General features: G+C 43.2%; 3 protein-coding genes and 2 pseudogenes across 3 annotated transcripts; all 5 read right to left on the bottom strand.

Annotated features, from left to right (window-relative positions):
• Window positions 1-21,293: 21,293 nt before the first annotated feature.
• LOC147441960 (uncharacterized) lies at window positions 21,294-21,732 on the bottom strand. Its single transcript, XM_086529548.1, has 2 exons — window positions 21,617-21,732; window positions 21,294-21,405 (listed from the first exon to the last, which is right to left on the bottom strand). The coding sequence occupies exons 1-2, from the start codon at window positions 21,730-21,732 to the stop codon at window positions 21,294-21,296; spliced, it is 228 nt and encodes a 75-aa protein (XP_086385674.1).
• Window positions 21,733-28,440: 6,708 nt separating this feature from the next.
• LOC147441959 (pentatricopeptide repeat-containing protein At2g37320-like) lies at window positions 28,441-29,036 on the bottom strand (annotated as a pseudogene).
• Window positions 29,037-37,167: 8,131 nt separating this feature from the next.
• Window positions 37,168-44,302, bottom strand: LOC147441958 (uncharacterized). The gene is made up of 6 exons (XM_086529547.1): window positions 43,966-44,302; window positions 43,833-43,890; window positions 37,992-38,600; window positions 37,700-37,927; window positions 37,449-37,631; window positions 37,168-37,269 (listed from the first exon to the last, which is right to left on the bottom strand). The coding sequence occupies exons 3-6, from the start codon at window positions 38,496-38,498 to the stop codon at window positions 37,168-37,170; spliced, it is 1,020 nt and encodes a 339-aa protein (XP_086385673.1). The 5' UTR covers window positions 38,499-38,600; window positions 43,833-43,890; window positions 43,966-44,302.
• LOC147441957 (uncharacterized) lies at window positions 43,886-46,370 on the bottom strand (annotated as a pseudogene).
• Window positions 46,371-57,159: 10,789 nt separating this feature from the next.
• LOC147441956 (FT-interacting protein 7-like) lies at window positions 57,160-63,153 on the bottom strand. Its single transcript, XM_086528348.1, has 6 exons — window positions 61,636-63,153; window positions 59,566-59,962; window positions 59,181-59,430; window positions 58,722-59,080; window positions 58,017-58,289; window positions 57,160-57,939 (listed from the first exon to the last, which is right to left on the bottom strand). Exons 1-6 carry the CDS (start codon window positions 62,714-62,716, stop codon window positions 57,300-57,302), a joined length of 3,000 nt encoding a protein of 999 aa, XP_086384474.1. The 5' UTR covers window positions 62,717-63,153; the 3' UTR covers window positions 57,160-57,299.
• Between the last annotated feature and the right edge of the window lie 8,936 nt (window positions 63,154-72,089).

Raw genomic sequence — 72,089 nt, 5'->3', positions numbered from 1 at the left:
GATGGAAGCCTAGAACAGTTGCTCTACGTGAGATCCGCAAATATCAAAAGAGCACGGAGCCAATAATACCAAAGGCAGCTTTTTCTCGAGTGGTAAGAGAAATGATGGACGAATATTCAGATTCAGTTACACGTATTCAGCGTGCGGCTCTTTTGGCTTTACAGGATGCCACCGAGGACATTTTGGTGCAGTTGTTCCAAGATGGTGTATCATGGTGCATGCAAATCTAGTTACATTAAAAAATACAGATCTAGCTCTAGCGCTCAATCTGAGGAATGAAGGGTGTCTCAATAAGAATTAGTTTTCCCATGTAACCTCTGTTAATCAGATTTTTAATCTTTCACTATAATATAAACGACTCGATCTTCTCTCATTTAGTGTAACTCTAATAGTTAATTGTGTACTTTCTATTATTGAAGTATTTGAATTAATCAAGTAGTTAGATTTCACCTCTTCGACCATCCAAGCACGCGTCTGACGTGGGATACCTACCGATGAATATTTTGTGAAACAGAGCCATTTCGGGTGCATACGGAGGCCGTGGGACGACCAAAAGCCACGACAATGACCAACGACACGGAACGGGCCACAAAAATTCCCTGTGCACCATACGCACATGGGGCAGTTCCACGTCGTTCGTCATCGCCATGGATTTTTGTCATCCCACGACCTCCGTACGCACCCAAAACGGCTCTATTTCTCAAAATATTCACCGGTAGGTTTCCCACGTTAGACGGGTGCTTGGATGGTCGAGGAGGTGTGAACGCTTGAAGAAAAAGATTTATTGGCCAATATGTGCAATAGAAAAAAAAAGTACATGAAGTGACAAACAAAATACAGAAGACAAAAATATTGTATATTGCTCTAGATATTACATCATGGCTGGTTGGTTTTCTTGTAAATTACATCTTTTGGTATAGGGCGAACGGCCAACTTGACACCAAAATTTTTGACAATCTCCTCTGGGTTTGTCACCCCTTGACCTAGGCTTAAGGCACAGTGGGAGAGGATTGACCCAGGGTGATTTCCTGTAAAAGCATACAATGCGGCCTCTCGATCCACCAAGATACACTTGTGAGCATTAAGGGTAAGGGTATCTTCAGCAAGGATGGCGCTTAATGCCTTTCACTTGAGCAGCTCCGTAGAACCATGCTTGGAGAACTCTATGTGTGCAACTCGAGGAACGGATGGCCCCAGATGGCCAAGGTAGTGCCACAGGGAGCTATCTATACCCATAGGATTGTTGCGTGAGCCTCCAGTACGTGTTGCAAACTTATCAACATGGTATGCGGTCAACAAAACATTTTAAACAACTTCAACACTTGCTATAGGAAACAATTTACTATCAATAAAGTTAAAAGTGGATACCTCAGTTTCCTCATCCATCTCTTCAAGGGTTTTCCTTGTAAGGTCGATGCTAGAGTGATCTTCTCCACCCATAATGGTCAGTGGTTTGTGTGGAAGAAAAGCGCTTTCCGAGATGCTTTCATAAAAAGAGGCACATGATTTGATTTCGGGGATGGTTATGGAGCGAGCTCAAAGGAGCGAGCTTTGGAGAGAGTTTTTTTTTTTTTTTTTTGAGGGCCGCCACCACTACCTCCCATTGCCGCCCCTTAGCACCCATTGCCACCATCACCTAAGTCCACCACTGGTGGTTAGTGGTGCTAGCATACTGCCACCATGAGCCACCCCTAATCCTACCACCATCGCCCATTGCCGCCCCTCCCACCACTATAGCAGCCAAGTACCTCCTCCTCTCTCTCTCTCTCTCTCAATTGCCAAGGCACTATATATTTTTCTAGTGCCTTGGGTCTCTTTGTATCAAACCCCCTCTCCCTCTCTCCCTCTCGTGATCCCTCCAGCCCATCTCTCTCTTACAGGAGGTTTCTAGTCGGCCTTTTCCTTTGATTAAGCACTCCACGAGAATAGGCTCCACCTCTTCAAGTTACACTGGACACTTGGCATCTGCTAACTCCTCTACACACAGGCTCTCTTCAATAAAAGGCTCATCTTCGCTGACAAGCTCCTCCACAAACGGCATAGATGCTTCATCAATAGGTAATTCCCAAGGAACAAAGTCAATCATAGGCCTTACCGTAACAGGCTCCACACTTCGCATCCCTGGCACCATCCTCGACGGGCCCATATAACAAACTGTTGCTTCAACAGACACACAATCTGTAGGCTTTAACAAGCCTAACTCTAGCTTTCTTTTCATTTTCTTTCTTTTCACTCGGGAAACTCCGACTGCCTCAGCATAAGTCTTTGGCTCTTCATCATCCACTTTATCTCAAACTCAAGGACACAGGCAAGCTAGGAATTTCTCCAGCTTAAAACCATCCGCATTGACCACTTGGGTGGCAACAACCAGATCACTCCAACAAGATTCAAACTTGTTGACAAAAGCATCAAAATCATCACCTACATCTTGTCGTAGGCTCTTGATCTTCGTATCTGCTTCAATAGACGACACCACCTTGCGAAACTTGCAGAGAAACTGCTCTTGAAAACCAACCCAATCCTGCGTATTTGCAGCTCCCAGATTGTCGAACCATGCCTTTGCTTTACCTCGCAGCACCAACGGCACTGTCTCCAGCTTTTCTTCATCACTCCACATTTGCAATGAGAGCATAAATAACTCAAAATCTGCCAGCCACTCATCCGCATCTTCATTACCATTGAAAATCGGACCAACACTCTGCCACATTCTTGCTTACAAACACATCACCAAGGAGCAATCAGTGTGCTCCTCCGTGGGGGCACCAGAAGATGGAGAGCGGGAATGGGGAACACACCCGACACACACGCAACTGCCCCAATATAGCTCAGGGTATTCACAGCACCCCTGTCCTCTCGAAAAACACCTTCAAAAAAGACGACTCACAGTAGCAGGGCCTCGCCTGCACTTCGCCCAACGCATAAACACTCTGCACAATCCTTGGACAGCGATCACACCGATCTTGCCCGCTTCCAACTCTTCCACAACTGAACACCTCTCTCTCTTTCTCTCTCACACACACAGGAGGCCGGGGGGCGCACACGCTCACACACACCGACACCGCACAACCTGGAGACGAGCAAAGAAGAAAGAGGGGAAGGGGGGAAAGACGACACCAAAAACTGACAATGATAGCTTCTTCTTCAAAGGAAAACACCATGTACAAAATCCATATGGCTTGCTCTATGTTGCACCATGGCCATCACCAATCCATACAAAGGGGCACACACTTCCCTCACCACTCGACTCCGTCGTCACATACCTTGACGGGAACATCCACCGCTGGCTTCACTTCAACATCTCCTCCTCTTGGCAGCCTTCGCTAACTGCCTCTCTTGCAAGGCCTTCGCCCTTTCGAGCCATGTCACAACTACACTTTGCCATGACATGGCGACTTCGCCCGTCGAGCACATGAAACTCTTCTCTTTCCTCTTCTCAATTCTCTTTTCTTTCCCTCCAGCCCAAGGAAAAGAAAAACCCTTCTTGCCCCCCTTCGAAAACCCGCTGCCCTCCTCTTTGATCACTTTCACCTCCTAGCCTACATAAGGGAAAAAAAACAATCTTTTTTAAGCCCTGGCGCCGGGAGCCACTGCCTCCTCACTCGAAGCCTTTTTCTTTCCTTTTTTCCTTTTGAAGCCTTCATTTGTCTTATGGCAAAAAACTCCAGGCTACTCTTTTTTTCCTTTAGAATTGATAACCAAAGAGGTTCTTAGCTTTTGTTTCCCATGTAATTATGCAATCGATGCTCCATTTGCTCGAATTCGTTGAAGCCCCTTTTCGCCAAGCCACACCCCGGCTAGCTCCTTATCTCAAAAACTTTGCCGCTTTTGATCAATTAGCACCCTCGAACATCGTCGCCAAAATGGAGAAAAAAATTTGATTTGCCTCCGTTCTGATTGTCCATCAACCTACATTGGGCGTACCATGATGCGTTCGACTCCGACGAGCCATAAATCTTGGCTGACTCTCCATGTCATATGCTACTTTTCCAAAACCTTGGCGAGCTCAAAACGATCCTTGTCAGCACGCTTATCAGCGCGTCCTGGTGAGCACATATCCGACCCCCGACAAATATTTCATAGGCCATAACTTGTCCGTCTAAGCTCAGAATGGCAATCCCAAAAGACCGGCATGATCCACAGCTCGAGCTTTACACGCGTATCCACTGATCCCAGTTTTGGCCACCTGTCTGTACCTGCCCTGCCCTTCGGGGATCTGCAAAGCATTCCATCTTCGGACAATCATAACTTACACACCCGGACTCCGTTTGAGGAGCCGTCTGGACCAACTTGCAAAGCATCTCGAAGACCATATTCTAGGGCATCAAATCAGCATCTCGGGCACCTTTACCTATCACCGCAATTGGACCAGTCTGGGGCGTTTTGGCCTAAAAACCTGCTTTAGACATACATTTCCGCCATTACCTGCTCGCCTAGGGCCTTTATTCTTGCTTTAGCCCTTTGCCATGCGCCTAGTAGCACCCTTTACACTGCATAGCACACTTCCCAACGTAGACCAAGTTTGGTTGCACCATCATTGCCCACCCCCTTGTTGAACATTCATGTTCAACCACAAACAGACTTATTGAACTAAAAAATACCACACAAAAACAAATTCTCTGCACATCACAAAACCACCTAACATATGTACAAAACGTGGCATCTGCTACCCGCTGTTGCCCAACCCCCTGCTTTATCTGCCATCATCCACCTGGATCAAACACCTGGCATTGATCCCCTCCATCCACTTGCCACAACCTCCCATAGTGTTGCATCCCAGCACATAGCCAATCATCCACATAATTTTCCCTCAACATGCTTCCAATGCTCCCATCATTCATAGGCATATTGTCCACTTCCAAAAAAACAACATCAAAAGCATCACCGCTTCCATCAGACATATCATCATTGACATGAAACATACCATTCCCTCCCTCCTAACCATATAACACAAGATCCTCCTCAAGCAAATTTTGTACCTGCTCGACAGCCCACTGCACAGCTTCGTTTATCAGCATCCCCTTCAACCACCATACCCAAACTTCCTTTGACAACTCGAACAAGTCCACGCCCTTGGACTTTTCTTCATGCTCAAAAGGACCACTCCACTTAGCGGGAAACTCTTTCAACATAGGCACTGCGGTCACCATTGCTTCCATACTCACCTCCGTACATGCCTCTGTCGATACCACCATAGCAACACACTTTTGCTCTCCCAAAGAAACTGCCAATTGTAGAGGGGCAGACCCTCGTATCACTTGCATTCTGGTCAAAGCTTTCCCAACAAGCACCTTTGTCTCTTCATCAATCTCACCCACTGGGTCATCAAACCCCCAATCAACTTCATCTTCAATGCATTCCTGGCCAAAACAACTTATATCCAAGGTACCACCCGTGAAATCCATAGGCGATTGCAGCTGCTCTTCCCTTTGACAAGTATCCGATGCCTCCCCCTTGCCATCTTCTTCAACGTGTTCTTCTTCCTCAGCCACAACAACTCTCTCCTTCTTGGTAAACCCTTGTATCTGCTGTACAATCAAAGCACCTTCCATAGCTACCTTGATGAGCATCATCATTAGCATGGTGCCGCATAGCACCCTCACCTGCATGTCTTTATTCCCAAGCTCTGATGCTATCAACGGCTCATCCTTTATAGTGGCAACCACCACATTCTTATGCGCACAATAGGGTAACTTCACCTTTACCAACAAAGACCCTTCGGATTCTGTCTCCCAGCTCATATCTCTATCCTCCTCGCTCGTTTCCTAGAAGCTTGAGCTTGTAGCCTCATCATCTTCACCATAGGCCAATTCGGTATCATCATCATCATCCTCTAGCTGCTCCACAAAAGCTGGACCATCATCGTGCCCACTTTCATCATCCAACCCCAAGCTCTCGGCACCTACCATTTGGCCACGATCTGTTACCCTTTCATACAAGCACTCCACGAGAATAGGCTCCACCTCTTCAAGTTGCACTGGACACTTGGCATCTGATAACTCCTCTACACACAGACTCTCTTCAATAAAAGGCTCATCTTCGCTGACAAGCTCCTCCACAAACGGCATAGATGCTTCATCAATAGGTAATTCCCAAGGAACAAAGTCAATCATAGGCCTTACCGTAACAGGCTCCACACTTCGCATCCATGGCACCATCCTCGACGGGCCCATATAACAAACTGCTGCTTCAACAGACACACAATCTGTAGGCTTTAACAAGCCTAACTCTAGCTTTCTTTTCATTTTCTTTCTTTTCACTCGGGCAACTCTGACTGCCTCGACATAAGTCTTTGGCTCTTCATCATCCACTTTATCTCGAACTCAAGGACACAGGCAAGCTAGGAATTTCTCCAGCTTAAAACCATCCGCATTGACCACTTGGGTGGCAACAACCACATCACTCCAACAAGCTTCAAACTTGTTGACAAAAGCATCAAAATCATCACCTACATCTTGTCGTAGGCTCTTGATCTTCGTATCTGCTTCAATAGACGACACCACCTTGCGAAACTTGCAGAGAAACTGCTCTTGAAAACCAACCCAATCCTGCTTATTTGCAGCTCCTAGACTGTTGAACCATGCCTTTGCTTTACCTCGCAGCGCCAACGGCATTGTCTCCAGCTTTTCTTCATCACTCCACATTTGCAATGAGAGCATAAATAACTCAAAATCTGCCAGCCACTCATCCGCATCTTCATTACCATTGAAAATCGGACCAACACTCTGCCACATTCTTGCTTACAAACACATCACCAAGGAGCAATCAGTGTGCTCCTCCATGGGGGCACTAGAAGATGGAGAGCGGGAATGGGGAACACACCCGACACACAGGAAACTGCCCCAATATAGCTCAGGATATTCACAGCACCCCTGTCCTCTCGAAAACACCTTCAAAAAAGACGATTCACAGTAGCAAGGCCTCGCCTGCACTTCGCCCAACACATAAACACTCTGCACAATCCTTGGACAGCGATCACACCGATCTTGCCCGCTTCCAACTCTTCCACAACTGAACACCTCTCTCTCTTTCTCTTTCACACACACAGGGGACCGGGGGCGCACACGCTCACACACACCGACACCACACAACCTGGAGACGAGCAAAGAAGAAAGGGGGGAAGGGGGGAAAGACGACACCAAAAACCGGCAATGATAGCTTCTTCTTCAAAGGAAAACACCATGTACAAAATCCATATGGCTTGCTCTATGTCGCACCATGGCCATCACCAATCCAAGATTGAGAGGAAGAAGGAGTATCTTACGAGAAAGATGAGAGAGAGTTTAGAGAACATGACAACAGTTGAGGACCAGATTTATGTGGAGCCGGTCCCCCCTCCATTAGGCATTTGTATTATAATTTCTCCCATCAACAAGAGAGACTTGTTACAATACAATCTTTGTGTTCCTTGTGACCTAGGTGATGCAATCAAGATGGAAAGCTTCATGCATCATGAACATAACATAAACTTTGTGGACAACATTAACTATCCGAAGACTCAGTCCCAAGAGCTCAAACACCTTCGAAGGTGGAGAGAGCTAGCAGGGAATGAGGGTAGGGAAGAGGAAGAAGAAACATTTCATAGGAGAAAGAACTAGTTCCTCACTTATCATCACTCTTCTTGCTAGCATACATAATAACATAGTAATGAAGATGGAGAAGATGGAAAGCTTAAGCATTGAATCATGGATCTTGGTTGGATTTTCATTCATAGCCAAGAGTATTGGTGTAGGCTCTCAACCTCTCTACATGCTTGGAGAAGGAGAGGGAGCTCTTGCACTTTGCACAATACACAATGAGAGTGTGTGTGAGTGTGAGGGAGAGTATACCCCTCAAGCAACCCCTTAGCATGCTTTGGTTGACCCCCCCTTGTAGCTCATGCTTCAAGCTCATTGGACCCCTCTAAGCCTAGCCAATCACAAGCAATAGGCATATCAAGAAAGCATGTTAGTCTTTGACAAGTGTCCCCCTTTATCCTTTGAGAGAGAGGACTTGATAAATTCAAAAATAATCAACTAAACTGTCTAATTTATCATTGGACCCCTTGGGAGGCCAACCAATAGGCTTTAGGCACACCATGAGGGCACCATGAAGAGGAACTTGACAAGTGTCCCTTTTGCTTTATTTGTACCATGCTTGCCTTGTGTGAGGGTGTGTGTGTTCTCTTTCATCCCCCCTCTTGTAGGGTTCGCCCCCTCCTTGTAGGGATAGTTGTTGACCTTTGTACACCTTACCCCCAAGCACCTTAGTCAGCAAGCATGACAAAGCACCTCAAGCCTGGGTAGTGTTCCCACAAGCACCTCCGGCTCCCTAGTCGGCAAGCACGACAAGCATCTCAAGCATCTTGGTCATCAAGCACGACAAGCACCTCAAGAACCTTAGTCATCAAGTACGACAAGCACCTCAAGCTTGGGCTGGGTTCCCACCTCAAGCTCAGCCCTAGCTTAGTTAAGGTCAAAGGACTTTTTAACACTAACCTTTGGAGGTCTTTAATGAAGCTAACCCTAAGGTCTTTAAGCTACATTAGCTAGTCTTTCTCTTTGATAGACCATCTCTCATTTGGACCCCTTTACCATTGGCCCCGTGTTGAGATAGATCTAAAAGCACATATCTATATTCTAACCCTTGTTCCTGTCTATTCTCACACATTCAATGATTAGTTCAAAATGAGAAAAGCATTTGGGTTGGTTAGATATTAGATTTTATGACATTTCTGCAAGAACAACCCATGTTTTATGTGCACTTGTACATTCATCAATGAAGTGGGCATAGTTATCACTACAATATTGTTGGAGAGAGAGAAATGTTCCTTTGAGTACTCCTTTTTGAAGTACCTTTTCACATTTTGGATGAAGTCACCCTTCACTACAGAGATCTTTTCTTTGCTTTGAAAAATTTGAAGCCTTGAAGTTGCCTTTGAGTGTCCTTGAAGCTTTTTGATTCTTTGGTTTTTGTTGCAGCTCGGTGGGAGTAGGTCCTTAATGTGTTTCACAAGATAGCTCTCTTCACAAGAGGTTTGTGATCCTTGGCTTGAGGACTTGAGGAGCTCGTGGGGATCGGTCAAAACGGAAGCAACTTGGAGGTGGCCCTTGATGTCTCGCTAAGGCCTTTAATACCATGGGAGCCACTATCTACGGACCCGACATGAGAATTCAAAGGTAGGGCTTATACTCGGCTTGCATCTAGCTCTAAGTGAACTCCATGCGAGTGCCAGCTTGTGGGCCACTACTCTTCAAAAAACCAGTTTGGATAATGAGTTTGGTTTCGCCTAGCTTGCCCACATTGAACCCATGACCATGCCTCACACAAACAATAGTATACCCAAATCGGGCTATCCAACAAGGCCATGAGCTTGGTTGTTGATGAACCCAAAACTGAAGGATTTTATGCTCGGTTATACAGGAAGCGTACACACATAACTCACACACACACACACACACACACACACACACACACACACACACACACACACACACACACACACACATAACTCACACACACAACTAATTTTAGTAAAACGATGGTGATGGGGTTGAGGGGGCTCCCTTCTCAGAATGGAGAGCTTGAGGAGTCTATGGAAAGCTCTCATCAAAATCACTTCCCACACACAAGCAACGATTTGCAATAATGATCAAAGGGATGGATTAATTGAAGATGCAAACTACTAGAAAATCGACACCAATGTGTGTTCTAAATGAAATGGGAGTACCTGTAACTAACCAATCGCTTACCCAACAGTGGTATGATTCACACGCTAATGAGGAGATGTTTCAACCAAAGATTAAAAAGTATTATTGGGATCACCCATCCGATATACTCAAAGAATGGGATAGCTATGCTCCATTGGTGGAAGGATGTCACAATGGCTACTATTGGGTGCATTATGTCAGAGCTATTAGGATTTATTATAAACGTTCAAAACACCTTGTAGATTTTTGAACCCCCAAAAGTTTTTGTGATATAGAAATTGGTTTAATTTATTCGTTATTCTTTCTTCTACTCTCTCTCTCTCATCCTATTCTCAACCTTCTATTTTTATCTGACTTAAAGGACTTTGAGCGGTCTAGAATATTGTACTAAGAGTGAACCTGGTTAATATGGTGCAATAAGTTACCATGCCTCCTAGAGGGAATGTAGTTGCTGCTAATGCGTGCCTATTTCTCCTCAACATACATCATTGATAGAGATATCAATGCTCTGCTTTGCAAGTCTCAACAACTGGGAAAATTTAGCGGGGAAGGCAAAGATATAGGTAAAGTACTTGGAGATTGGATTGCGCGCATGGATGACTACTGTGATCTGGATCATTCGTCAGCAAAAAAAAAAAGCTATTGTTGCTAAGTTCAAACTAGAGAAAACAGCCAAGCATTGGTGGAGAGACCATTGCACAGAAACCAATGTTGATCGTAATGCAGCAACTTGGGATTATCTTAAGACCCAACTCAATTGAAGAACTATCAAAACAAATTTTATCATTCAGACTGTATGAATAAGTTTCTTGATTGTACCCAAGGAACCAGAGATCTGAAATCATACTATCAACATTTCTTGACCCTTGTCAAGTATGCTCTAGCAGGGATGACTCAAGAGGTCAAGGTAGCTTGATTCGTATCAGGGTTACATAATCCTATGAATACTAGACTCCAGAGTCTTTCCCTTACCAACTTTGCAGATGTCCTTGATGTAGGAAAACCCATTGAACTAGAGTTATCCAATAGCGGAAAGAGGAAACCAAAACCTGCTCCTGTTTGTGAAATCAAAAGGCCTCATCCCAAAGAGGAACAAAGGTCTAGAAACTCACAGCAAAGAAGAGAGAACTTATTATGTATGAAGGCCAGACGGGATCATTTTGTTACACTTGTCTTGATCGTGACCATCAGTCCAGAGATTGTCCATTTAACAATTCAAGATTCAAAGGATTGGTGGACAATAATGAACCTAGGAACTTCAACCCAAATCGAAATTTCAAAAATTTTAGACTAGACTGTCTACAATTCAGAGGAACTTCAATCAGCAAAACTTTAACCAAAGTTAGAGACAACCTCAAAAGCAAGGAAACTTTAGACCAGGCAATCCACCTTTTGTCTGGAACGGACCACCTACCAACAATAACAACAACAACAATGGAAATGTTAACCATCAACCTCATCCAGAAGGAGGAGGAAATCAAAGACCTCAAGTTAATAGAGCTCAAGGTGCTAGAGGCGAAGGGAATCAGGCATATGTTCATGTTGCAATTGAACATCAAGGAGTGAATGAATCATTTTTAGTGATTCAAACCCCAATGGAGTATCAAGGTAATCATTTTACCTTATTGATTGATTCTAGGTGTACACATTCTTTCATATCTCCTAGATGCATCAGAACCTCATTTTGCCTGAACACCATGATACATACCTTACATTGGAATTAGCTACGGGTAGGAAGGTTAAATCTTGTACTTCAGTGGGTAACTTGAATTTTGTTTTGGATGGTCACAACACTTCTACAAACTTTAGAGTCTTACCCATAGGAATCTATGATGGAATCCTAGGAATGAATTGGCTTAAGCCCAATGATGCTCACATACATTGTAAAGACGCTTCATTGACTTTTGAAAATAACCAAAACTCTAGAGTTACAGTTATTGGGAAATGAGGAAAACCTAACTTTAGACTAGTGAACTTTACCAAACTTATAAAGAGTCGTAGGAAGAATGAAATTATTTATGCAGTAAAGCTTAACCCTAAGGAGAAGGAGTTAGATTCACTTGAATCCGAATGGCTGAAAAAATTTGATGATGTATTTTCCAAAGAACTTTCACAATAACCACCTAAGCGTGATGTTGATCATGCAATAGAGCTTATTCCATGAGCTCAATCAGTTGCACGTAGGCCATACAAGATGTTGGTACCTGAATTTGCAAAACTCAAGGAGCAAGTAACTCAACTTCTTGAACAAGGCTTCATTTGACCTAATGTTTCTCCATGGAGTACTCTTGTTCTCTTTAATCGGAAGAAGGATGGTACTCTACGTCTTTGTATTGATTATCGTGGATTGAATTAGGTAACAATCAAGAATAAGTATGCAATTTCGAGAATTGATGAGTTGCTTGATTGATTACATGGAGCTTATATCTTCACAAAAATTGATCTTAAGTCAGGGTACTACCAAATCCAAATCAAGGAGGAGGACATACCAAAGACAGGATTCAACACTCATTTTGGACATTATGAATTTACAATTATGTCTTTTGGACTTAAAAATGCTCCTGCAACTTTTAATCGTCTCATGACCGATGTGTTTTGAGAGCATCTTGATGATTTTGTTCTTGTCTTCTCTGATGATATCCTAGTTTACTCAAGAAACAGAGGCAACATCATGTAGCTAGACACAACCAAAGCATAACAATTTGATGCATAAGATGCAACATTTAATGGCCTAGTAACTTGTGTGTAGTGGAAAATAGCATGAACATAGTGAGCATTTCATTAGGATAGATTCCTAATGAGAATAACAAGAGTGCTTGGCTGGAGAGAGAAACAAAAAGGCATAACACTTAGTTAGATAGCATGAAAAATACTTCAAAAGAGAGAGAAATTAAGCAATTGACAACAGTTGAGGACTGGTTTTGCATGGAGCCGGTCCCCCCTCCAAAAGGCTTTGTATGATGGTTTCTCCCATCAAGAGAGACATTTTACAATATAATTCTTTGTGTTCCTTCAATACTAGCTAGTACAATGAAGATGGAAACTTCAAGCACTAAGCAAAACACTTATCAAAAACAACATCAATTCCCTCACGATCTCAGACCCAAGACCTCACACACCTTCGAAGGTGGTGAGAGCTAGTGGGGTATTAGAGTAGATTGAGAGGAAGAAGGAGTAGTCTTACAAGAAAGATGTACATCTCCTCACATAATCAATCATATTAGCATATCTTAGCTTAGTAATTATCATGGTAGAGGAGATGAGCATGCATTGAAGCTTGGCTCTTGGTTGGATTTGCATCACAAATCCAAGAGTTGTTGGTGTAGGCCTCCCTTCTCACAAGCTTGGAGTAGGTGATAAGCTTTCCATTAAAGCTTGAGAAGAGGAGAGAGAGAGAGAGAGAGAGAGAGAGAGAGAGAGAGAGAGAGTCTTCTTGCTTCACACATGGACTTGTGTGAGTGTGTATGAAATAATGCTTTTGAAGAATCTGCCCCCTCTCTCTCTTGGTCGACCCCTCTTGCTATTTGCTTGTGCTCACACCCTATTGGCCCATGCCAGGCTTAGCCAATGAAATTTAAGCAGCATAAGTGATAGCCTTCTGACATGTATCCCCCTTTCCCCTTTTGTGAGAGCTTTAGGTAATTAATTAATGCAACTAAAATCTCATTGGACCCCTCTGTCTCCTGGCCAATAGGAATCAGGCAAGCCATTAGGCTGTTGAATGCTCATTGGACCCCTTGGGAGACTGTCCAATAGTCTTCTAGAGAGCTTAATTCTTATTGGTTCTTTATTAAGATTCTTTAAACTAATTAAACTAGAATTACGCTAGCCTAATTCTCATTGATCCACCTCCATGGCCATCCAACAGGATTTGAGTACACCTTGTGGGCATCTGGGCTAGAGAGCTTACATGTGTCCCTCTTTCCCTTTGTGTAAAGGAGCTTGTGTGTGTGTGTGTGTGTGTGTGTGTGTGTGTGTGTGTGTGTGTGTGTGTGTGTGTGTGTGTGTGTGTTTCTCTCTCATGTCCTACTTCTAGGACTCGTCCCCTCCTATGTAGGGATGCATGAAGACTTTTTTGGTACACACCCAAAGCATCCAATTTCCCTAGTGATGACCTTTGGACGCAACCTTTGAATTTTGGAACCTTAGCATTTTGGAAGTCTTAATGGGCTTAACCATAGGGTCTTTTAAGCCCATTATTGCACCTTGCTCTTTTGTAGATGGCCCCCCCTTTGGATCCCTACTGTGGCTGGTTTGCAAGCTTAACCAATATTCTAGGTTTTTCTCCCCTCGCACTTCCCCATATTAATGATCAGTTTAACATGAGAAAATCATTTAGGAGAATTAGATATTAGTTATTATGACATTACCTCTCTCTTGAAATCATAGTCGTCCTCAACTATGGGGTAGAGAAGATAAAGCATATTCATTAGTCCTTTTTCTAGCGGGTAGAGGATCCCTATGTTACCCTACGACAGATGACTAGTCCATTTGGCGCTTGAGAGCCTAAGCTGCCGCAAGCATGTCTGCACATTAGTCCTATCAATCTTCCATAGTAGAGTGACAAGCTCTACTTGGTGTTTGGGAGACGTCGTCTCCGCAAACTTGATCTAAGCATGCGTACTACTTCACATTTGTGCACAATAAAGGAAAAGAGAGTCATATAAGACAAAAACTTTTTTTCATTTTAAACATTTCTACATTTTCTTACTCTAGGGAAGCATTGTAAGCATTGACAAGGTTTAGGTTATCCTTTAATTGTATGCCTTGCATCCATCTAGCATCTTCAAAAGGATAATTCTTAAACTTAATAAGATGTCTTCGGATAGTCTTACCACCTCTTAGTACCATGTCTTCATGTCGGAGGATGGACTCGGGTTCCAACATCTCTTCTTGGTCCTCAATCTCCGGTGGGTCTTCAATAGTAGGTTCTTGAGGTGCCTCTCCTTTGTAAGGCTTTAATAGGCTCACGAAAAGCAATGTGTATGAGCCAATCGCTGGGCAACTTGAGTTGATAGGCCATCTCATTGACTGGCCTAAGAATCTGGAAGGGACCATAGTACCTTTTTGCTAACTTAGCATAGTAATTTTGGTGTCCCGTAGGATTCTTGCCCGTCGTGTGCCTTAATTGAGCCTTGGGAAATTTGAGTAAGACCCAATCATTTTCTTTAAAGGCTTGGGCTCTTCTATGCTTGTTAGCAGCAGACTTTTTCCTTTGTTGTGAGATAGAGATAGCATCGTTAATCTTTTGGAAAGATTCTTGTAGGTCTCGGCTATACTAATCTACAGCGAAGATCTTCCCGAGTACCTTAAGTACCAGGGGACTTTTTGATCTTCCCTCAATTACCTCAAAAGGTGCTTTTTCCATGGAAGTATGTACAGTGTTATTGTAGGTATACTCCACTAAGGGTAAGTACTTCTCCCATTGGGATCTTTGATCTACTTCCGTTACATAGGCTTTTAGTAGATCGAGAATGTTAGGTTAGCTATTTCACTTTGGCCATCCATTTGCAGGTGATAGGCCGAAGAGAAGTTTAGCCTTGTTCCTAAATTCTCAAAGAGACCTTCCAAAAATTTATGGTCATTCTAGGATCTCTATCCGACACTATGGACATTGCCAAGCCATGGTACTTGAAGATTTGTGATACGAAAAGGGTTTCCATTTGATGGGCTTTGGTAGTCTTTTTGACAGGTATAAAATGAGCTTGTTTACTAAACATGTCCACTATCGTCCATATTCCCGTATTTCCATGGATAGACTTAGGCAATCCAAAGATAAAATTTATGGATATGCTCTCCCATGGTGAATTAGGGATTGGCAAAGGTTGAAGCAATCCAGGTTGCTTCCCTCTATCAAACTTTGTCTTTTGGCATACCACACATTTAGAAACATACTCTTGTATGCTTTCTTTCATGGTAGGCCAATAGAAATATGTTTCAATCCCTTTTAGGGTAGACTGAATCCCTCTATGCCCTGCATAAGGAGGAGCATGAGATTCATACGTTACTTTCTCACGTAGTGAGCTAGTAACGCATTTTCTATTGCCATAGAGAAGATAACCATCTTGTAAAGTAATGGTTCCTCTTTCTTCACTAATGCAAGGGCTGAAATCACATCTCTAAAATCGGGATCAATATCATACTCATCTATCATAGAAGATAGATCATTGTGAGTTGCTATGGAAACCACATTCACTCTCGCCCGTCTTGAGAGTGCATCGGCTACTTGATTATGCTTGCCAGCAATGTGAGCAATATGAAAATGAAATTGCAAAAGGAAATTTTCCCACCTCATTTGTTTGTCGGAGAGCTTGGTCTGTGTCATGAAGTACTTAAGACTTTGGTGATCCGTTTGCAGAATGAAAGGAGTCCCCAATAAATAGTTCTTCCATGAGTCTAAGGCATGTAGAACTGCGAGGAGTTCCTTTTCATATATGCCTAGAGCTTGCTCAACATGTTGAGCCTTCAACTTTCATAGCCTATGACGTGCCCTTCTTGGAGCAAAACAGCTCCAAGGCAATCACCACAAGCATCACATTGGACCTCAAATGGCTTTGAGAGATCCGGTAGTGTAAGCACAAGTTGAGAGATAAGCTTTTCTTTAAGCTTTTCGAAAGCATTGTTCTCCTTGGCAGACCATATATACCTAACGTTTTTCTTTGTTAGGTCATGTAATGGTCCTGCTATTAGTGAGAACTTTTCTATGAAGCATCTATAGTATGCACACATACCTATAAAGCTTCTTAGTTCATTAAGATTCCTTGGTTTAGGCCATCCTTTTATTAGCTCTAATTTTGATGGATCCATATGGATGCCATCTTGAGAGATAATGTGACCTAAATACTGAATCTCTTGTAAGAAAAAATCACTTTTCTTTCGATTGACATAAAGTTTATTCCCTCTTAGAACTTGAATTATTACCTGGAGGTGTTGCTTGTGTTCGTCTAATGAATTAGACTAGATGATGATATCATCAAAGAACACTCCAATAAAGGTTCAATGAGGCTTGAATAGTTTCTCCATCAAGCGGTTGAATGTGGCTGGTGCATTGGTCAAGCCAAAAGGCATGAGAATATATTTGTAAATATGAAACGTAGTGCAAAATGCGGTCTTTACAATGTCTTGATCAACTATCCTTATTTGATGGTAGCCATTTTTTAGGTCAATCCTACTGAAGTAGGTGGACCCTTGTAGCTTATCAAATAGGTCTTCTACCCGTGGAACGGGAAACCTATTCTAGATAGTGATCCTATTTAGTGCTCTATAGTCAACACACATACGATATGTGCCGTCCTTCTTTTGCACTAATAGCACATGTGAGAAAAATGGAGATGAGCTAGGTCTAACCATGCCCTTCTCAACTAACTCATGCACTTGCCGCATAATCTCCTCTTGTTGAGCTTGAGAAACTATTTAAGGAGGTTTGTTAGGCGGTGAACTTCCTAGAAGAAGTTCAATTGCATCGTCATCATTACCTCGTTTAGGAGGTAGCTCACAAGGGATGTCGTCATCAATAAAGACATCTTGAAACCCCTTGAGAAAATTGGATAACTCTAATTCCTTGTGGGTGTGTATTTTTTCTTTTGCCTAAAACATTAGGTTGATTTTGAGAATCTTTAACAAAAATCATGGACACGGAAATAGAGCTCTTTATTGACTTATTGAAAGCTTGAGTATGTACAATGGGTATGGTATTACCATTTGCTTAGCATCTATGTACATATCTTTTTCCCTGAACCTAAAGTAGATTCTCCTTTCAAGGAATTTAACATTGGCAGCCATGCGATCAAACCATGGTGCCCCTAGGATTACATCCTCGTGCTTGAGAGGAGAGATAAAGAAGTCCTCTTTGTCCAGATAGCTTTGGACATGGAGCCCTTATTTCTCGATTAAGGGAGTGATTGAAGCTTCTTGCCCCTTGAAAGCACCATCTTCGGGTAGGTCTCCCATCTCATAAGCTTGGATGCCTAGCTTGGTGGCCAACTCTGTGGATATGAAATTGTGAGTAGAACCAGGGTCAAAGAGAATAAAAGCATCATGTTCTCTTACCTTTCCCCAAGCATGGCATAGAGGAGATCCTTTGTGGTGAGTTTCCTCCTCTTGGATTTTGACCAAGGTAGATCTAGGAGGCTCATGGCGGGTGTTCTTTTGGGGACAAGCGAGGTACGCATACCCTTGGTCGCCGCACTTGAAACAGTGATCATCCTAGCGATAACTTTCAAGCTCTTTAGGAGAGAGTTTATTTCTGTCTTTGCAAACTCCCTTCTCCCTAGCTTTGTTGGAATTCCCTTAGGAGACTTTTGGACATTGTCCTTCCCTTAAGCTCATTGGAACCCTTGTTTTCCTTGGGCTTAGAATTTCTTTTAGCCCCTGTTTGGAAATTGATTCGAGAAGCCACCATAGTATGGTGTATAACCGTTGATATTGTGCATGGCCTTTGGGAGTTGAGCACAAAATTGTTGCTTTTGCTCTCCAAAATCCAACTTTTTGAAGACAATGGCTTTGAGTTGTAGGTCCCAAAACTTGTCTACATATTTGTGAATGGATTTGTAGGAAGAGATCTTTAGGCCTCGCCATTCGGTGAGTACTTTGTCTTTGGAATTGGTTGTCAAAAATTGCTTCATAATGGAAGCTCTTAAAGCTTTCCATGTTTGTGGAGCTTCACCATTGGCCCGTAGGCTAGACCACCATTGCCTTGCGGACTTTTGAAAGTGCATCACTACATGGTGTAGCTTAGAGGACTCCATGAAGCCCTCATCTCCAAACGCTGCATCGAATTGTTGGATAAAGGCCAAGACTTTGTCCATAGCACCAAGGTGCCATCGTAGGTAAGGAAAGAGATGCTCTTAGCTCCCTCTTTGAACTTCTTGAGCTTGGGTGACCTCTTCCACGCGGCATAGGATTTCCTATGGTCTCTTCTTTTTGATGGTTCAAAAGTTGCACCATCACTTTCTTCAGAAGATGAAGAATTTGAGGAAGATGGAGAAGAGGGTGACCTCTTTCTCGCCTTTTTCTTGCCTTGATCTTCTTTGTCTGCACCAGCACTTTCATAAGAGGAAGAGGATGAAGAAGATGGAGAAGAGGATGTCCTCTTTCTCGCCTTTTTCTTCTCTTGATTTTTGTCATTTCTCTTTGAATTATGGTGTGGAGAAGTGTGGAGAAGTGTGCAATGGTCTTCTCCGTTTTGGAGGTGATGGAGACCATTTAGCCCGCCGTCTTCGTGGAGCCATCTCCACCGAGGTGGGAAGAGACTCACTTCTTTCTTGTTCCTTCGGTGGAGGTTCTTGAGTTCTCCTTTGAGAAGGAGATGCGTCATCAAGAAGCAAATTTTTGAGCCCTTAGTATGGATCCACTTCTTCTTCCCAAACCGGAGAGAGGCCTATTTTGCAAGTCTCGCAAGGAGGCTTCCTAGGTACTCTTCGTCATGGTGGGGAGCTTGGAGAATCCCATGAGCACGAAGTTGCCGTTGCACTTCACTTTGGAGGGATGGATTGCCCATGGCTTGTTGAAGCTTAGAAACAAGGTAGTTAACAAGCATAGGGGCATCATTAGTAGCCTACTCATTAGCAAAATCAAAGTTATCAACATTAATTTCACTCTCTTTACTATTGTTAGCCATTCTAACAACTTTTAGGTGTAAACTTTTTAAGTGTACTTTGGCACTTCAAGCCCTAGGTGTAACTCCTCTTTACCCCTTTAGAAAAAGCACTCAAGCTATTGTACCCGTGGCTCGAATACCATTAATTGCAAGGAATAGAAGAGAGGGTCGTTCAACACCAGAACAGCACCGGCTCTTGTCAAGCTTCTAATAGCTCAATAGTGGCTAAGCCGTACAAGGCCAATAGGACTCCACTATTAAGACCATAGCTCTCAATGATGATGCCCTGTTATCTGCACAAAGGCAGGCACACTACAAGGCTGAAAAATCCCTATTCTACTTACTCAAATGCGGTTAATAGTACCAACCATTTATAGGTAGCTTGAGGACCTCCCTTCTTGAGCAAAAAAAGAGAAACCTTGTGCTCTGATACCAATGTAACATTTAATGGCCTAGTAACTTGTGTGTAGCGAAAAATAGCATGAACATAGTGAGCATTTCATTAGGATAGATTCCTAATGAGAATAACAAGAGTGCTTGGCCGGAGAGAGCAACAAAAAGCATAACACCTAGTTAGATAGCATGAACAATACTTCAAAAGAGAGAGAAATTAAGCAATTGACAACGGTTGAGGACCGGATTTGCATGGAGCTGGTTCCCCCTCCAAAAGGCTTTGTATTATGGTTTTTCCCATCAAGAGAGACATTTTGAACTACAATTCTTTGTGTTCCTTCAACACTAGCTAGTGCAATGAAGATGGAAACTTCAAGCACTAAGCAAAACACTTATCAAACACAACATCAATTCCCTCACGGTCTCAGGCCCAAAGACCTCACACACCTTCGAAGATGGTGAGAGCTAGCGGGGTATGAGAGCAGATTGAGAGGAAGCAGGAGTAGTGTTACGAGAAAGATGTACATCTCCTCACATAATCACTCATACTAGCATAGCTTAGCTTAGTAATTGGCATGGTAGAGGAGATGAGCATGCATTGAAGCTTGGCTCTTGGTTGAATTTGCAAAGCCAAGAGTTGTTGGTGTAGGCCGCCCTTCGCACAAGCTTGGAGTAGCTGATGAGCTTTCCATTAATGCTTGAGAAGGAGAGAGAGAGAGAGAGAGAGAGAGAGAGAGAGAGAGAGTCTTCTTGCTTCACACATGGACTTGTGTGAGTGTGTATGCAATAATGCATTTGAAAAATCAGCCCCCTCTCTCTCTTGGTCGACCCCTCTTGCTATTTGCTTATGCTCACACCCTATTGGCCCATGCCAGGCTTAGGCAATGAAATTTAAGCAACATAAGTGATAGCCTTCTGACATGTGTACCCCTTTCCCCTTTTGTGAGAGCTTTAGGTAATTAATTAATGCAATTAAACTCTTATTGGACCCCTTTGTCTCTTGGCTAATAGGAATTAGGCAAGCCATTAGGGTGTTGAATGCTTGATGCTTCAAAGTAATGCATAGGTTTTCTTGGAAATGGTTATCCCTGGAGATTTTTGGTGTTGGTGTTGGTGTTGTGTACTTAAAGTTTGCTAATGTTACAGCTTCCATGATGGTCAAAAAGGTGAGATATGTTCCCAAAAGTTACGAAGATTTAGTGGTGGACAATTTGATGATGTTAATTATCATATTGCATCTAATAATAACTTTTAAAAGATCTCAAAAGGATGTCTTATCGTAGCTAGTGGATCTACTTTTGAAAAGGTGAATGGTATATGTGTCTAGTGTCAAAAATCACTAAATTCGGCCATGATCACTAATAACTCGGAATGGATATCTTGTCTTGTTTTGGCTATGTCCTACGCTTTAACTTTTTTTCCTTTTCAATTTGTGAGCGCTAGTTATGTGTAAACAAGCAACGATGTTGAACTAGTGACAAGCATCTCCCCTACTGCGGACTTGGACTCGAGGCAAGATAGAACTTCTACCCAAATTTACCTAGGCAAACAGCGATCATGTCCGTCTTTGCATTTCAATTTTTTTAATAAAAAAATTTGTGTCCGAGACCTTGAGCTCAGCACGCGTACACATGGCCTGGCACAAGCTCCGAGAGGAGCCGACTCCTACAGGCTACACCCACCCACGTCGGGAAAGCTGCCACATGTTCTCCAGTTCTCACCTGCCATCTGCCATTCACAGAGTTTTGTTATTCAACCCAAAAGGGTATCTCCTCAGATGCCCTTTAATGAAGCACCTGAAAAGAACGTTTTGGCCACCTACTGGGTGTACACCCAATTTATTAATAAGAATCTTTGCAAATTCGTCCCTCCTCCCCCCCTTTGCCAAACCTCAACACCTTTCCCTGGAGGGCATTCTGACGGTGCTCATCGTGCTGACCTCAGGGCTGCACCTTCCCTCGATATGTCCGCACGCGATGCAAAGAAGCCCTCGCGACATCGCTTCAGCTGCTGCTGCAGGGTGCTCCCAGCTCCTTGCTTATGCGCTGCGTTCATGCCTTTTCTTGGCTTGTTCTTCCCACATGAAATCCACACCAGCCCGCAACGTGTTCACCTCCGCTTGCTCTTCCACCTTCAGACAATCGCTACCTGCTTGACTCGTGAGAGAGAGAGAGAGAGAGAGAGAGAGAGAGAGAGAGAGAGAGAGAGAGAGAGAGAGAGAGAGAGAGAGAGAGTGCCTCTGTCGCCGACTTTGTAGCTTCTCCATACTGACGAAGGCGCATGTTGCCACTCACCTCTGTGTGTGTCTGTGGACCCTGTCCTGCAGCAATGAGAGCCTCTCCTGCCAAGCCCGCCGCTGCCCTATCTCCGCACTGTTGCCATCCCCTGTCTTATTCGTTTCCCTCCCTTGTCTGCGCACTGCCTAGCCCCGCGTGGCTTTGCCCACCAACTCGCAACACGCGCGTCGACGGCTCCCTCCTGCCCCTACTCCATTCCTGCCACGTTGCTCGATTTTGTCGTTTTTGTTTTTATCTGAAACGGATCTGAATTGTCAAAAAGGAATAAAGATTTGAACAGTCCAACAAAAATAAATAAAAGCGCATTTTGGAAAATTTTGAAATTCAAAGATATTTTGGGAATTACCACAAATTACAGGGATATTTTGCAATGTTCAGAAAAAAATCATTTTACCCAACATACAACATTCCTTTTGTTGAATTTGCCAAGAGGAAATTTCAAGAAATTAGGATTATTTTTTGGATTTTTACACTATTTTCCTCTATTTTGGGATAGAATTTCTCCTTTTCCCACTTGTCGTCAACCGGCATTTTTGAAATTGAAAGTGGAACGATATTAAGCTGCGACATTGGCCCTCGCTTATTCACAAACATGCACGTGAATGGCTCCTTGCTTTTCTACTAAAACTAAAACACTTAACTTTACTTTTACATCCCTTTAAACAAAGGTATTTGTCAAGATTCTACCTAAACAATTGCTTTCCAAATTTGGGGACGCCTATTTGACTACCTACTTGGTCCGGCTTTATTAAGTGGAATCTCAGCAGATGCCCTTTCCCCCAGGGCGGTGCTCTCTGTGTACCTATGGCCTCAAGGAAGTCGCCGACCTCTGCTGGCCTCAAGCCTCACAGGAGGACATGAAGAGGAGAGAGAGAGAGAGAGAGAGAGAGAGAGAGAGAGAGAGAGAGAGAGAGAGAGAGAGAGAGAGAGAGAGACTATCCCATCGCCCACCCGTCTTGGTCTCAGGACTAGCAACTCAACGCACTCATGTGCCTGCAGATTAATCCCCTTGCCGCATCCGTTGCCCTGCTTGTCTGCACAGTGTGCAATTGCAGTTGGTTCTTGCGCTGGTGGGCTAATTCTTCGCCTCTGCACCGAGAAGTCACGTTTCCTCCTCTCCCCTTCCACATAGTGATTCCGTACCCCTCCTCTCCACCCAAATGCGCACCATTCTTCTTTCCTGGTTTCGCTAGAGAGAGAGAGAGAGAGAGAGAGAGAGAGAGAGAGAGAGAGAGAGAGAGATTCATTCCCTGCGTATATAGAACAGCGAGAAAGAGACTGTGTGTGTGTGTGTGTGTGTGTGTGTGTGTGTGTGTGTGTGTGTGTGTGTGTGTGTGTGTGTGTGAGAGAGAGAGAGAGAGAGAGAGAGAGACTGGCTCGATCTCCTGCACCCGACCTCGCCATTACCAGGCAAAGATCTCGAGAGAAAGAGACCTGCACGCGGAAGAGAGGGATGCGTCTAGACTCCACGCTGAAAAGAAAGAGAGAGAGAGAGAGAGAGAGAGAGAGAGAGAGAGAGAGAGAGAGAGAGAGAGAGAGAGAGAGAGACTCGATGAGTAAAATATCTCCAAAGATTGTAGCTTTTCATACGAAGAATGATTGTCTATCAATACAAGACTTTGGTTATGCAGGCTCTGGAAATGGATTGCTTCATCATTTTTTAGACATAATCGTTTTTCTGGGAAGTAAGTTTTGACAAATAACCTCCTAAGAGCTGGATTTCATCCGTGCCAGTGGGGGGAGTGGGATGCTCCGACTCCCGAGTCGCACCCAGCATCACAGCAGCGCAGAAAAGACTAGGGTACAAAAAATCTAGTAAAGATGCTTCGTTGTCATTGGCTCTAGCTACCTTAAGATCAAAGAGAAAGAAATTATATTGTAACCCCCGTGCGACCTGGCTCTAAACACTCGGAAACAGATCACAATTGTCAAAAAGGAATAAAGATTAGAAAATCTGAAACAATCCAATCAAAATAGATATATGGGTATTTTAAGAATTTTTGAAATTTTAGGGACCTCCAAAAAAAAAAACTGGGGCTCTAGTTACCCACCCCTGCACTCGTCGATGTGCAAGCTTTGTCTTGCACCCACCCCGCGAGATTGCCCCCCTCTTGTTCAAGGAAAAGTTTCCCTTTTCTTTACTCTATCTCTCAACCTAAGGGATCTTTTTAGATTCCTATTAAAGAGACATGGGTACAGACCTACTGACAAAAATAGATTTGAATCCTTAGATCTAAGGATAGGTGTGCCAAACGGTAGCATTAAGAGGAATAAAAACAGATGCTAAGTTGAGGGTTGAAAAAGTAAAGGGAAAAGTTGATTTGAAAGTGAAAAAGGGAAGGTCAAATAATGAATCTCATTTCTTTTCCATCGGAGCTGGAATGTGACGCTCGCATTGGTAAAGAAAATGGCGAGCCAAAAATACAGGGCCAGGTGGCGGACAGGTGCGAGACTAGGTGGACTGCGTGCAACGGTTGCAGCTCATACATCGCGCGCGAGCTGAGGGGGGGAACCTGTAGACAGCAGTGTCGTTCAAGCAGAGGGAGCATGCAAGGCTTTCCACCTGTTGCGATGATCGACAAAACAATTCAGAGGTTTTTTTTTGGGAAAATTACCAAAATACCCCTCTAATTTGTGGAAATTCCTAATATACCCCTCAAATTTCAAAAATTCCCAAAATACCCTTGTATCTATTTTCGTTGGATTCTTCAACATTTTCTAATCTTTACTCTTGTTTGACAATTGAGATCGGTTTTTGCGTGCTTAGCATGTAATTTGTCGCAAATTACCTCGCAAAAAAGTGAATTATATCTAAAAATAATGAATTAATTCATCTCCAAAGCCTACATAACCAACTCAAATTTTAGTTTTAGCATCCTGCATGGTAGACAATCACTCTTCTTATGAAAAGCTACAAATTATTATTTTTTTGAAGAAATTTACTCTCACAACTAGGGATATTTTGGGAATTTTGGAAAATTTGAAGGGCATTTTGGGAATTTATGACAAATTATGGGGATGCTTTGGGAATTTTTGAAATTTGAGGGGTATTTTGGGAATTTCCACAAATTAAAGGGGTATTTTGGTAATTTTCCCTTTTTTTTATATAAGCGTCCTCCCGTCTGCAACAACAGAGAGCTACTTGCGTTGCACTGGCATTAGCTCGAAAGTTTCTTGCTAAGATCAAGATCGCGAGGTCGATTCTGAGGACAAATTTCAATCACAAATTAGTTTGAAGGGTATCCTCAGAGATTCTATGTGCCTATGATTTTGAAAAAAAAAGAGTAGGAGAATCTAGAGCGATTCTATGCATGCTCAATTTTGAAAAAGGCTCTCTCTCATAGTGACGAAGTCTGTGTCCTACCAGAATTATTAGAAGAAAATGGCACTTTTGATAGAATCTCTCTCAGAGCACTCTCTTCCATGCATGGCAGCCCGAAAATGCTCTCTCTCTCTCTCTCTCTCTCTCTCTCTCTCTCTCTCTCTATGCAAGGTCTCCTTGTTGCACTACATGGTGTTCCCAATCGAGATGGGCAACCTGATGCAGACAGAGCACAAGAAGACAAGGGCACATGGCTAGGAAGCGTGTTGTGTTGCAAACGCACAGAAAGGGGAGAACATCCACCAAGATAGACAAGATAGAGAGCCATGTTTTGATTATCCTTTAGGTCGAGTTATCGATGACACTTAGGGTGGATTCAAACAAGCCCACTGACAATTCTAGACTTTTTTTCTTCCTTTGCTTTCCTTGTTCACATAGAACGGAGGCAATACGATATTATTAAAAGGCAATGAATTTGCCAACCAATGGAAGCTACGCAATGGTAAGGCTTGTGGTTGGCAATGCGTGACCCTCAAAAGATTGAAAATACTGCTCGCTTTTCAACAAGAAATGCGGGCAACATGCCTTGAGCACAAGTGCTCGCAAATGCCAACCACCTAAGAAGAGGTAGTTGTAGCTTTCTCCTCCACACTAAATTTTCAGCAATGAAAAGCTCATCAGATCCGCAATGTCGAGGCTTTAAGAGGATATAAATCTTGTATTTGACAAATGTGTGTGCTAAAAGATATAATATGATTTATCAATCACGCGTAACAAAAAAGGGGGCCAAAGGAGAGATTGATGCACCCCCAAAAGAGAGAAAAAGGAGCCAACAAGGATTGAAACGAAGTGATGACCAATAGCATCATTTTATTTCAAATGATGTAACCGTTAGACTTTCACTTTTTTTGTCTCTCTATTGGGTGAGGTTGTTTGTTATATTGTGTAAAGTTTACCTTTACATTGGGGTGGACAAAGCCTCCCTTTGGGGGCCGTCCACCTATTGGCCCTTTTACGCCTATAATATCTTTGATCGTACAACCGCCTTTGATGAGAGAGAGAGAGAGAGAGAGAGATGTGCCAAGTCCTATTGTATCTTTGATAGTAAGTTATATTTTTATCACATTTATTTATGACTATTCACAAAACTAGTTTTGCTTGGTGGGCATCACTACAAAACATAACAAGACATGTGAAGATTGATATCAAAGCATTTAATACTAAAGTAAACAAGTACAAAGTGCATTGGCGAATTTTTAAAAAGAATTGTGTGCATCCATTTTCGTCGATATGGGACCATTGGAAATACCTTCGAGCATCCTTACCTTTCATCTTCACCCGTAATGTTTTCAATACATGACTATTTGAGTGGTCGTACTTTCTCGCAAGACAGAGTCAGCATCAAGGCTGATATTTTGCGACGGTAGTAAGGCTACTAGTAACTTGTATGGTCAGTGTTTACATTGGAGCAGTACCTACCTCCGTAGTATCCACAAGTTTGGAGGAGTTTTCAATGGTTTATGCATCCACAGCATCAGAAGTACCAAAGTATCCAAGGTATAAATTCGGCAAGTTGTGTCTCACCTTTAATAGGGGATGTCACGTGCGCACTGCACTGCGCCACGTGGACAAGCTTTTGCTACAGTCTAGCGTCAATCTTAGCTTCGGACCTAGCCTCATTCCTTGTGAGCCTCTAACAAGATATGCATGCCCAGACAAGTCATAGTTGCATACCCTCTCTGGCACAGTACATCATTTAGCACCAAGCATAAGCATTGCACATCATGGGAACCTCACCTTACACGTGGGAACCACCTCTTATAAGTGCATTTAATATTAAGTGACTTTTGGGGCTGATTTTATCATATTGTTTGACTTAGCTTGTAGCGCATACATAAGTAGCCCCTTGGCATCAAAGAAGAGGCAGAGGAAGCCGGAGAAGAAGTCAAGTACCCACACGACCGTAGTATCTCCAGCGTTTTCTCTCAAGCATCCCAACCCTTTTGGCACTCAACCATAGTCTTGTCATGGACGTAGATCAACAGGAGCATCTCAGCATTTTCAAATTCCAATCGTCATCTACATGAACGTTTTTTAGTCTTCAACCTATCGCCGCCACCCACGATAGCGGATTAACCCATAGCCTTGTCGCATTCGCAAATCCCCAGCATCATCCTCAACGTTCTGCATTTTCAGCACGTAGCCTCACAGTACCAAGCACCTCCAACAAGTACCCATCAGCACCTCAGCAGCATCAGTAGCATCAAGTAACCATTAGCATCTCAACATTTAAGCATCATTGTATCAGCACCTCGCAGTATCAAGCACCTCCAACAAGTACCCATCAGCACCTCAACAGCATCAGTAGCATCAAGTACCCATTAGCATCTCAACATTTAAGCATCATTATATGAGCATTTGTGCAAGTAATAAAAGCAAAAACTTGCTCTAGCAACAGAGTAAGGGGGCCCCGACATGTGCTCTCTCTCTCTCTCTCTCTCTCTCTCTCTCTCTCTCTCTCTCTCTCTCTCTCTCTCTCTCTCTCTCTCATATTCATTGTCTTCGGTTCAGTTTCTCCTTTCAAGGGAAGTAAGTGTTTGTGCGGATTACTAGGTCCGAGTTAAATCCTTAAACCTTTCCGTTGCACATGACAACATTGCTCGCTGCAAGGAGGCTAACCCCTCTATTGAGACAAGCCAATTTATCTTACTATTTGCTACTTTTAAGGGATGAAACAAAGGGAAAGAGGAAGGGGTGCTTACTACAAATACTGAGTCCAATGAAAGCATGAATCCCCCTTGTAAGTTCTTTGATCCGTTTCATCTTACAATAGGGCTTTTCTTGTGCTGAATAGCTGAAATCAACACCCAAAAAATGATGCACCTGACTGTTAATACCTATGAACGCCATGCCAGGTTTCTTCTAGGCAGCAAAAAAATTCCTCCTCTTCTAGTTCGATGGCTTCTCCCCACTCACCGACATTTGTGCATAAACGTCACATGAGTACATAACTTGCATAGTCTCTCTCATCCAGCATTGTAATATTGTTGAAGCATTGCTTTCCAAGCTCAAAACTAGCATGTATCCTGCAGCACGACTGAGCAAAGATCTCCAACTTGTATCAGAAAGCAACAACGATATCTACTATTGGATCTGTATAGCTTCATTCAAGCACCCTGCACGCCCTAAGATATCAAGCATACAAGTCAAATGATTAAAAGAAGGCTTGATTCCATGGGCTGTATCCATAAATCTAAATGGTCAAAAGCTTGTTATGTTAGAGCTTGCTAGCCACATGCTGATAGAAGATAGACAAAGGTCATTGCATCCGACATGAATCCTTTACTTTTCATCGATTCGACAAGGCCCTAAGCTTCCTTGAAGTCCCTACATAGAGCATAACCAAACAACATGACATCCCAAATCGTGATATTAGACTGCAACACTATTTCCCACACAGTTAAGGCATCCTTTAGTCTATGCCACTTACAGTACATGTCAATCAAGGTACTTCCGACATAGACATCTAACTCGTAACCCCCTTCCAAGATGAAACAACGCATCTGTTTGCCCTGATCCAAAGCTCCTATTGATGTGCATGCTTTGACAATTCTCACAAACGTATACTTATCAGGCTGATACCCTTCACCACCTGCACTCGTTTGGGATGAAGAGCATACGTCCCGGTGTGCTTTATCTATGACAAACGGAGACGGAGGACGAGCGATATGGAAAAGCATGGCAAAAGCCAATTATGTAAACTTAGCCATCGTCTCATTCATCATTGCCGATGCATGATAATATTTAAAGTATGATTTGGATCAAGGGCAATGGTCTAGATTATGCCAAGTGGCCGCGTCGAGGCTCACGGAGCTAAAAAAACTCATTAGGCTTACCAAGTAAAAACAAGTCCTAGAGTCCAAAATGAGACAGACTGTCTACAAAGTGAAATAAAACAAGAAGAAAAAAAGTGATAAAATCACGAGGCCTACCCATAAGCATTGCTATATGTAGCGAGAGAGAGAGAGAGAGAGAGAGAGAGAGAGAGAGAGAGAGAGAGAGAGAGAGAGAGAGAGAGAGAGAGAGAGAGAGACCCATGCTCTTTCCAATCCTTGAGAGTTGGGAATCCGTAGTCTACAACTTTTAACTTGTCAAGCCTAGTGTTCGGGAAAAATCATTTTCACAAACATACAAAAATCCCTCCAAGACAAATCTGAACCGGAAATTTTACAATACTAGCCAGTTTTTTTGCAAAATTACACTATTTTCCATGTATTTTAAGCGGAATTTTCTCCTTCTTGCCCTCCCCTCAACCGTCTACTTTGATTTTTCAACCGGCTCAAGGCTAAGCTGAGGCACACTTTTCTCGAACACTGGTCAAGCCTTCAAGGCAAAGAGAGAGAGAGCGAGAGAGAGAGAGAGATATTCTCGTGAATATAGATATAGGAAAAAAATATTTTGCTGCTAAAGAAAATGTTCCTTCACAACACAAATCTACCACATAACCTACATCCTTCATCAATCTATTTATTCCCTGGATGTGACTTGTCATCGATAAGAGAAGTGTTCAGCTGACCTGGAATCTCAATTCGACTCAATCCAGGCTCTTTTTCAAGCCCCTAGCTTCCATTTGAGCTTGAACCTTTGCTTTATCCTCAAGCCTGCTGCTTGAGACATAGCTGTTTGATAGCATTAAAGAATCAATAGAGCTCAGAGGCCCCATCCGTAGGAAAAGGCTGCCAGTTGACCGTGTGCGGTTATGAGTACAAGATAGGGGCGCCGGCACAATTTGTACTAGGCTGCAATGGCATATTGAACTGTCATAAAAACACCTCATGGGCTGGAGCCACATCATCCATATCCCTTGAATACATGTGCAAGTATGAACATTGAATCGGCCCTTTTGAAAAAATTATCTCCCAAGGCTTGGTGCGGAGAGAGCACGCGCCTGCTTGCATGAAAGCCCTGACAACGACTTGCAGATTAGCTTCAACAGAGCGTCTAAGCATAGCTACTGCTGATCTCTCTCTCTCTCTCTCTCTCTCTCTCTCTCTCTCTCTCTCTCTCTCTCTCTCTCTCTCTCTCTCTCTCTCTCTCTCTCTCTCTCTCTCTCAGCCACGTGGAGGCACTACGATATGACTATGCCATGTCTCTATCTAGTGTGTGGTTTGTGGAGTCGTACCTAGCATGCAAGGCGCGAGGCAGGTGCGATGGCTGAGTCAAAGAGGTGGGACCAGAGTCCGCAGATAGCACGAGAGGGAAAGAATCATTCTCTCTCTCTCTCTCTCTCTCTCTCTCTCTCTCTCTCTCTCTCTCTCTCTCTCTCTCTCTCTCTCTCTCTCTCTCTCTCTCTCTCTCTCTCTCTCTCTCTCTCTAGAGTGGGAGAACTTGATGGAGGGGGGCAGCAGTTAGTCCCGAGGAGGGGGGCAGACTGTTTCCCACTCGAAAGATGGAGGGCGGCAGCAGTATATGAGTAGGTTCAATGGAGCGCGAAGATCAGAGAGAGAGAGAGAGAGAGAGAGAGAGAGAGAGAGAGAGAGAGAGAGAGAGAGAGAGAGAGAGAGAGAGAGAGAGAGAGAGAGAGAGAGAGAGAGAGAGAGAGAGAGGTGAAGGAGGGCAAGCAATGGTGGTTTGGAGCAGGCAATTGGGGGAGAAAGGTGCAGCTCGGGAGGGACGAGGGTAGGAGATGGTGGAAGGGGTGGGGAAGATATGCAGACAGAGAAGGAGAAAGGGAGCATGGGAGGGCGTGACATGGCTTCCCTTTTGCTTTGGAAAAGAGTGAACGATAGTGGGAAAGTTCACCTTCATGATTCAATGGATGCCAATATATTTGACTGTCCTTGCAATGAGTATCTTCTTCTTATATCATCCAATCAAAAAAATTAATATTTTTTTTAAATAATCTTTCCTTTTTCGTTAAGAAAAAAGATGAAAAAAAGTGATAAAATCACGAGGCCTGCCATAGAAATATGCCTTGCTATAACAGAAAATGGAAAGCGAAGATTAACCGAGAAAGAGAGGTGCAGGTGGTAATCCATTGAATCTAGCAATAGTTGCTTTGGGAGACAGACATTTTAGAGATGAAGTAATTGCCATACACGCATGCTAAGCCTCAAGATCGAGCAGGGGGAAAAACTATGTTGACCAAATGGTTGTAGGTTACAAAAATTGTGTTTGATACATATGGTGAGATGAGTTGATATACATCAAAGCAGGTAGTTGGATGGTATGAATGTAGATTTCCTTTGCTTCGATGGGTTGGTGGGGCGGGAAGGGAGGGGGAAGTGGGAAGGGAGGGGAGGTCTCCCCTCCAATGATCTTTCGTTTATTTATTTTGGAATGAGTATATATGTGATTGAATGATCTGAGTATATATGTGATTGAATGATCTGACCAAAAGCAAAATCTTGTGCCACAAATGTAGTGAGGTTGTTGGCTTCTCACCCAAATATGGTCTAGCATTGAATTATAGATGGTTGTTGTATCTTTGATTTGCTGCCGATAGTTCTCCGAATGAAGTAGAGATTCCAACCGCTAGTATTGGGTGTTTGTGGTGCCGATGTCGATGTTCAAGTCCCCTAGTATGATGCTCAGGTTTTTTTTATTGTTTTCTTGTATCAAGTGTTGGAGTTCTAAAAGAAGTGTCTTTATTGGTGTCTCTGGTGATTTGTATACATTAATGACATGGATATGAGTTGAAGTTTGATTTTTGAAAGAGAAAGTTGCATGGATTATTTCAAGTCCTGCTCTTGACACAGTTTTTTGAGATATGGATTGAATGCTTGGATGGTGGAATATAGATACACCATAACCATTATAATGTTGAATATGCTCAAAGTTTGGTGTCAGGGGGTTCGTACTTTTTTTTTTTGGTTTCTTGAAAGCACAAGATACTGGATGACATGAAGTTTGGGTCGCTCTTGATGTGGTCAATGTGTTTGTTGATTGAGACGATGTTTAATGATACAACAATATGGTGTGTTTGCGCAAGTGCAACCAAGGGCTCGTTCAAGTAGGACCACCTAGCATGTGTCCGGAGGCGTTTGATTTTTTTCAGGACTATGGGGTCAGTTTTGATGTGGCTCTTGAGAATGGGACTAAGAATATGTAGATTTGCAAGGTCTTTGATACGTGATAGAGCTGTGTAGACCAGGCCATGAGATTGGATCCCAGTAGGGTCAAATGCGATTGTTGTCATTGTCAAGCCTTGGGATCTATGGATTGTGCGTGCGTTCGCTGCTTCTATTGGGAGTTGTGTTCTTGAGACTAGGTTGAGTGGGCTACTTGAAAGTCTTTCGTGACTTGAAGTATTGGTGTCCATTGTTTGTTTATGTTTGCATGGTAGAGATGTGCATTTTGGGATCGTTGTCTTCTCCCAATTGAGGCATCGAAGAACTCCACCCAAGCTATCAATGATTGTGCTCTGTTGTTTGTTGTTTGGAAGATTCCATGCGCACCATTCATCAAACCATCAAGCACATTGATATTGCTAGCACAAAGTTCGACTATCACTCCTGGCTTTAGCTCAAGGATGGAGAATAATCCAGCAGTTACTTGAGGGTTGTTTGGAATGACTAGGTTCTTTGAGCATGTTTTGTGGAATTTGTCATGAGCCTTGATGATGTATGGTGTCTCTTGCAAGTTCTCAAAGACCATTTGGTTGTGCTTGGACTTTAGTTTATTTGTGAAGAAAAGATGAGGTGTTGTCAAAATGTCGAAGTTGTTGTTTACAAATATGTCATTGATAAATGTCAAGTCTCTTTGTGTTTGCTCTGCAACACGTATCCTATTTAAGACCTCTATAAACAGTTCATTTGATTGGTGCATTGGTGTTGTTAGCTCAGCGCATGTGACATGTGTGTTCCAACTCGATGGTGTGAGGATGTCAAGTGTATTGTTTGTGTCGTTGAATATCCAACGATCGCGAACAAGGCTTGCTTGGCAAAGATCGCCATAGAAGATAACGTCTAGACCACCGAAGGGTTCATTGTGTTTGTGCTTTATAGATCAGATTCTTGTGTCAATAATACGCAACAGCCTGTTGCCTATTAAGGAAGCCTCATCAAAGACAACTAGTTTAAGGTTTGCGTTTGCCTGGGATAGGTCATTGAGGGTGTCGTTGGAAAGAGGGACCATCTCAGTCAGCATCAATGGAAGGCGCAACGCAGAGTGAATTGTTATGCCACCAAGGTTGAATGCTGCTTTTCCTGTATACGCCGTCAACAAAGCTCAATATTCCCTTCTATCGAAGGTGCATAGTGTCAAACTAGGCCTTGGACGATTGCACGCAAAGTAAAGGTTTTTCATGTTCCGGCGCCTCTTGTTAAAAAAAGGTGGATTTTGTCATTTGGGTATACTCTCTTTCGTGTCATGATATCATCGTAAAGATGTCTTTGCTCTATATTCAAACTAATGACAATTGAGTGATATTCTTCATTTGGCATGCCAAGGAATTTGGATGATGTTGGTAGTTGAGTGGTATGATGCCTTGTGCTTGGTAGGTCGAGATCAAGCTCATAAGTGAATTGTTCTTGTTGAGTTTCTTGTGAGGAGATTGAGCATGATGTTGATAATTCTTGATTGTTGATTTCTAGTTTTGTGAAAGGCTCCATGTTTTGTGCAATTATAGCAATATTAGACTCATATCTCTCCCTCCAAGTTGATGTCAAAGCATCGAACGTGCATTCATCGCTTGTGAATGGCAGAAACAACAGACATAGTTGGTGGTAATGTCTCTCGCTGTCGATCTCCTTGTTGAAGTTTGTATATCTGATGATACGAGGCTTCTTGCACTTGTGGTGTGTCCCTTGTGCGATAGTGTAGTTGCTTGCATACTCTGCCAAACAAAGATTTCCTATGCTAGTTGGTCTTTTTGTATACTTTGTTACGAGATCATCAAAGAATATGTATGTGTCATCAGGATGAAGTGTTTGCAAGGAAGTCTTCCTCTTTAACAATAGTGTTCTTTGGGTTTGGTAGTCTGCATTGATGAAGATAAATTGTTTGGTTGTGCTATGCAATGGAAGAGATAGTGAAATGTACGTTGCTTGTTGAGCTGTGATTTCTTGAGCATTGATCAAAGCACCTCCAATTTTCTTAAGGCGCTCCATTGCGGGAAGACTCTCTTTCTTGCATTTGTCAAGGATTTTTTGATTGCTTTGCTTGTGGTCGAATTTGTTTTTGTCATGTATGATGTGCAGTATGCAGCAGCTCCATGAGGATTGAAAATAAACTGAATATCAAGATTGCCATCCCACAATGTGCACGTTGTTTTGTTGAAATTGTTTGTGTATATATCTTTTGGTTGTCTTTTGAGCAAAAGTGTTGGTTCTAAGAGCGATACTGAGAGTGTCTCAAGGTACATGTCTTCATCCATGCTTAAAGAGGATAACCAATCATTAAAACTCATATCAGGGCGGTGTGGCAGAGCTGCAAGTTGGCTTTCGAGCTGTGTCTTATTTGCGAGAAGCATGGATTTCCTTTCTTCACTTGATCGTGTCGGGTGCAAGATAGTTGTTTGCCGTGCAGGCAGTCTTGGGAATCCGAAACGGCAATTCTTCTTTCTTTTTTTGCATGTTCTTCGATGGGAATGGATTTGTACTTTTTGTAGGTCAACACCTATTTCATCTTTGTTACTTGAGATGTATTTATCAACAAAAGCAATCACTTCTTTGTCATCAGAAATCCCAAGCTTTGGAGAATTGTCAATCCAAATTAATCCATGATCATGCTGGCTTCCCCTATGCTGAAATTCAATGACAAAGAAAAAATCCATGATTTGGCCAAGTATTTTTTAATTTCGTTTCAACTCTTTCTTGAGTGCGTTGAATCTATGGACATAGTACCGAGTTGTGGTGATAGGATCTGCACGAACCAATGCGCCGATATAGTGTGTACTAGATTGGAAATTAGATTCATTGATTTGTGGATTAAGAGTAGCAATACATTCGTGCAATGGCTTCCATCTTTGCTCTGCACATGATAGGGTGACAAAAAAGTTAGGCTGTCCTATTTGTCGAATCATGGCGAAGACATTACGCTTGAGTTTGGCCTTGTAATCTGATGATGTTCGCAAAGATTCAAAGTCATGATATCCTAGTTGGGATGATAGTATTCGCTCACTGTTAGTGTTGTTTTGAACATCTTTTGCGTATAGTTGCATGCCTTATAATTTTCCCTTGCGTAGACGCACCCATATAGAACCAAGCACCTTGCCGATGATAATCTTCATCACTTTGAAGAACAAATTTTCAATATCTAAGGCAAAGTGTCTCCTTGTTTTTGAGCTCCCATTGTGCCACCTTCAAGTAATTTTTTTTCGCAAGGTTTGCGTAGGCTCTTCTTTTTCCAAAGAACAAAGCTGGAAATGATAATTCCTCGCAATCGGCATCATTGAATAGGCTCAACGGGGAAAATCCTTCACACGAAGCGGCGCTATGGACATGTGCACTGTGATCGATGACTTGTGAAGAATAGATACCATGGACAAGGGTGTCTAAATGTTCATTCACTAACTCATCAACCTCATCTTCTTCATGCAACACTACATCTGGACTCATGTGAAAACTAGAAACCCAAGCTTCATTAATGCAGGCTTTGTGCTCTATGTATAAAGGGGTGCCAATCAAATCTTTCAATGCTTGGAGCACATAAAAGGGACGTACACCACCACTAAGGTATGCATGCGCATACTCAAGTTTACGCTTAATCTCCACAAGGATTGTAGCGTGCTCATTACTAAAACGCGGCAAGATTTCTTGAATTCTTGTCAATTTTGCCATGACATTAACGACACTGCCTCGCAACCCAAACTGACCCTCATAATTGAGTTCTCGTATTTGAGTGAAAGGAATGTGAAGTGATACAAGGCGTTTCTCAATTGCATTTAACAATGCAATGCTTCCAATACTTTCATTGAGGAGAGAATGTGGATATATGCAAAAGAGCATCTTCCTTTGAGATTTCAAGCTTTGCTTACAAGAGAAACAAACTCTTTTGTCTATAGCAGAATTAAATGTTTGCAATCCCGTCAAGGTTTGGAGAAAAGATGCTTCGAGCAAACTCAAACAATGCAAACTCTTTTTGAACAAAAGACTACCACAACTTAAACATGTATATGCAAGAGTGTCTTGAATTTCCACTAAATATTTTTGTTTCCTAGATCTTTTATTAGATTGAGGCACAACATTGTCTTCATGCAACATTTTCCATATTAAGTAAACTTTTTTTTGAATTTGTTTCAAAGTGTAAGAAGAACAGACTTGTGTTCGAAATTGAGAAGCTATATGCAATGCTGTCTCATTTGGAAAAGTCTTCACAACATCCACCAATCTAACGGCAAGATCTTTAGGCCAAGAGCAACGCTTACGTTTCTTGATTGAAGCCGATTGTGGAAAAACAAACAATCCACCTTGACAAATAAAGACCAACAAGCCATGAGAAGAGGAAGAAGATGCAACACAAGGATTAGCATTGAAGGAATGATGATTTTGTTCTTGAAACACATGAACAATATATTGAAACTCCAAGACATAGCAAGCTAGAGTGATCAAATTGATTGAAAACAAAGCAAAATTTGTTCTTGTGCCCATACGTTGGCAAACTAGAGATTCAAGAGTTTTATCGTCAACATTACAAGCCACACACTCATCATTCCACAATTTCAGCCACACACTTGTGATCTCCAAGTCTTGAGAACGAAATTTTGCAACAATATGCTTGGACAAAATATTTTCTAGTGAATTGATAGAGATATCTACACCACATACAAACAACAATGCCCTTAAAACATCTTGATTACAAGGAGATGTCGTCCAAAAAGTTGAGTCCATTGAACATTGGATGTCATTTATACAAAAAACAATTTTATCGTCAAGAGATAATCCCGCCATAATGCTTAGATACAAGAGGATATTCAGCAGAATATGACCTTCCTAGAGGAGTGCAAGGTACATTAGCATAGACAGCATCTTCCTATTCAGATTTAAAGCTTGTTACATACCCCTGTGCATCAATTGAGAAATTCCCAGCTCTCTTCATTCCCACCAAGGAAGCTTTCAAACTCACTACATCAGTTTCATACAAATGCAAAAAAGAAGAGGGTAGGCGAAGGATTTGGTCAACAATCTTCCCGTGCAAGGTGACGGAAATACCTTTACCGTCACGAGGAACCAGCTTTGCTTGAAGAGCAAGAACTTTCCAAATTTCAACAACTTTGTTACAAGCGAAACAATGAGGATTAGAGCTTTGGCGACTGACTTTGGCAGATTTTCAAACTCCACATAAATACTCCAACCCAACGATGTTGACGTTAACAACCTCAAGAGAACCGAACACTTGAAATTAACATAAAGAAATCACATGATGCACAATCAATACAACGAACCTACCAATAAGAACTCACCGTTTTTCCAAATCCCATATTGGCAATTTTCTTAACACGGATATCTTTGAAAAGCAACTTCAATTGAGAGGGCAATGGCAGCAGGATAGTGTAGTCCACGACAGACAATGTGTTAGAGAATTGTTTGAAGACATTTATGTTGTGAGCCACACAATCATAAAATCCATTCTCTTTGACTTCATTGGATATGTTATAAAAGTCAGCCTTTCGAGAAGGTACAAACAAAAGCTGCAGCAATAACAAACAGTCAAAACACTATTAAGAAGACTTAGAGCTGTGTATAGAAGCTTACCATTGCTCTATCAACATCAGCAAGACCATCAGCAACAATAAGTCTAGTGCCACTACTACCATCACTTTTCGCCATGTTCTCCACCTTGATAACAGTAAATGCTACAGTAGGCACACCATCTTCAATTGAAGAAGTCCATGATGAGACAAGATCTTTAATCTTGTGCTCGGAAAAGAGAGTTAGCACAAATTCGAATGAAGGAGCCTTCACAATAGATGTAGTTGCATCAGCATAGAGAGCAAGTTGGCAAGTGCCTCCATCACTAGGATTCTTTTTCCTCACAACAGGGCCCTCAATACGTAAAAAATCACCCACCACAAATGTGTTGACAAACTGTTCAATATAATTTTTTGCCACAACAAAAGTGATAGTATGATGTGCAACCTTGTCCACAAGATCAACCTTCAAAAATCTGTTGTAATTTGCTTTTTGGATTTTATATGTGCCATACTTTGCGAGCACCTTGCCAACGAAGACAAAACGGTAGTTAATAGCATCAGAAAGCATGGATATAAGAAGCTCAGGCGTGATTGACTCAATGCCAATTGAGATCCAAAGGAATCAACTATAGGTCTTGGCTCTTCTTTAATAGATGCTAAGCCCAACGAACTGTAAAGAATGAGGATGCAAGAGAGCTACACAAGACAAGCACAAAGCACACAGAGATGGAAAGCTTCTTCTTCTTCTTCACAGAAAAGAGAGTACAAAATGACTAAGTGCTAAAGCTGAAAAGTAGCACATATGTACATGCGGTCACTAAGTGTGAACTCGCTAGAAGCGTACTAGGCTGGCACTATAAATGTAGTCCAGCTGTAGAATCACTGGCAGAGATCCTCCGTGTCGGTCACCTAACGCGCCAGTGAGTAAATGCCGTAAGCGGCCAAGACCCGTAGTGGATGCCAGCTCAAGGTGTAGAGCTCGACATCTCAACACTCCCCCTCGAGCTCTGCATGTCGCAGAGTCCAAGCATAGTCCGGAAACGTCGAAGCTTCTCAGCTCTGAGGGCCTTGGTAAAGATATCCGCTATATGCTCCTCTGTGCTGACGTAGACCAAGTCGATGTCGCCCGCCAACACTCGCTCTTGAACGTAGTGGTAATGGACCTCTATGTGTTTGGTCCTGGCATGGAACACTGGGTTCCTAGCCAACTGCATGCTGCTGAGGTTGTCACAATGGATGAAAATCTGCTGGTCCACCTGCAATCCCAAGTCCTCAAGTAATGTGCGTAGCCAAGCTACCTCGCACGCCGCAACTGCTGCACCTCTGTACTCGGCCTCTGTGCTCGATAAAGCAATCGTAGGCTGCTTTTTGCTGCTCCAAGTAACAGCAACACTCCCAAAAGAGAACATGAAGCCACTCGTAGATCTCCTATCAACAATGCTACCTGCCCAATCTGCATCTGTATACCCATACAATGCTAATGGTGCATCTGTTGCATAGAACAATGCGTAGTCAAGAGTACCTTGCACATACCTAAGTGTGCGTCGTACTCCATCCAAATGTGGCTTCCTCGGAAGCTGCATGAGCTGACTCTCCAAGCCTACTGTGTAGCTCAAGTCTGGCCTCGTGATAGTAAAGTAGATTAGACTACCCACAATCTTCATGTACATGTTGACATCCTCAACAACATCACCCTTCTCTGCACTCAGCTTTGCATTCACATCCAAGGGAATAGAAATTGGCTTACAATCAGCCATACCATACTTTGACAACATGTCCAAAGCATACTGTCTCTGTGATAGCCATACACCCTCTGGAGTCCTGATCACCTCAATGCCAAGAAAGTAGCGCAACTCGCCTAAATCTTTCATTTCAAACTCCTCTTTGAGAAGGCCCTTCACATGGTCAATCTCCATAGCATTGTCACCAACAATAATAAGGTCATCTACATATATGGTAATGACCACAATCCCCACATCACTCTCACGTACATAGAGTGAATGATCAGCATGAGCTCTCCTAAAACCAATACTGACAAGATACTTGGCAATCCTGTCATACCATGCTCTAGAGCCCTGCTTCAAACCATACAAAGCTTTGAGAAGTCTGCATACATAATCTGGGTAACCTGGATCGACATAACCAGGTGGCTGATCCATATACACTTCCTTTTGCAACTCACCATTCAAGAAGGCATTCTTTACATCCATTTGATGCATAATCCATCCTCTAGATGCAGCCACTGCTATGACAGCTCTCACAGTCGTCATCTTTGCCACTGGAGCAAAGGTCTCCTCATAGTCTATGCCATACGTCTGTGCATAACCCTTTGCGACCAGCCTTTCCTTGTGACACTCAATGTTACCATCAGCCTTATGCTTGGTTTTATACACCCATTTACAGCCAATAGCTTTCTTTCCACTTGGCAATGGCACCAACTCCCATGTGTCGTTTGCTTCCAATGCAGCCATCTCTTCATTCATTGCATCATCCCAATGCACGTTTCCAACTGCATCCTCAAAACATGTGGGCTCCACATCCTGTATCACCTTAGCCATGTAGGCTTGGTGATGCGCTAGATACCCATCATAAGTCAATTTCTGAACTGGATTTCTGACTCTATTAGATCTGCGTGGTCCTGGGTCACTCCTTTGCCCTCTAGCATCTTCTTGTACTTTCCTTACACCAGGTGTCCTGACAGCAGGAATTCCAAATTCCTCATCAAGACTTTGTTCAGAACCATCTGAATCCATGTCTACATGTGAAAAACCTGATGATGCATCAGCCATAAAGGGAGGTTCATCAACCTTTTCCTTTCCTTTTCGTGATACATTCCTTGTACCTATTGGTGGAGTAACCTGCGTACATAGTCTACCATTCCATGGTTTCTCAACAGAGCCACGAGAAGAGGACTCTTGTGGTCCACTCAAAACCTGTGACTGTGGCCTCACATTTTGTACAACCACATCATCTTTTACATCAGCCCCAATAGTGCCATGTGCATTACTGTACCAGCTGCTCATCTCATCAAAGACTACATCTCTGCTCACTCGTAATTCTCGTGTAGTAGGATTGTAGCACCTATACCCCTTTTGTTCAAGGGAATATCCCACAAGAATACATTTCTCTGCTTTAGGATCCAGTTTCCTACGCAACTCATCTGGTACATGCACGTAAGCTATGCAGCCAAACACTTTCAAGTGTGCCAAATCAGGCTTTCTGCCTGTAAACTTTTCCTCAGGCATTACATCATGCACCGCAGCTGTAGGCGTTCTGTTCATAATGTACACAGCTGTATTTACAGCTTCAGCCCAGAAATGATGAGGCATGTTCTTCTCATTCATCAATGCACGTGAAACCTCTGCAATGTGCCTGTTTTTCCTTTCTACGACCCCATTCTGCTATGGAGTATATCTGCATGTAAACTGCCTGCGTATACCATGCATTCGCAGAAAATCTGAAAAATCATTGGAGAAGTACTCTCCCCCTCCATCTGACCTCAATGTCTTGATTTGCATATCTGTCTCCTTCTCAATCATGACTTTGAAGTCCTGAAAGTGACCAAACACTTCACTTTTGTTACGCATGAAGTAGACCCATACTTTCCTTGTATGGTCATCAATGAAAGAGACATAATACCTGCAACCATGTATACTTGCAGTATCCGTTGGACCCCAAACATCTGTGTGCACCACCTCAAGTGGCTTTTTACATACATTGCGCTCATGTGGAAATGAGCCCTTTGACTGTTTTCCAAACTGGCATGCTGCACACACTTTATGCATTCCATCCACCTTGAATTTGGGCAAACCTTTTACAATCTGTTTTGATTGCATGCTGTGCAATCTCTGCTCATTGACATGGCCAATGCGTTTGTGCCAAATGTCAACATCAGCCACAACACCTGTGCCCTGTGCAAATAATGCAGCTTTTACCTCAGGCATGTCTACATTCAGCGTAAACATTCTGCCCACACATTTGCCCTCTGTGATCAGCTTACAGCCATTTTGGAAATCTTCTACATAACAGCCATTCGGATTGAAACGAACCTGCAAACCCTGCTCAACCATTTGTCCAACAGAAACAAGATTCTTTGTAATGTTTGGGACATGAAGTACATCTGCTAAGTACTTTGAGTTCCCACTCTTCGTATTTAGAGGTATGTCCCCTACATGAGCAATGGGGTGAGCTGTGTCATCTCCTGTCTGCACATAGCCTGACACATCTGGTTTGCGCATATCTCTAAACCACTCTCCACGAGACGTCATGTGATTAGAGGCACCTGAATCCACATACCAAACATCATCTTGGGTGGAATTCTCTGCAGTCATTGTATTCATTACATGCTGCATAACAAACATGCGCTCGTTTTGGCTGTCATCTGCATCTCTGCTAGTAGACGCATAGTTTCCATGTTCTCTCTTTCCACTTGCTTTTCCCTTTGGACAGTCACGTGACATGTGACCTCTTTCACCACAAGTCCAACATTCTCTGCTATCTCGAGTATGTTGCTGCCTGCTTGATCCTGCACCACGACCTCTTTGACTCCCCCTGCCTTGAGACTGGTTTCCCCTGCCACCTGTATTGTTTTGATTTGATTGACCTTCCAGAAATTGGCCCCTGCAACCCCTTGGGCCTCGACCACGACCTCTACCTCTACCTCTGTTGGAGTTAGAATAGAAGGCCTGTTCAGAATTATTTCTACCATGAGAAGAAGATGTGTCAAGGTTCTTCTCCTCAAGAGTAAGCATAGAAATCAAATATTGGAACACGGGGATGTCGTCTCTTGTATTCATGGAAGACCTGAAATGTACATACTCATCTCCTAGACCATCCAAGCATGCACGGACAATGTCATCGTCTTCCACTGAGACTTTAATAGATCCAAGAGCCTCAATGATACTCTTGATCTTCAAAGCATAATCATTGATGGAGAGGTTGTTCCTCTTAACCTGATTTAGCTCCGACTTTAGTTGAAGCTTCCTGGCCTTGGTGTTCACCTCGAACACTTTGCCTAAGTTTTTCCATGCAATGGCAGGGGTTTCAGCATCCTGTAGATAGCCCATCATGCCATCTGTGATGCTCATAGAAAGCCAATACATCACTTTGCTCTGGCCTTGTTGCCATTCCCTCAAAGCTTTCCTTTGTTCTGCTGTAGCATTTGCTTCGGGAATCTCTGGTTCCTTTTCATTGTCTCCTTCTACATAGTCCCAATAACCTTTTCCTTTTAGGAAATTTGTTATTCTGAACTTCCATGCAGGGTAGTTATTTTTCTCAAGCTTCTCAGTAACAATCTGACTGAAACCGTCAGACATCTTGAAGCACTAAGACAAAATAGCTGCAATCTGTTGAACCTGCTATCGTGGTACCTGTAACGCTTCCTACACTCAACGAGTGTCCACAATCAAGCGTACATACAACCATTGTACTTGTACAGTAAATCTCTGTATACTGCACTTTGGAGACCTGTTTAGAAACTTGTGCGAGAAACTTGTGCATCTGGTCGTGGATTGCGAACGAAGGGATTGTGATGCTCTTGCTCTCTTAGCCTCTCTTGCCTGCACCAGGCTCTGATACCATGTAAAGAATGAGGATGCAAGAGAGCTACACAAGACAAGCACAAAGCACACAGAGATGGAAAGCTTCTTCTTCTTCTTCACAGAAAAGAGAGTACAAAATGACTAAGTGCTAAAGCTGAAAAGTAGCACATATGTACATGCGGTCACTAAGTGTGAACTCGCTAGAAGCGTACTAGGTTGGCACTATAAGTGTAGTCCAGCTGTAGAATCACTGGCAGAGATCCTCGGTGTCGGTCACCTAACGCGCCAGTGAGTAAATGCCGTAAGCGGCCAAGACCCGTAGTGGATGCCAGCTCAACGTGTAGAGCTCGACATCTCAACACGAACGACTCACACCGACGGAGGGAGTGGCAATCCCGGAAGAGCTAAGTGGTGTTCACCCTACAACACATGGCACACGATACTATTATTATCAATTACACATTGGTTAGCCACAGAAATTGGAAACAAAGATACCTCTCACAGTGGCCATTCCTCTTGCAATACTAAGGGCCTTTTGAACAGATTTTGGAGACGTTTTATTTAACTTGGCTTTGGGACTAAGCTTTTTAAATACTGAGTTTGGAGAACCCACTAAACTACTTGACAATCCAAGGCCCCCACTTTCAGACACAACTTCATGCAAGTTTTCAGTTCTAGGAGTTGCGCTTAAAGTTTCAAAGTAGTCATTGCTTGAATTTGTAGTGAAAGAATCTATAATCAAGAGCAAGTTCAAAACAGTTTCCAAGATAAGCAAGACAGCAAGACTCTTAAGCACCAAAAGAGGAAACGAAATGCAGAGGTATATTACCATCCATATCCGAATGCATAGGGCCTTGGTATAGAGAGTGATGCTATGCTTTGATAATAGATGTGGCTGTAAAGTTTAAGAGATTGTAGTATAGAGGGAGTATAACTCTCAACAAGAGTGATCTCAAAATAGGAGGCTTGTAAAATGTGATGGTTCTTCAAAATACCTTTAGCTTTTATATACTTATAACTCAAAGAGTGAAACTTGATGGATAATCTTGAGTACTTCAAGAAAGATAGTTTGAAAGTTCCACTCAAAGGTTGGCAGTAAATGCATATTTTTACATTTGTTATCATCTATCATTATATAATATTGGGTCACGACCTGTACACTCCATAGAGAGAGAGAGAGAGAGAGAGAGAAAGGGCTCCTCTTTTTATTAACTCTACCTCGACTTTTGCAATAATAATAAAAGCTACAAACAAAAAATGTTAACTCAACTATTACTAGAGAGAGGAGAGAAGAGAAGACAGGTGCATCCTAAATAAACTCAACTATTATTAGAGAGAGGAGAGAGGAGAGAGGAGAAGAGAGGTGCAAGGCTGCAAATGAAATGAGAATTACAACTAAAGTAAATTAAGACATCTAAAAAAGAGAAACTAATATCTTAGAACTTTATAAAAATTTGAAGTAAATGATTCTAAATCACCACATCAAAACGGATTTATTTCCATTCTTACTTTATAATATTAACAATGAACCTTGAGATCATTGAATATAATATTGAAAGTTGAATCTTTTTTTTTTACATTAAAAAAATAACCGCATAGCCATAAATTTTCAATGTCAAATCCCTAACCTAACCACATGCTCAGCTAGTCCAAATAATCCATCAATAGGATTAAATCATGGACCAAGATTGCATCATAGAATGTGGAGTTCATCGTTTTTAATTAAGAGCACCTTGACACAATACCAAAATAATTTTTTTATAGCAAACTAAAGCACAAAATCTATCAACAACATAGACAAACTTCGAGAAATAAATAACTTTGAAAACATTGCGCAATTTCAAACTTAATCGTCGACACCATAAAAGTTACATCTACAGTCTTCAAGTTATTCAGCCCGTAACATACTGTGCTTGACCTCCACATACAATCAGCCACCCAACCATCCAATCCCGTTAATGGCTCCGTACCACCCTGCAAAAAATAGCAAATTGTTAAACAAAACAACCTACGGAAATCAAAGCAACAAATCAAATAGAAAAAGATTCTCTTTGTAGCATACTGAAAATTAACGCAAAATGTCGTCGACAAGCCACATGCGACACCGAACAGCCATAGACCGGCAGGCGGGACAACACAGCAGAGCAGCGCAACACACCGCAGCAAAGATGCACAATAGAACGGCCCGATCCACCACAGACCGACGGAGAGGACGACAATGCAGCACGACAACACCAGAAGCAGCAGCAGCAAAACAGATCGGCGTCCAAGGTCTGTCCACAAGTCGATGAAGGAGACATCCTAACAAAGCAGCAGAACCCCGATGCACAGAGCAGCACGGCACACAACAAAACGGTCTGATCCACCACAGACCGACAAAGAGGACGACAATGCAGCACGACAACACCGGAAACAGCAGCAGCACAACAGATCGACATCCAAGGTCCGTCACAGATCGGAGAAGGTGACGTCCTAACAGAGCAGCAAGACCCCAATGCACAGAGCAACACGGCACCACATCTTCAAGGCCCACTTCAGATCGACGAAGGGGACGAGAAAACAGAGAAGCACAACCCCGAGATACAGAGCAACACAGCACCAAGGCACGACCCCAATCCACCATAGACCAGCGAACCAAGAACACGAGGCACCCGTAGAGAAACACAGCAGAGCACAAGCGCGGCCCAAATCCGCCATAGATCGGCGTGCAAGACGGCAAACCACAGCAACGCAAGACCGCGGAGAGGCAGGGCATTGAATCACGCCCAACAGCGCCATAGACCAGCGAGAGGAACCATGCTACACAAGCCACCCATTTCTCAACAACCTCATGCAGGAAGCAGGACAGCAGAGCACAAGCGCAGGCCAGAACCGCCACAGGCCGGCGAGTAGGGCGACATGCTGCCATGGCTTCATGCACGAAGCATGACAGCACAACGAGAGCGGAGCAAGACAATAGAACAGGAGCGCGGCCCAGAACCACCACAAACCGGCGAACAGGACGACAAACGAGAGCAACACAAGAGCACGTAGAGGCACCCAATGCATAGCGTGCACGCACGACCAAGAACCGCCATAGGCCGACGGCCCTTGAGCACGCCTTCCCTACCCTACTAGGGCTTCATGAGCCCTAACCCTAAGGAGACCTCCATCCACGGAGCTCAAGGATTCTCCACTCCAAACGAGGGAAGAAATGAAATGCATGCACTCATTATAAGCCCTCCCACCAACCCCACTTTAAGCCTTCCAGCTTGCAGCTTGCACCCAACGTTTACCACTCAAAAGAAACGGAATCCAATGCACCTATCCTCTTAAGAGCCACTCAAAACTATGTAGGTTATTTTTTATTTCTCACATTTATATATAAAATACATGTGACATTTTTCACAAAGAAAAAAGGCAAACCACCACTATGGCCTTAACCCTTTGGGCATGCCAAAAAGGGAAACCACCACTATGGCCTTAGCCCTTTGGGCAGGCCAAAAACAGTTACCAATATGACAAACCTACGCTACATGTTTATAACAGAAAACATCACTGGGCGAGATTAGGATGTAACTTGAATTTCAACTTTACCATGTATGTAGAGCTTAAGATGGAGGCGAGATAAGGTCTAGCAAAGCTGAGGGCGCAGATGGATCGAGGAGTGCTGAGAGGTACGCCATGTGAGGTTGATTGTGGCTCGTGGGTGAATGAGAACTTAGAAGCTCAGTGATTTGTGGGCCTGCTCGCGACCTGCTGCCGTGTCTGTCCCCGAACCTTGTTGCAGGGACTCGGTCTGCAAAATTGGATCATTTTTACTTCATTAGCGAAGTGGCGAGTTTTCACTGCTTGGCCCCTCAGCAGCCCACGTGGCTGCACCTCATCTCTTTTAAAAAAATAGCGCCGACGCTGTGAAGCTCTAAAAAAGCAGCGCCGTCAGCTCTAAAAAGCGTCGTCAAACGCAGCAAACAAGCATAATAACAAAAAAACGCAAGCCCGTCTTCTCCACAGGCAGTTTGAAGCATCAAGCGACACAAGCAAAACAGACAAAACGACACAAGCAGGTCTCTCTCTCTCTCTCTCTCTCTCTCTCTCTCTCTCTCTCTCTCTCTCTCTCTCTCTCTCTCTCTCTCTCTCTCTCTCTCTCTCTCTCTCTCTCTCTCTCTCTCATCCACCATAAAGGAAACGCTCGTCCCCTCGAGCCAGGCTATCAAAATTATGTGTGTGACGTTCTAGGTTCGCAATAAACCTTACGATGCTTGCTCGTCAACTTTGAGACCGCATTAATTTGATGGGGTCTGGTTTAAGCACGGCCTACTGGATTCAAGTAGAGGGAAGATCTGTCTCAGGATGCTTGCTCATCGACTTTCAAGCCGCATTAATTTGATGATAAGCAAGGGGTCTGCTTTTAGCAGGCCTATTGGATTCAAGTAGAGGGCAACTCTCTCTCTCTCTCTCTCTCTCTCTCTCTCTCTCTCTCTCTCTCTCTCTCTCTCTCTCTCTCTCTCTCTCTCTCTCTCTCTCTCTCTCTCTCTCTCTCACACACACACACACACACACACATATTCTAGATTTCCCACACACTTGCTCTCCTCTCATGCTCCCGAATCTCTCTCTCTCTCTCTCTCTCTCTCTCTCTCTCTCTCTCTCTCTCTCTCTCTCTCTCTCTCTCTCTCTCTCTCTCTCTCTCTCTCTCTCTCTCTCTCTCTCTCTCTCACACACACACACACACACACACACACACACACACACACACACACACACACACACACATTTTCGAGCTTTCCCACACACTTGCTCTCCTCTCATGATCATGAATGAGAGAGGGAAGTCCCTTCAATGAAGATTCGAACCTTCAAATGAAATCAAGCAAGAAGGTAGCAAAGGACCCGCGAGCGTGTGGTAGGTCACCGCAAGCGAGCCCACCGCTGGTAACAAGAGCAACGGAACATTAACCTGTCGAGCAGGAAAGAATATTTTGAAAGAAACACACAGTCGCCCTCGTGTAGGACCCTATAGCTTGTGTGTAGGCGCAGCTATGGCGGAGCTCTTGCCAGGCTTGAACGACAAGGTGGCTTTGCTTTGCCTCGCCAGGGTTCCTCGCATCTATCACACAGCTCTAAGAACTGTTAACCAAGGCGCTTGGCAAGATTTGAACGTGCGGCCAAGAGCTTCTGTTGATGCAGCGTGCAGCACTGAAGAGAGGCTGCGGTGTGCTCCACCATGTCAAGTGTGCAGGGGGACCCACCAAACCGTAGCTTGACGTCAGTGTTGGCCAAAGAGCCAGTCATGCTTGTTGCCTTTTCATCAAAGCAGCATAATATGCCTTTGCATACTCTTCCTGCCAATATAGCCTATAGACCTTGTGTGAAACAACGAACAATCTGGAATTTTCAAAAGATCATGAGACTCCACAAAGGTAGTTTACACACCTCATTTTTAAGCTTATCCCTGACATGACCCCGACGGTATGACTATGATGAAGCTCCTCTTCTTCATCGGTAGCAGGCGACTCAGTCCGCCTCAACTTCATCAATCGTTCATCGGAATCTATGTGCTTCAAAACCTTTTTGACTGTATTTCGAGTCCCGCAAATGCTTCCATTGATGCCTTCACTAGCAAGTATGATACCTCTTGAGACACGTTGTTCATATCAATCATAAATTTGTAAACAATCAAAACGGGAAACGTATCAAGACATCTTATACATTCGACCTCCCGGATACTGATCACTCAAGGTAAGAGATGACAACTAGAGCCTCATGAGACAAAGTCTGACTGATACCACAAGTCCTCTAAATGTAATTACAGAAAACCCCACCTCTTAGCCCTGAAATCTTCAAGCATCAATACCATAGATTTTGTAGGCCAAGCTCCTCCCTATTCGTTCCAGCAGTAGAAGGTCGACAATGTCACTGTTTTCCTCGTCGCCATGTTCGAATTCACCTTCACCTGCAGTAAAGCCTTTGCGCCTTCCCAGCCTAGCAATCATAGCAGTTATGTGTGTATGTCCACCTTCAACTACCTTACTCAGCTCGTTTCTGTAGCCGCAACTACTTATGGCCTAACTCTATTGTGTTTCACTGCAGACAAATCAAGAGAAACTTGGACACAACTCCTCTACATTTGCAACAGCGACAAATTCCAACGTGCGGTGACTAAGAAGTGCCACATTTTTATCTTGAACACTGAGGACACGGTAAAAAGGAACACACTGAAAATTGCATGCTGCCGTGGGAATGGCACGTTTCCTCGTATTATAAACATTGGGGAGGACTATGCAAACTCCCCCGTGCAGGGACACTAGCACGTTTTCTTTTTTTTCTATAACATAAGAGATAAAGAACACATACAAATAATGAGATTACTCTTAGAACCTTCAGCATTGTGCGCTCACTTTTCTAACTCTTCGTACTTATTCTTTGCAAGGGACATTCAAGAAATCAGCTATCGCTTGCCTCTTCTCGGTCCGACACCCCACAACAGCACAATCCAGCATCAGGTACATAGTTGTTTCAAACGCTTGAACTATTTGTTGCTTAGCCGTGACTAGTAACTAAATATCACAAGGTTCTGATCACATTGAACCATTAAGATTGAGTCCGACTGAAGCCTTCAATGGACCATCACCGAAAGCATAGGATACACCTCAGCAGATCGAAAGCGAAACATCGCACTTCAATCAAGAATAAGGCTAGATTTCTACCATGCTCACAATCATGGATTGATATCGTCAATTTAGTGCACCGATGGAGTTCAGAAATAGCAACGATATTCAGACCTTTAAGCATATGCTTTGTTTGTGGTGTAGTTTTCATCCAAAGAAGTGCCTCTTTTCATTGTACTCGATCTCCAGACGAGACATCGATTGCAATGTTTGCTAGCAGTCTACTGGTATCCAGCTTAGAGGCTACACAAATAGGAACGCAATGGGTGCAGTGCTCCGCTTGTGAGAACTCAAGCGCATGTCGCAGATATTGTGTGCCCTTACTTCCAGACTACACCAGAAGAATATTGACCGGAAATCAGCTTCACATTCAGCTACTGAGCGTCATCGACATATCTGTCAACGCCATCTCAACAGTGACAACAATTGCATGTGGTACACTAGACAGACGTTCAATATTAGATAATCCTCTGCTACCATGGAGTAAAGAGCATAGAACAACCTTCACAGAGCAAGATCTAGCTACATCACAAGTGGCAGACATACTTGCATTCAATCTTGAGAACAACTTCGTACTACAGAAGTACATGTCGATGGCTGAACGGCCGAATAAGAAGCTTGGCCTCTGCATACTAAGTCAAGATAGTGTGAGCAAGATCATTCAACAACAACAAGACAACACACCTTTTGCACTGATGGCGCAACTGGACACGAGTTTGATGTTTGGTATCATTGAAAACATCGTTGAACCGGCCAGGAGAAGAGCATTCACTGCTAGCGATACTTACGAATTTGCTTCTTTGTAGCTCCGTGGGCGTCAACAGTTGCTAGAGAGAACAGTTACTTTCAAGCCCAACGGCATGCCTGCCGCATCAAGCTCCGTGAACGACATCACAATAGAGACAGTAGGTTTCCATTCCTGTTCCATCAACTTCAGTATATATGTAAAGATACGTGCATCGACTCTGTTCTCCGTTTACACCCTGTACAAGCCATACCTGCTCATAATGTACCAACTAAAGCAGGCTCTTATGTTGGCTAACAATACACACACGAGCTTGTTGCAAAGGGACATTGACAAGTACAAGAAGGCCAATCGTACGGCAACTGACGAGGATATTGTGAGACATGTGCTTCGGTATAGCACCCCTTCCAGCATGCCAGGCTCCTGCTCGTGGCACTGCAAGAACCTAAAGGACTTGATAGCAATGGTGGACGAATGGGGAATGCCTGATTTCTTCTTGACTTTCACTCCTGATGAGGTCATAGACACAAGATGGCCTGAGATTAACACGATCGAGCTAATTGCATGTCATTTGAACGCCTCCTTCACTTGGACAGACTGCCCAGTTGAATGCGCCCTCACCTTCCACACTAAGTTCCAAATGCTTATGTCCAAATATATACTTGCGAAAGGTGTGTTCGGCTGTGTGCAACACCACTTGGTTAGATATGAGGTCCAAAATAGAGGATCACTGCATGCTCATGTCATACTGTGGATGCATGAACAAGACAAAGAGCAACTATCTGCTGAGATAATTGCATACATCCCGCTAGAAACTAGCACTGTTGTTTTGCCAGAAGTCAGCCGCCTCCGACAACTCGTACTCAGGAAACAACTTCACAAGTGCCGTACAAGTTGCTACCACGGTCAAAGAGATGGAGTATGTAAACACGGTTTTCCATTTCATGCGCAGCCTAATCCAAACCCAGTCTTCAACGAACAAAATCACAGATGGCAATACTTCAGGCCTCGACATGAAGACAGAAATGTCGTACCGTACCACCCTATACTGCTTCTGCTATGGGGTGCACATATGAATATACAGCGGGTCACCAATTCATCATTGTCCTACTACCTCCTGAAGTATGCACTCAAAACTGAACCAATGCGCCATCTCAACATCCGCTCAGAAGATGTAGAGCGCTTAAGCCTAGGTGGCCTTGACATTGTGAAATTGAAGCTGATCTCAGCCTCTTTACTGTCAAAGCCTATCTCAGCAAACAGAAGTGGCATTAAATTGTTTGCAAATCCCAATCATTTCAAAGAGTGACAACGTCCAATACGTCGACTCATCACCCCCGGCAATACGACAACGAATAATTTCTCACAACAATGATGTCGTGATGCACCCTGTCGATCTGTACTGCGCACGACCACAAAGTCTGGAGAATCTTACATTCTACGACTTCCACAAGAATTACACAGTGACGAAGGAAAAAAAAGGGAGAAAAAGTATTTCAGAGGCGAACACGTACGGCCAACCGCTGGAGCAGCAACACCGACTGGTCCATTTCACAGACTTCCACCCAGGGCATCATCCGGAGGCTTTCTTTTACAACGTGCTGCTAAAGAGCATCACCTTCAGAAATGAATCCCAGCTGCTCTCACCGGAGAACACGTCCAGGTCATACTACCTTGAGTGCAAACTTAAAAATTTGATACTGACAGATGAGGACCTTGAGATGTACATCACAGAGTATACACAACGAAATATGCTCACAACAAATCAAACACACCAATTTCACAACATGATACTACAAAAGACATCGTCAACAAAGGCTGCCTCCTTTCAATCTCCAGATGTGCAAACAGACTACGAGCAACATGACACAACTTCTCGTATCTTTGCCCTTCTAAACGAGCTTCAAAACGTCCAGAACGCGTCACTGACATCTAAACAATCAGAGATCTACAAGAAGCTCACAGCAGCAAAGGGTGGTCTGCTTGTGATCATAGGCACTCCTGGCAGTGGCAAAAGCTTCCTCATAACATATATCACAAGCCAACTCATAATGCAAGGGAAAACTGTCACACTCGCTGCTTTGACTGGTGCAGCGGCCACGAGGTTAAGCAGCATCGCAACAACTGTCCATTACCAATTCAAGATACCAGTGCGCACACAACAGTATCCCCTGTCAATCTCCGAAACTGATGAAAGATACGTCAGTATCAAAGAAGTAGACATGATTATCATAGACGAGATTTCTATGTTGACAAAGCAAACTTTTGATCTCATAGTACGACAAATTGTGAATATCACCAACGGCACACTGCTAGACCCATTCAAAGATAAAAAGCTCTTCTTGTTTGGTGATTTGGCACAGTTGCCGCCAGTATGCAGGCATCAAAGTGATCATTGCTACTCATGCCACATCACAAGCTCCACTTATTGGTCCATTGCTACTACGTACACTATGTCTTGCTCAGTGCGCCATGCAAAAGATATCTCTTTCATAGAGTTCCTCAATACAATTAGAGTCAGGCTCCCCACAAAGAAAGAGATCCACGATGCGCTCGGTGACCGCATCACAACGCAGGATCAAATAGAGAAACACATGGATAGGAATATGACAATCATTTGCTCACACAAGAGTGACGTTCGATATTATAATAACCTTCTCTTGGCACGCTTCCATCAGCATAGTCACGTCATCCAAATCAGACTGAAGACAAATGCACACAACGTCCCTGAGCTCCAAGCATGGCTTGAAGATCCCAACTTCCACGCAATTGACAGAATAGCAGAAGGAGCAAAGGCGCTGATAACAGAGAACATAGACTTAACAATTGGAGCAGCCAATGGATCACTGTGTCGCGTAGACGAAGTCCTCCAAGATGAAGAAGGAGGCGTCAAAGCAATCAAAGTCACACTCGACACATCCAAACAGGAACTTACACTTCGACAGTCAAAGCATAGCAGACGGACATTCAATGGGCACTGGTACCATAAATCCACATTCCCACTAGCTCTCGCCTACGCTATGACTGGACACAAGTCCCAAGGCGCAACAATCAACACCAACGTCTTGCTCATTGTAAAAGAAGTTTTCACCCCTGGCCTTCTATACGTGATGCTATCACGCGTCACTGAGCAAACCCGGCTACATTTACTAGAGCTCCCTACGCCAGAGATGTTCACACCATCTATATTTTTGAACTTCTAGCCGGGAATGTTTCCTACGCCCTCTCCAGTCTCAATTCCTCTTTCTATTAAACTGATGAAATCGTCTTGTAACTGCCTTGTATATAAACCAGGAATTTTTGTTTAACTACTTATCTTCTCTTCTGTGGACTTTTCATGTTCAATATGTTGCATTGCTGAGACATCTTCCCTATCACCCCTACTCACTCTGATCCACCTCTTGTAAATTTACTGCTCTTCCCTTTTTCAATTCATTCATTTGAGTTTGAACATTCGTCCGATCTTGTGCTTCAGAAATACTGCAACAGATCGTCAAAATAATTATTTTTACGTGCAGGAAACTGTATCAAACAATGGATCACAACATGGTACATTTTGCACACTTGTCTGATCTTGCATCTGCCTATGTATACACATGCGAATCAATCACTCATCTTAGTGTGCAGCTCTTCAAGCAATACACGAACAATGTAAAGGAAACGCAACTAGCGATACAACCTAAGAGATTTTACCTCACGACTAAGCAGATGAGACTGGCTAACTCAGCAGGCGAGAAACCCCATGCGTATATTGAGGGGTTCCATACTTTTCAAGAGCGTCGTAACTTCATGAATAAGTGTGACGCAAGATATAAAGCTCTAAACCAAACGATGGCCACACCAAGCATAGACAAAATGACAACAGGTACTATCAGGAAAGAAAAATATAATGCCTTCTGTCTGTTACGCTAACCAGCTTGCTCCTACATCCTGAAGGTCTGATGAAGCAAATACTTGAAGAGCTTGACATCCAGTACGAGGATGATGACAATATGTTGCGTAATGTTGAAGCACAACAACTCCTCGACACAAAAACTGAAGGAGTTACACTGTACACGATGGAGCAGCTTCAGTTTGGTTACAACATTGACTTAACTGAACTTTCAAAAGCTACTCAAGAAAACTATGCCGCTATCTTGACAAATTTCATGACTTCGGCAAACCACACGCACGATGCAACTAATCCACCTATCACAATCCAGAAGGTAGCATGGCACTACAGTGAACACAAGGCAGTAAATTACGGACAACCAGCCTCTCCATATGAGCCAGTTGCGATAGACCAAGGCAAGTATGGATAACAAGTATCACTCTACCTTCCATTCATTTCTCCACAGCACCGTCATTTTTTAATTGGCCTAACCAATCTACATGGACTGCAGATTTAGACACTCATCAACAACCAGAGACAAGCATCTGCCTTCCACCCCAAAAGAAGCAGCGTCGCGGGAAGAATACATAGTCTACAGTATACGCTGCACGAAAAACGATAGGAGATACATCAAAGTTACAAATAACGTCCATAAACGCGTTAGCCAGCACAAGCGCAATCCTCAGAGGAGAATGCAAGTGGACATGCAGGCACATAGTCCTTTCGAGGACAATTTTGAAAATACCACTTTAGCATCCAGTACCAATATACATAAAGCTAGAAACTTAGAACATTTCTATATTAAACAACACAAAACAACAACTGCATTAGGTTATAACGTTTGCTCTGGATATCCACCAAGGTTGAGAAAATATTATTTTTTGAAAAAAAACAAGAAGGTATAGCTATGAACTTCTGCCATCTTCGTTTCATTGTTTTGTTCACTGTCTTTGTCATATAACATTGGTCATTGGCTACAACAATGTCTTTTTTTTTTCCATTCAAACTATGGCAGACATGACAACTTATCAACTTCATTGATTGAAATGCTTTTTCTTTTCAGTTTAGAATGGGTAGGCCGATTCCAATTGATCTGATTGAGCAGCAGTCAGAATTTCAGACTGCAATGTACATGTTGCAATACTGTTTTTACCCACATTTGCAAGAGCGGGTCCTGAGACACTACATGCATAAATGGAGTGAGCTCATTCCATGGCTAGTTCAGCCACCTACCCCGTGGCATCCACATTACATCACTTGGAATACACTCGGTCGACAAATCACCATCGACATCGCCGTGCTAGCTGGTTGCTCCGCAAAACACCATTGTATGTTGTTCGTTCAGATTGCGGACGTGCTCGGCCTACTCGAGACTATAGAATTAAATTACTCTAACGTGGTCCTCAACCACCTTCAATCAGCTAAACAATTCGTTTCGCGCTATTTTTTTGTCAAACCAATTTTCCACACGCGCAACTCTGAAGAGCATCTTACCGATATAGCCCTATCTTCCTGCATCAAAAACTCCCACTGATATGTGATGTTACGTAATCCTCCTCCTCTTCTCCACAAAACTTCTGTCCATTTCATTTTAAAAAAGTCATTGCATGCTACATTCAAAGCCTTCTCAACTCTCGTTCGCTTGGTTCCGTTCTTAATGCATCAACTTTTTGGCATGCTATTTAAATCAAATCGTTTCAATGACTTCCACTCACTTAACGTAACAACATTTCTGCAAAACAAATAATAAGCGCTCTCTCTCTCCCCCTCTCTCTCTCCGTCTCTCTCTCACCTTTCATTTCTTCATTCTCCTTTACGGATGTATAGTCTTGTTCAGTGCTTGCATGAGATGAAATCAATATATACATTTCTGCACGTTCGAGTGACTTCTACTCCCTTACGCTAAAAAGAACCTCCCTCTCTCACTCTCACTCTCACTCTCAGCTTTCACTTCTATGTCGTTCTCACTAATATATACTCTTCTTCAATGCCTCGATGCTTCAACCACTTCGGATTATGCAAGCTGACGAAGCACTCTAGTTTTCTGACTTGGAAAGGACTTTATGAAAAGGTAATTCAGGCACGCATCTAGTCTAGTACCAACAAAAAGCCCATGTTGGTGATGCGATTAGAGGTCGCCCACGTGGTTGTCTGTGGGCTCAAAGCGCCAAAAAACCACCATTGGCTCACCTCTCAAGAACAGAAAAAACGTTACATTTTTGGTGTGTTGCCTTGGTGGGGAAAACAGAGTGTTTGCAAATTGCGCATTGATAATGGTGATGAGTACGTTTCCAAGGGTCATTGGAAAGATCTTCCCCTCTGTGTCTGACATTGGTGTCACAAGGGGGGGGAAGAGAGAGAGAGAGAGAGAGATACACACGTGACACAAGTTCATCCGACACACTATGTAGTTTACACGAGGACGGTACAAAGAGGCAGATTGTAAGCCCAAAATTGAATGGATGCCACTAGCAAGATACAAAATTTACAGTAAATATGACGATTGGCATGCCATCCTACAGATCTAAGACACTGCTACTACTGCACACACACAAGGAACGGCATCAGAGCATTCTGTCTGAGAGTGCGGGAAGCCTCCTAAAGAAGTTCATGGGTATAGACGGCATGCCATTGCGGAAGCGTGGATGCCGCAGTGCATAGAATCCGAACACAGTTGCAATGACCCGAAATGGAGTAACATACAGGATGATGGCTGTGACCAAACAGAAGGTGATGAAGATGGTGGTGGCCCTGGGGTCACGCCAGTTGAGGAACGCGTGAAAGCGCTCCAACTGTGTAGCAAGGTCCCCCATCACTGTTTGCACTCGGCCCGCCAATGCACGCATTCGATCATACCGAAATCGCACCACTTCAGACGACTTGGCAGAGGGTATGGAATCAAACTCCTCATCAAGCTCCTCCTGTCCAGTCGAGTTTGCATGTGACAGATCAACATCCATGTGAGGAGGCTGCCGTGATCTGAACCTATACTGCCATGCACCAATGAGGAACATATAGAGAAAGAGTGTGGGTAATATGAGCTCCGGATACCAGACTAGAATGCAGTACAGCACATGAACTAGCACTGTTGTGACAGGATTCTTCCATAGGCAAATATCACGGAACCAAACCGCCACTGAGGCAAATCCATCAAAAACGCGTATTATCCTGTACCAGTTCGCTTTGCTCCGCCGGTAGCTCCACCTACATTATACAAAAACCTGTTTAAAAGCCTCCAATACGCATACAATACCTCAATATAGACATAGCTCATTACCAACCTGAACTGGTCTACATCTAGCATGTATTGCACAACCTCAGCCCGAACAGGAGGCTCAGATCGTGCAAGCCGTGCAGTGACAATACGCATCGCTGCATCTCGGAGCTGCTCTGTGTATCGCACATTGATTGGACTTATGTAATGCTGCTTGGGAAGCAGCGGCTGTATATAAGCCAACATCATGTTAAGTCTTCTCACACAGGAGAGCCTTACCACCAGCTCTATATCCCCCCTGCTCTTCACACCTGACCGATCTAACACAATGAGAGGATACCTGCACATAGCCCACATGTTGACTGAGTAAGACTATGGACATACTCTGTATTTGCAACCTATAATTCAGAAGAAGTGCAAAAATCCTCTGCTCATCAGTGTGTGTTGTGTGTGTTTGTGTGTGTGTACACAAGCATTAAGTCTTATGTGTTACAGCAATTGCATGTGCGTGCATGCGTGCAAGCACCTGTCTGAGAGAGAGAGGAGTTATGTGAGATAAAGGAATATGTCAAAGAGAGCTGGCTCCTTTTCAAACAGGGCATATATTATCTCTTTTGAATGCTTGTGGACGTCATACATTCTAGAAGGAGTAGCATTCCCTTCTGTGCTTGCTTATATATATGCATGCATGCCCTATGGCCATACACACATGCTCTTTCAAGATGCACAATACTCAACCATGTACCCCCCCCCCCCCCCCCCCCCCCCCCACCTGTGCGCATACTCCCTGTCGGTCTCCAATGTTGATAGCCGTATCCGCACTTTGCCGATAATCTCATCCTTCCTCCCATGCCCACCATGTGCCGCAGCAGCACCGTTGCCGCCATTACCCACCCCATGTGTATGTCCTGGCGTATGGGATAGTGCTTTATCTGGAAATGACCCATTGCCACCGAGGTGATGGTTGTCAAAAACACCGACTGTGAGCACCGTGCATGGGTCATAGACATCCCACATGTATTGCTCGTGCCACCGAGGAGCAAGCGAATCCAGCACTGTGCGTGTACGCACCCATTTGCGGCCGTATTTGGCGACACAGTAGGCATCAGAGCAGCTCTTGCCATCACGCGTCTATTGAACAAAAGAAACATTATTACTCAGGAAACGTCCAATCAAGAACTCTCATTTGACATAAAGAACTTACAAGCAACCACGCAATTATGCTCCTCACCTTCATTGGCTGGAGGTTGATGGCACCACGAATGCCAAGCTCAAGCATCGCCACCGGTTGCTTCCAGAGACGACGCTCTGAAGGATTTGTATCGCTGGTGTATTGGGTGGACTCATCAAGCACATGGTAGCCCCCTTCCAAGCAAATGAGAAGGTGAATTCTACTCATGAATTTGGCATTGCCTTTGATCTTTTCTGTCACCTCATGTGCCACCTCTTTTATGTCTTTCTTCTCGCGCTCCAAGTCATACCTTCATGTCAAAAAAGGAACAGAATTCAGGATGAGGACATAAGAAATTATACCATATTGTGTGTGTGTGTGTGTGTGTGTGAGAGAGAGAGAGAGATATGTGAGGCAAAAGGAAAAAAAGGGATGCTTGTATTACCATTTTGGGTCAACTGCACGGTGGTTCACTCGCTTGGGGACGGTGTTGAGGGGAATCTTAATGGAGCCCATAGTTTCATCTTTGTTTGAAGCTACATGGTCCAAAACATAAACAGCAAGGTACTCGTCAGAGAAGGGCTCTGCTGCCACAAAGAGAAGCTCGTCGTTCCAAACAGGACTATTGGTGCGCGACGATAGCGGCCTGGTCCTTCGAGCTTGTCCACCCAACTCAATCCGAACCATGACTTCCGGAATCCGATTGGGCTTTGTCACTACCAGGTCCTGTGCCTCTAAGACATTAACGCGAAGATACCAAAGGCGCGGAGACAGGTATATGGTGGCTCGTGTATGGGGAACCCAACCACTATCTGATTGCCGAGAACGCGGGAAGGCCTCATCTGCCTGTAACCATCTCAGAAACATGAGATTCCTACTGAATTAAGGTGCACATGCAGAGTGGACTCAACATATCCCATGAGGAAAGGACACTGTCTGTCTTGCCATATTGGTATTGCTCCCAAATCCTCCAACACAATAAGGACTGGTAAGTTAATGTGAAGGAAGACAAGGAAACAAAGAAACTTCCCTTAAGTTGCATGTCCTTTGATGATGCATTACTTAGCCAAACAGGCAATGCTGCACTCTATCTACAATTCGGTGTGGTATGAACCAGTGCTTGAAACAAATTAATTTGTGAAAAACTTGAAAACCCTAAGTGAGTAAAAGTTGAAAGATTTATTGACTATATTTGAAGGGTTTTACACTAAACTTTTCTAGATTTTGTAGGTTTTCTCACCCTCAACTAGAGATAAATTTCAACTTTTGTAGGTTTTCTCCTCAATATATCAACAAGGTAAAAGGCTCACATTGGCATTCTAAAACCAAAAAATGAAAAGGAAGTAAAGTCATGCAAGGCTCTAAAAAACTAAAGCAAAGAAAGATTTTTCACACCAAAAGGTCAGTCCAATCAACATAGAAACTAATAAAACAATGCGAGGATTTCGTCGAGAGGAAATTTTAGAAGGTTAGGTTGTTTTTGCGGGTTTTTACACTATTTTTCTCTATTTTGGGGCGGTACTTCTCCTTTTCTCCTTGCCCTCAACCGGCGTTTTTGAAATTGAAAACGGCACCATATTAAGCTGAGACACATTTTTCCCAAACACTGGATGAAAGTTAAGGAGAGTGAGTCTAAATGAGTGCCCACAATCAATTATATATTGCAAAGGGCCCCACTTGAACTATAAGATGAAAGGTGCACATTACACACTAGCATTTTAAAACAAAATAATTAAAAGAAAAGAAAATAAAAACGATAAAGTAAAGAGACACATTGTCAAACTAAAACTAAAAAATATTTTAATGCTGTCATAAAAAAAAGATAGATTTCATAAGCACAGGAAATGTCATAAAAAAAGATAGATTTAATAAGCACAGGAAATAATAAAACAGTTTAATGAAATGAATCTTTTAAAAAATCTTTAAATGAAAGGACTCTTTGCAGATTAAAATATATTCATTGAGGCGTTACTGCACATCATGTGGGATCAAACTCCTATGAATGCACTTTTTAATTCTTTGCTTTCTAAACCTTTTTCCAGTATGCCAAAAAGGTCAATGCAGCTTTTAGAAATATCAGTTAAAAGGCTTTCTTTGTTTTCTAAACCTTTTTTGAATATGTCAAAGAACTTAAGAAGTGAATGCAGCTTTTAGAAATAACATTAAAAAGGCTTTCTCTTCTAGACTTTTAACCTCCTTTGAGGGACACATGTCAAGCAATTAGACTTGGACTACCTTCACCTCTTAAGAAGGGAAAAATCTACAGTTGCAAGTCTTCATTATATCTGTCACGTGTCTTACAAATGAGGACAACTTTTAACTCGTGTACCAAAATCACACACATACAAAATTTCCCACTATCTAAAATGAGGGCCAATTCCTACTAATCATTCACTTAATCACTTGATTAATGCATGGTGAGCAATCATTAGATTGGCAATCTAACAGTGATCCTGATCACCGGCCGATTGCATGTTGAATGAATAGAAAGCCCTTGAAGGAGAAGAAAAAGAACTTGCCTGAGTTCCAATCCAAACTGAGAGCATGATCTCTCCCTGAGCTTGCTTCTTGGCATCATGTCGTGACTCAAGCCTATACCACTGGGGGGCGAGTGGAGAGTCGGGCGGCCGGCGCTCTGGTATTTCCACAATATCGAACATTAGATGTCCCAGGAAGTCATTTCGCAGTTTATCCTGATCCCACACGGTGATCTCCAAATTCTGAGCTTGAAACTGCTCTTGAGAGAATGCAAAAACCTCATTCCAAACAGGATTCAGGTTCCTCGGGACCACTAGTGTGGCCACCTTCGCATTCCCCACCTTAGCCTCCACAAAGGGATCGGAGCTCCCAGTCACATCCTTGATGGCAAGGCCTCGTGCCCGCTCCACCCGGACAAAGAGGTATTTAATCTCATCGACGAGATCATGCCGAATGTGCTCTGTTTTGGGTAGCCAAGTGGGCTTGACAGAAAAATCAGCAACAGAGGCATCGCCAGACCAGGTGACTGTTTGGGCACCCTTGTTGCCGCCTCCCAACAACCTGTCAGTCGCTGCAATGGTAGCACCGCTGCCACCAATAACTCCTGCACCTGGAAATTCTGCCACCTGTCCACTGGGCAGAATGACAACACCCTTATCCCCGCCTTTTCCATTCTTGATTGGGGTTGCGCCGCTGACGATAACGGGCTTTACTTGCTTTTCCTCATCATAGAAATACAACTTCAAGTAGAGCTCCCCTCTGCTGATGGTAAAGATAGACCATCCACGCTCTAAGGGGAAGCCGATGGCTTTCTCTTGGCCCTTGGGCTTGATGTGGTTTGGATCGACCTTGACACGGCCCAGAGAGGCTCTGTGGCCATGTCTTCTGGTTGTATATACATGCGCATCTATACACTCATCATCTAAGAATTCTAGATCACTAACAGTGAACTCCAGCCTCTCATTCCAGACAGGGTTAAGGTCCTTGATCTTCGCTTTGGTTCTGAGCCTCTGGGACTCATACTCAACCTCCACGTAAGGGCTTGCAGAGCCCTCCCCATCTTTGGAAGAGAGGTTTGTAGCGTGAAGCACTTCCACTACAAGCTTGATATTGGGCATATTGCCCTCTGTGCATATGCGTATTATATGGGCTTCACTATATGTAAGTACAATAGCCGTTCCCCCCTTCTCTCTCTGGAGTCTGGTACTAGCTAGGCCTATTCTACGGAAAAGAGTGGCGTGGCATGGGAGAGAACTTAGAAGAGTCGGAAGACATGTGGGTAATGGCTACTACAATGCCAAGAGCGGTAGCTTTCATGGTAGCCCACATGGTGCGAATGACAGAACAGTAGCTCTGCAGCAATGGTAAAAACTAGGCTCCAGTTTTCCTCTCTCTTCCAATGGTAGCTCGCCTTTTGGCCAACGGGGCGGGAGATGTGTGAAAGGTTACTTGGAAGTATACTAATTTGTTAAATCAGGCGCTTGTCTATTAGCGGCATTTCTGCTTCCTCGTAGCAGAGAGAATCTGCTGCAGAGAGCCCGCTCTCTCTCTCTCTCTCCGAGACCCAAGCAAGACTCCAAGAGGTGGACTTCTACATCAAAGACCAAACTGTTCACCAACACTTATTAGGCTAACGCGTAACGTAGTTATTTATTTTATTTTTTAAATCAGGCTTTATCCGAGTTCTCTCTATTAGTGTAAAGGGGCCACTTTAGAAGCGCCCAATTTGGCGAGGAATTGCACAGGATATGGTCGACCGATTTCAGCTTGAAGGGGCACAAAAGAAAGCTGTGCACACCAAGTAGGTACTAACAAGAGAAACAACAGCACAAACGGCAGTCTAAAGAAGAAGAACATTCTGTTTCCCTGTGTAAAAATTTTGGTATGAAATGGGTTTTTTTTTTTTTTTAAGGGGGGGGGGGGGGGGATGTTTATGTTAGCAAGGCTCGAACACACTATACAACTCAGTTGCACTAGCCACTTCAGTTCACGACCAGAGTTATTTCTAAACTGGAGCTGAGTCTTTATTTTGGGGTTAGACGGGCCCCTAAACAGGAGGTGTCTTTTTACTAGAACCTTCTACCTAGAGGTCTTGAGTTCAAGGCTCCCGAATAGATATATGGTTTCTTGGGACTATTCCTACGATGTTTTCTCATAAGTCATGTCTGAGCACTCGCCGCCATCACCACCTTGGAGTGCTGGGATCAAAAAGTATGCAACTAGCCCTAATGACAAAAAGAACTCCCTAGATAAAAGTGTGTTATATTAGATGTCATAATAATTAATATCTAATTCTCCTAACTGATTTTCTCATGTTAAACTAATCAGTTAATATGGGGAAGTGCCAGGGGAGAAAAAAGCTAGAATATTGGTTAAGCTAGCAGGCCGGCCACAGTAGTGATCTAAAGGCAAAATAGGGATCCAAAGGGGGGGGGGCAGCTGTAAAAGAGCCATGTGCAACAATGGGCTTAAAAGACCCTAAGGTTCAGCCCATTAAGACTTCCAAAATGCTAAGGTTCCAAAATTCAAAGGTTGTGTCCAAAGGTCAAACATTGGGGGAATTGGATGCTTTGTGTGTGTCCGAAAAGTTTTTAGCAATCCCTACATAAGAGGGGGCTAGCCTTGCAAGTAGGGGATGAGAGAGAAACTCACACACACACAAGATCCCTTTACACAAAGGGGATGAGGGACACATGTCAGCTCCCTAGCCCAGATGCCTACAAGGTGTACCCAATTCCTATTGGATGGCCTTGGAGGTGGACCAATGAGAATTAGGCTAGAGTAAATCTAGTTTAATTAATTTGAAAACACTTAATAAAAGAACCAATAAGAATTAAGCTCTCTAGAAGACTATTGGACAGTCTCCCAAGGGGACCAATGAGCATTCAGAAGCCCAATGGCTTGCCTGATTCCTATTGGCCAGGAGGCCAAGGGGTCCAATGAGAGTTTAGTTGAATTAAATAATTACCTAAAGCTCTCACAAAAGGGGAAAGGGGGACACATGTCAGAAGGCTATCACTTATGCTACTTAATTACCATTGGCTAAGCCTGGGGAGATCCATTAGGATGCTAGCAAGAGCAAAAAGCAAGAGGGGTCGACCAAGAGAGAGAGGGGGCTGATTTTTGCAAGGCATTATCACACACACACTCACACTAGCTCATGTGTGGAGTAAGAAGACTCTCTATCTCCTTCTCAAGCTTTAATGGAAAGCTTATCACCTACTCCAAGCTTGTGAGAAGGAAGGCCTACACCAACAACTCTTGGCTTTGTGATGCAATCCAACCAAGAGCCAAGCTTCAATGCATGCTCATCTCCTCTACCATGCTAATTACTAAGCTAAGCTATGCTAATATGAGTGATTATGTGAGGAAATGCACATCTTTCTCGTAAGAATACTCCTTCTTCCTCTCAATCTACTCTCATACCCCGCTAGCTCTCACCATCTTTGAAGGCGTGTGAGGTCTTGGGTCTCAGACCGTGAGGGAATTCATGTTGTGTTTGATAAGTGTTTTGCATAGTGCATGAAGTTTCCATCTTCATTGCACTAGCTAGTATTGAAGGAACACAAGAAATTGTATTGTAAAATGCCTCTCTTGATGGGAGAAACCATAATACAAAGCCTTTTGGAGGGGGGACCGGCTCCATGCAAATCCGGTCCTCAACTGTTGTCAATTGCTTAATTTCTCTCTCTTTTGAAGTATTGTTCATGCTATCTAACTAGGTCTTATGCTTTTTGTTGCTTTCTCCACCCAAGCACTCTTGTTAATCTCATTAGGAATCTATTCTAATGAAATTCTCACTATGTTCATGCTATTTTCCGCTACACACAAGTTACTAGGCCATTAAATGTTACATTGGTATTAGAGCACAAGGTTTCTCTTTTCTTGCTCAAGAAGGGAGGTCCTGAAGCTAGCTATAAATGGTTGGTACTATTAATTGCATGTGAGTAAGTAGAATAGGGATTTTTCAACCTTGTAGTGCGTCTGCCTTTGTGCAGTTAACGGGGCATCACCGTCGAGAGCTATGGTCTTAATAGTGGAGTCCTACGGGGCTTTAACCACTATTGAGCTATTAGAAGCTTGACAGGAGCCGGTGCTGTTTTGGTGTTGAGGGACCCTCTCTTCTATTCCTTGCGATTAATGGTATTTGAGCCACGGGTACAGTAGCTTGAGTGCTTTTTCTAAAGGGGTAAAGAGGAGTAGCAACTAGGGCTTGAAGTGCCAAAGTACACCTAAAAAGTTTACATCTAAAAGTTGTTAGAATGGCTGACAATAGTAAAGAGAGTGAAATTAATGTTGATAACTTTCATTTTGCTAATGAGCAAGCTACTAATGATGCCTCGATGCTTGTTAACTAGGCTTCAACAAGCCATGGGGAATCCATCCCTCCAAAGTGAAGTGCAACGGCAGCTCCGTGCTCATGGGATTCTCCAAGCTCCCCACCATGACGAGAGAGCACCTAGGAAGCCTCCTTGCGAGACTTCCAAAAGAGGTCTCTCTCCGATTCGGGAAGAAGAAGAGGATCCCTATGAAGGGCTCAGAAATTTTCTCCTTGATGACACACCTCCTTCTCAAAGGAGAACTCAAGAGCCTCCACCGAAGGAACGAGAAAGAAGTGAGTCTCCCTCCACCTCGACGGAGATGGCTCCACGAAGACGGCGGGCTAAACGCTCTCCATCACCTCCAAAACGGAGAAGACCATCGCATACTTCTCCACACCATACTTCAAAGAGGGATGACAAAAAGCAAGAGAAGAAAAAGGCGAGAAAGAGGACACCCTCTTCTCCATCTTCTCCATCCTCTTCCTCTTATGAAAGTGATGGTCAAGACAACGAAGATCAAGGCAAGAAAAAGGCGAGAAAGAGGTCACCCTCTTCTCCATCTTCCTCAAATTCTTCATCTTCTGAAGAAAGTGATGGTGCAACCTTTGAACCATCAAAAAGAAGAGGCCATAGGAAATCCTATGTTGCATGCAAGAGGTCATCCAAGCTCAAGAAGTTCAAAGAGGGAGGGAAGAGCATCTCTTTCCTTACCTATGATGGCACTTTTGATGCTACGGACAAAGTCTTGGCCTTTATCCAACAATTCGATGCGGCATTTGGAGATGAGGGCTTCATGGAGTCCTCTAAGCTACGCCATGTAGCTATGCACTTTCAAAAGTCCGCCAGGCAATGGTGGTCTAGCCTACGGGCCAACGGTGAAGCTCCACGAACATGGAAAGCTTTAAGAGCTTCCATTATGAAGCAGTTTTTGGCCACCGATGCCAATGACAAAGTACTTACCGAATGGCGAAGCTTAAAGCTCTCTCCCCATGAATCCATCCACAATATGTAGACAATACAACTCAAAGCCACTGTCTTCAAAAAGTTGGATTTTGGAGAGCAAAAGCAGCAATTTTGCGCTGGCTTAACCGAAGAAATGGCGGAGTATGTTAACTCCCAAAGGCCACGCACCATATCGGCAGTAATACATCATACTATGGTGGCCTCTCAAATCAATTTCCAAACAGGGGCTAAGAGGAATTCTAAGCCCCCTGAAAACAAGGGTTCCAATGAGCCTAAGGGGAAGGACAACATCCAAAAGTCTCCTAAGGGCAACTCCAACAAAGCTAAGGAGAAGGGAGTTTACAAAGGCAAAAATAAACTCTCTCCTGAAGAGCTTGAGCGTTATCGCAAGGATAACCAGTGTTTCAAGTGCGGCGAACAAGGGCATGCGTACCGTGCTTGTCCCCAAAAGGACGACTGACATGATCCTTCTAGAGCTACCTTGGTCGAAATCCAAGAGGAGGAAACTCACCACAAAGGATCTCCTCTATGTCATTCTTGGGGAAAGGTAAGAGAACATGATGCTTTTATTCTCTTTGACCCTGGTTCTACTCACAATTTCATATCTATAGAGTTGGCCACCAAGCTAGGCATACAAGCCTACGAGATGGGAGATGTCCTACCCACAAACGGTGCTTTCAAGGGGAAAGAAGCTTCAGTCACTCCCTTAATCGGGAAATTGAGGCTCCATGTCCAAAGCTATGTGGACAAAGAGGACTTCTTTATCTCTCCTCTCAAGCATGAGGATGTAATCCTAGGGGCACCATGGTTTGATCGCATGGCTGCCAATGTTAAATTCCCTGAAAGGAGAATCTCCTTTAAGTTCAGGAAAAAAGATATGTATATAGATGATAAGGAAATGGGTCCACCATAGCCATTGTACAAACTCAAGCTTTCAACAAATCAATAAAGATCTCTATTTCCGTGTACATGATTTTTGTTAAAGACTCTCAAAATGAACCTAATGTTTTAGGAAAAGAAAATATACACAATTAAAAGGAATTAGAGTTATCCAATTTTCTCAAGGGGTTTCAAGATGTCTTTATTGACGACATCCCTTCTGAGCTACCTCCTAAACGAGGCAATGATGACCATGCAATTGAACTTCTTCCAGGAAGTTCACCGCCTAACAAACCTCCTTATAGAGTTTCTCAAGCTCAACAAGAGGAGATTATGCGGCAAGTGCATGAGTTAGTTGAGAAGGGCATGGTTAGGCCTATCTCATCTCCATTTTGTTTTCCAGTGCTACTAGTGCAAAAGATGGCACATATCGTATGTGTGTCGACTATAGAGCACTAAATAGGATCACTATCTAGAATAGGTTTCCCGTTCCACGGGTAGGAGACCTATTTGATAAGCTACAAGGGTCCACCTACTTCAGTAGGATTGACCTAAAAAGTGGCTATCATGAAATAAGGATAGTTGATCAAGACATTGTAAAGACCGCATTTCGCACTACATTTGGTCCTTACGAATACATTGTCATGCCTTTTGGCTTGACCAATGCACCAACCACATTCAACTGCTTGATGGAGAAGCTATTCAGGCCTCACCGAACCTTTACTGGAGTGTTCTTTGATGATATCATCATCTACTCTAATTCATTAGATGAACACAAGCAACACCTCCAGGTAATATTTCAAGTTCTAAGAGAGAATAAACTTTATGTTAATAGAAAGAAAAGTGAATTTTTCTTGCAAGAGATTCAGTATTTAGGTCACATTATCTCTCAAGATGGCATCCAAATGGATCCATCAAAGTTAGAGATAATAAACGGATGGCTTAAACCAAGGAATCTTCATGAGTTAAGAAGCTTTATAGGTATGTGTGCATACTATAGACGCTTCATGGAAAATTTCTCACTAATAGCAGGACCATTAGATGACCTAACAAAGAAAAACATTAGGTACACATGGTCTGCCAAGGAGAACAATGCTTTCGAAAAGCTTAAAGAAAAGCTTATCTCTCAACCTGTGATTACCCTACTGGATCTCTCAAAGCCATTTGAGGTTCAATGTGATGCTTGTGGTAATTGCCTTGGAGCTGTTTTGCTTCAAGAAGGGCATGCCATAGGCTATGAAAGTCGAAGGCTCTACCCTGTTGAGCAAGCTCTAGGCATATATGAAAAGGAACTCCTCGCAGTTCTACATGCCTTAGACTCATGGAAGCACTATTTACTGGGGACTCCTTTCATTCTGCGAACGGATCACCAAAGTCTTAAATACTTCATGACGCAGACCAAGCTCTCCGACAAACAAATGAGGTGGACAAATTTCCTTTCTCAATTTCATTTTCATATTTCTCACATTGCTGGCAAGCATAGTCAAGTAGCCGATGCACTCTCAAGACGGCCGAGAGTGAATGCGGTTTCCATAGCAACTCACAATGATCTATCTTCTATGATAGATAGAGTATGCTATTGATCCCGATTTTAGAGATGTGATTTCAGCCCTTGCACTAGGGAAGAAAGAGGAATCATTTACTTTACAAGATGGTTATCTTCTCTATGGCAATAGACTATGCGTTACTAGCTCACTACGTGAGAAAGTAATGTATGAATCTCATGCTCCTCCTTATGCAGGGCATAGAGGGATTCAGCCTACCCTAAAGGGGATTGAAACATATTTCTATTGGCCTACCATGAAATCAAACATACAAGAGTATGTTTCTAAATGTGTGGTATGCCAAAAGACGAAGTTTGATAGAGGGAAGCAACTTGGATTGCTTCAACCTTTGCCAATCCCAAATTCACCATGGAAGAGCATATCCATGGATTTTATCTTTGGATTGCCTAAGTCTATCCATGGGAATACGGGAATATGGATGATAGTAGACAGGTTCAGTAAACAAGCTCATTTTATACCTGTCAAAAAGACTATCAAAGCCCATCAAATGGCAACCCTCTTCATTTCACAAATCTTCAAGTACCATGGCTTGCCAATGTCCATAGTGTCGGATAGAGATCCTAGAATGACCAGTATTTTCTGGAAGGGTCTGTTTGAGAATTTAGGAACAAGGCTAAACTTCTCTCCGGCCTATCACCCGCAAACAGATGGCCAAAGTGAAATAGCTAACCTAAAAATTCTCGATCTACTAAAAGCCTATGTAACAGAAGTGGATCAAAGATCCCAATGGGAGAAGTACTTACCCTTAGTGGAATATGCTTACAATAACACTGTACATACTTCCACCAGAAAAGCACCTTTTGAGGTAATTAGGGAAGATCAAAAAGTCCCTTGCTACTTAAGGTACACGGGAAGATCTTCGTTGCAGATGAGTATAGCCGAGACCTACAAGAATCTTTCCAAAAGATTAAGGATGCTATCTCTATCTCACAACAAAGACAAAAGGCTGTTGCTGTTGTTGTGTTTGATAAGTGTTTTGCATAGTGCATGAAGTTTCCATCTTCATTGCACTAGCTAGTATTGAAGGAACACAAGAAATTGTATTGTAAAATGCCTCTCTTGATGAGAGAAACCATAATACAAAGCCTTTTGGAGGGGGGACCGGCTCCATGCAAATCCGGTCCTCAACTGTTGTCAATTGCTTAATTTCTCTCTCTTTTGAAGTATTGTTCATGCTATCTAACTAGGTGTTATGCTTTTTGTTGCTTTCTCCACCCAAGCACTCTTGTTAATCTCATTAGGAATCTATTCTAATGAAATGCTCACTATGTTCATCCTGTTTTCCGCTACACACAAGTTACTAGGCCATTAAATGTTACATTAGAAGTATAAGGCAGTGGTGGTCATGCGAGCATAGTTCTTTGTAACAAAGAACTATGCATAACTAAGGCCCCGTTTAATTAGTGAAGACGAAACTAAGCCCTTCACTGAGGGCACGTGCGGCATTATTGCACACACCTGAAGGTCATCTTCAACTAGTGTGACTTTTCTTCGCTACATAGTCGATAGACAGGAGATAGCATGCATGGTGGGGGCCAACCTACACGCAAGAGAGCCCAATCCCAACATGCGATGAGCTGTAACAATGTCGTTTCTATTAAAGCTGCAAGAGTTTTTAATGCTTAGGCTGAGAACTTTTGCAACTATGCCAACATTGGCAAAGTTGCAAAATAAATCATGCATAGTCCTACTATGCTTATCGTGTTTTGTTGTGTGACCATCGTATTGACATCTAGAAATTGCAAAAGTCAAGAGAAGCACATTTTTACTTTATGTAATGTCCCAATAGCAATCCCCTTGATTTACTGATTATCCCTTCCCCTTGCATGCTATGACTACTACATTGTGGAAGTGACTACGCCATCGTGTTAGCAACGGCGAGAGCTACGCTTCGACGCCAAGCTTGAGCGGTTTCAGTCTCTTCGCGAAGAGCTCTTTCGTGAGCTTCTGAGTGAGTTTTCTCTCTATCCGTGTGTCCGTTTTGTGATTGCTTTATGTCATTGCGTTCACGGCGAGTATAACTACACTTTAGGACTAAACATTTCCAGATTCGACGACCTGTAAATTTCGGCCTGTCTTTATACGCGATTTCTGCACCATATGTTTACGGGTTGTGAATTAGGTTAGAAACTTCAGGGAAGTGTCCTCTAGGTGTGTAGAGTAGGATCCTTGAGTTTCGTGACAAATCGACAATGTTTGACCATGTTTCGGTGAACGGAAGTGTTGTAGGAAAGATTGCAGTTCAGTATGATTAGAGTGCTTTAGAATGATTTCCTTTGGTAGTGATTGTCTAGATAAGGTCGAATAGTTGAGTGACAATCAACTATTTGTTTCCATGCGCCTACGGATCAACTCCGTCCTAGGTTGACAACTTGTTGTTGGCTTGGTTCTCATTGTATTAGCGTCTGCGAGCAGTGTTTCTGCACGACAACATTGGCACCGCTGCCGGGGACGAGAGCCCTAAGTAGGTGACCTTTGACTAATCCTATGAGGTAAAAGCCCATTTGGTTCGCCAAATTTCCTTGTATCTTAGATAGGAACTAAGGATCAAAGAGAGGTTCGAGGGAGTGTGTGTCTCGCCTGGGTCTTTCGTGATTGACAGTTAGTTAGTTTAGAATAGTTGTATCGGAGAGAAAAGGGCTTACTAGTCTGTGTGTGGCAGTGAAGCGTTTTTCTACTCTTAATGCAAAACCCCACATGATGTGTAGGAGTAGCTTTAGGTAAGGGATCTGATTTTGATCTAGAGCTATTCAACGATTACT

The sequence above is a fragment of the Adiantum capillus-veneris genome, chromosome 14 (assembly GCF_014529385.1).
Source record: "Adiantum capillus-veneris isolate H3 chromosome 14, ASM1452938v2, whole genome shotgun sequence".
Taxonomy (NCBI): domain Eukaryota; kingdom Viridiplantae; phylum Streptophyta; class Polypodiopsida; order Polypodiales; family Pteridaceae; genus Adiantum; species Adiantum capillus-veneris.
The sequence above is the reverse complement of the archived record's forward strand: the minus strand, read 5'-3'. Positions and strand labels throughout refer to the sequence as shown.

Bases quoted from the DNA above. Each gene is read 5' to 3' on its own strand.
- LOC147441956 (XM_086528348.1), bottom strand. From the start codon at position 62,716: ATGCCCAATATCAAGCTTGTAGTGGAAGTGCTTCACGCTACAAACCTC. The intron at 59,081-59,180 runs GTGAGGAGCATA...TTTGTTCAATAG, and splicing joins TCAACCTCCAGCCAATGAAG to ACGCGTGATGGCAAGAGCTG. The intron at 58,290-58,721 runs GTGGGGGGGGGG...GGCTATGTGCAG, and splicing joins GACAGGGAGTATGCGCACAG to GTATCCTCTCATTGTGTTAG.
- LOC147441960 (XM_086529548.1), bottom strand. From the start codon at position 21,732: ATGAACGCAGCGCATAAGCAAGGAGCTGGGAGCACCCTGCAGCAGCAG. The intron at 21,406-21,616 runs GTCAGCACGATG...TGTGAATGGCAG, and splicing joins AGGGAAGGTGCAGCCCTGAG to ATGGCAGGTGAGAACTGGAG.
- LOC147441958 (XM_086529547.1), bottom strand. From the start codon at position 38,498: ATGCTTTCTGATGCTATTAACTACCGTTTTGTCTTCGTTGGCAAGGTG. The intron at 37,632-37,699 runs GTGAGTTCTTAT...GTTAATTTCAAG, and splicing joins ATATGGGATTTGGAAAAACG to TGTTCGGTTCTCTTGAGGTT. The intron at 37,270-37,448 runs GTATTTCCGTCA...AAATCTGAATAG, and splicing joins GGTTCCTCGTGACGGTAAAG to GAAGATGCTGTCTATGCTAA.